The sequence below is a fragment of the Ictidomys tridecemlineatus genome, unplaced genomic scaffold (assembly GCF_052094955.1).
Source record: "Ictidomys tridecemlineatus isolate mIctTri1 unplaced genomic scaffold, mIctTri1.hap1 Scaffold_174, whole genome shotgun sequence".
NCBI lineage: Eukaryota > Metazoa > Chordata > Mammalia > Rodentia > Sciuridae > Ictidomys > Ictidomys tridecemlineatus.
Genome location: NW_027521507.1, coordinates 384,137 through 456,225, shown reverse-complemented (window position 1 = coordinate 456,225; position 72,089 = coordinate 384,137). Strand labels below are relative to the sequence as shown.

The following is a 72,089-nucleotide window of genomic DNA, read 5'->3' as shown; positions in this document are numbered from 1 at the left end:
ATATATATATATATATATATATATATATAATATTTCAGCATTTCCCATAGTACATCTTTTGATATTTTCAGTGATAGAAAATACAGACTTCTATTTATAAATGCAAATTTAATATTTTTTCTTATTAAAATAATACTACAAATCCATAATTTTTATGGCATGAATTATTAAGGCCACACATTTTTTATATATTTCTCTATCATTTGAATTTTACATTTTGATCTCTTATGAAACATAAACCCAGAAAATAAAGAAACTCTTGATATATAAGGCAATATAACCTTGAAAGAGTGAGAAGTGTAGACTGAGGTTTAATTGAATCCATAGCAAGCAGTCCTCCTATTTCTTTGAATACATTGCAATGTGGCACACACCTGTAATCTCAGCTACTTGGGAGATTGTGGCAGGAGAATCAAAAGTTTGAGCCCATTCTCTAACAACCTAGGAAAAGCCTAAGCAACTTACTGAGACCCTGTATCAATCAATCAATCAATAAAGGATTGGGGGTGTTGCTCAATGCTTATTCACCACTGGGTGTAATTTGTGGGCAAAAGAAAAAAGATTTGAACCCAATCCACTGAAATGCTTTAAAATTTTCAGAAAGTATACAAATTATATGTTGATATTTTTAGAATTATGACAGATAAAATTCTATTTAATTTAGAGAAGTTTTTCACAGTTGTTTATAAAGTTACTAGAAGATCTTTAATATATATTTTATATATTCATTTTATGGGGTACAGTATGATAATTCAGTACATATATAAGCAGTAGTAATTATAGTAATAAGTATTTTCATCTCTTTAAATGTTAATTATCTTTATGTATTGCAAATTTATTTATTTATTTGTTTGTTTATTTATTTATTGGTGCTGGGGTTAGAACTCAGTTATACTTAGCCACTGAGTCACAACTCCAGCCCTCTTTGTTATTGTACTTAGAGACAGGGTTACTGAGGCTGATTTTGAACTCAACATCTTCCTGCTTCAGTCTTTGAATTCATGGAATTACAGGCATATTCCACCAGCCAGGTGAAAATTATATTTTTAAACATATTTTAGGTTATTCTCAACAATAGTTACCCAACTGTGCCATAGAAGTATCAGGAGTGATTCTTCTATTTTGGTCTTTGTGCTGTGATAGTAGGAGCAAATGTGACTCCATTTGTTTTATGACTTCATCCTGTAAAACAACCATGCCAAGTAGAAGAGTCATGATTGGGGCAAGATGTTCTTTTCCATTTGCTACAGAAACCTTTAAGAACACAAAACTACCTAATGGGGTATTGTTTCTGTAACTAGGGTAACGGGGCTCTGTTTCTGTAACTGGGGTGACTGGGCTAACTGTGATTGGTTAAGCTTCCCTCTGCTTGACTGCATCCTCTGGCTTCTGTAACCTGGCTTGCATGCAATGGCTAGACCCCCTGAACATCGTTTTTGCGGTTTTCAGTCTTATAATATGAGTGTCATTGCAATTCTTTGGGGCTGATCTAGGAAACAGCTTTATGTTCTGGTCAGCCACCACCGGTGTGCTTCAATAAAGACTTGATTCGATTATACATGAGTGGTCTGGAAGTCAGTTAATGAAACCCTGGGATGAAGCTTTAACTATGAACAAAATACTTTATGTACAACCAGAGATATGCAAAAATAAGTTCTAGGTCTGTAATATGAGCTGTAATAATTTCTGCTGTCATATATAACAATTTAGACTAAAAAATTAAAAGATAACATAAAGAGCTTAACAAATATTTTTGAGCAGAAAGCTAAGCTGGGGTCCATGATGACCTTTTTGGAACTGCCACGAGAGAAGAGATGTCTCTAGAGAAGGGTCCAAGTAGTTTGTGGAGAAAAGGGAGAACACAACTCAGGTTGCCTGGTCATTTACATTTTAACTCAGGCTTTGCAGCTTAGAAACTTTACCCTTTCAGGCTATATCAGCAGCTGGACTGGAGGTAGATTCAAGGTGGAGCTTCAAATTTCAGGCCAGTTTTTCTTCAATGTGATTTTCCTTCAAGCAAGGCCAAGGCTTGCAACTACATTTTCTACATCTCAATGGCTTAATTCTACATTTTAATGACCTGAGGGTGTTTCCTTTAAAAATGTATATTTCTCTCTTTTTATACTAAATCCCTATATCTGAACCTTGAGCTGCCCTGTCAACATCTTAAATTAGCATGGTGTCTTCTCACACCCAGACAGCTGCAAATTAAGCCAGAGGGAAGCCCCATACAGTGAAACCCTTAAAATTAGGGCCAGAAAGAACTTCTATTAGCCCTAAATTGCTGAAACTGTTCTTCCCCTTTCTCTTCACCATCAATAAGGGGAATAAAGTGAGCTCAAGTTCACGTGCCCTGGGAAGTACAGCAACCTCTGCTCAGCTTCTGTGACACAGATAAGGATAGTTTTTTCTAGCTCACTTGTCTCAGACAGAGGCAACAAAAGATCACCTCTTGCCCCAAATAAAGAAAGGAGGGTTCAATATACTCCTGGACACTGAAATTAACGTGAGGGACACAACACAGGAGGGAAGACTAGGGAGAGTCCCTGGGATCCAGATTGCTGAGTGGAGATCCCAAAAACAATCAGAGGGAAGCTACCTCCATATCCAGCAGCATAGAGACCAGTAGAAAATTGCCTGAAACTATTCAGAAAAAAGACACTTGACACCAGCCACAAGAGTTGCACACCCTGAATTATGATTCTAACTGGAAAATGACAGAGAATTTTTTGGATAACTGAGGGGGCTTTGTATGGGGGAATCAACAGATGCCATTCACAACCTGAGGTAGTAGAAACTGGAGTCCAATTAAACTACTGGAGACCCTTCACTGCCCTAACAAAATCCACAGAATTTCTGTGCCCATAGACAAGTACTAGGACATTTATTACTATGAAAATGATCCAACAGAGAGGAATAGTTACACACTGACAGAAATCACAGGTCCATCCTAGAACCTACATCTAAAATTACTCTGCACAATACAACCACTGCACCATCTGGGCAGTCAGCAGAAGACCCTTAATTGGAAAAAAAGCAGAAGCTATTGTTAGAATAATCAAGAAAACTAGAAAATTGGTCTCTCTCACCCAGCAAGTCAGAAGAAACCTATGTCCTAAGGTTGAAGAATATTGACTAAATATCCAAACTCCAATAAAATCTAAAGAGTCAAGAAGAATTTTCTTAACCTAAATATGTTATAATATAAACAACTCTAACATCAACTTTGATCATTCAAATTATTCATTCCCTTGACTAATAATTTTAAAACCAGTTGCCAACTTTGTATCTTCAATCAATTTTATTTTATTTTATCTAATAGTTTAAAGCATTAACTGGAATCAATCTTCTTGCCTTTGTTTTCCTAGTTTTAGTTTTTACTTGCTTCTGTTACCTCCTACTCACCCTCTGGCACTATCTTATACAAACTTAAATAACACCCATTCATCTTTTTGACTTTTTTTTTAACCTTTGTGGAAATTAATCTTTTACAGCTTCTACTTCTCTCTCTCTCCCTCTCTCTTCTTTTTTTTTGTTTTTCTTTTTTCTTTCCTATTTGTCCAATATTATTTTTTTCTCCTTTATCCCTCATTTAATGATATAGTAAGTTAACTAAACTTAAAAACAGATTTTTTGACCTGTTCTAGAATTTTATTATTAGTATATGTTTGAATTTGAGCAACAACAGATAACAACTGTAAAAAGTTTTGTTCTGATAAGATTGAACGGAACAAGGTCTGGCTCAGAAATTATTATAGCAGATAGAGTTAATGGCAATGTTTTAAGTGAGGCCTTTTTTGGGATAAGCATATGTCACACAATGAATTAAAATATTATTATTTGAATATTCACCCAATACAGGGCTCTTAAGAAGGTCACAAAGTAGTTAATCACTTAAAAGGAAAACACTGGACCATGTTGATAGATGGGTAGACATAAAAACTGTATTAAAAAAATTAAAAAACAAACTATCTCAAAAAATCCAAAATTGTATTTTTGTAGTTTCCTGTTAACCTTAATAATAGAACCATGTAATATCAAAAGATGCACTAAGGGATCTACTGCAATTTTGGAGAATGCTTTCTTACATCCATTTTGGAGTAAAACTGTCCAATTCCCCATTGGAAGCTGGATCAGTCACACCTTAACTTCCTTCTTTGCCAATTGACTCAGAGACATGAGGAGCCCAAAGTGGCCAGGAGGAAGTGATAACTTACAGTTTAATGAAATCATTGCTTTACTTCAGGCAGAAAAATTCATTTTTCTGGAACTAAGACCTCCAGGGCTGTAGAGCATAAGGTTGCTGTAACAGAAAGCAAAAACTTTCCTACTGTGTTACTAGGAGTAATGATTAGGGGTACCATTCCTGTCTCCACACCTTGATTTCTAGACATGTAAATTCCAGCAATAGAAGAGACAGGATCATATAGTGGATGCTGATTCAGAGACCATAAAAAGCCTTCTGAAGAACCTTACCCCAGCCCTGCAATGTACTACCACCTAGCTGGTGCTGTAACTGCATCTTCAACAGTCTACTAAATTGTTCTCTCAAGCCACCTGCTTCTTGGTGGTGGGGAATTTGGTAAGACCAGTGAATTTCTTAATCATGAGTTCACTACCTCATTTTTTTTGGCCATAAAGTTAGTTCTTTGGTCTAAAGCAATGTTGTTTGGAATATCATGATAATGAATAAGGCATTCTATACATCCACAGATGGTGGTTTTGGCTGAAACACAATGTGCAGGGAAGACAAATCCATACCCAGAATAATGGTCTGTTCCAAAAAAGACAAATTGCTCCCCCTTTCATCATGGGAGTGGTCCAATAGTCAGCCTGCCAAAAGTTGCTGTCAGTTTTCCTTGGGGAATGATGCCATATCAGGGGCTTAGTGTTGGTCTCTAATGCTGGAAACTTGGGCACTCAGAAGTGGCAGTATCCAAATCAGCCTTGGTGAGTAGAATTCCATGCTACTGTGCCCATGCATAACCACCATCATTGACACATGACTACTTTTTTCACGAACCCATTTGGCAATGACAGGGGTGGCTGAGAAAAGAGGTGGACTGCTATACATAAATTTGGTTATCCCATCTACCAGATTATTAAAATCCTTCTCTGCTGAGGTCAAATTTTGGTGGGTATTTTCACGAAACACAAGTATCTTCACATCCTTTGCCAATTCAGAGTAGTCTATAAACTTACCTCTTCCCCAAGTGTCCTTTTTGCCAATTCTCAAATTATGTTCTTCCCAGTTCCCTGATCAGCTACCCAGCCCATAACCTTAACCCAAGGATAGGTGTATAGTCACACTTCTGACCAATTTTCTTTCTCAGAAATGCACAACCAGATGCACTGCTTGAAGTTTTGCCCCTTGTGAAGATTTTACTTTAACACTGTCCTTCATGGTCATTCCAGAAAGGGCCAAAAGAGCCTTATCTATCCACTTCCAGGTGGTACCTGTTTAATATGTGGAACCATCTTTGAATCAAGCCCTAATATTCTCTTTCTCTGTTAACTGATAATAAGGTACACTCCATTAAGTCATAGGTTCATACTGAGAAACAGAAGGTACTGCAGCAAGAGTAGGAGCCACGGGCAATTTGACCACATCTTTATGCAACCCTCTTGTTCCTTTAGATCCCACCCATTCCTGATCATGTATATACCACCTCCACTCAATGATAGAGTGATAATGCACATGCACAACTAAATGGCTTTGGGGGTCAGATAATACTCAGTTTATAATGGGCAGCTCAGGTTGAATAGTGTCCTGGTGGCCCATGGACAAGCATTCAGTTTACACTAAGGTCTAGTAGCAAGCCAAGGGCTATTTTTCTAAGAAAGAGAATTTGTCTACAGATTATGGCAGGGCCTTGCTTCAAAAACTCAATAGCCCTATCTGTAATTCACCAATTGCAGCCTGCCAAAGGCTCCAGACAGTCTCTCTCTCTGCCACTGACACTTTAAAAACCATTGACTCTGCTGGATCATATCACCTGAATGCAGAGCAGCCTGCACAGCAGCCTGGACCTGTGGCAATGCCTTCTCATGGTTTAAACACCACTCAAAAGAATAAGCTTTCCTAGTCACTCCATAGATCAGCTGAAGTAACACACCCAAGGGAGTAATGTGCTGTCTCAAAATTTCAAATAGACCCATCAGGCATTGAGTTTCTCTCTAATTTTTAGGAAGAGAGAGATGCAACAACTAATTCTTTACTCTGGAAGAAATATCTCAGAAGGCCCCACAACAGTGGACTGCTAGAAATTTTACTGAAGTTGAAAGGCCCTTGAATTTTTATGGTATTTATTTCTCATCCTCTGATACACAAATGCTTCACTGGCAAGTTCTAAGTGCTTGCTATCTCCTACTCAGTTGGTCCAACCAACATAATGTTATTGATATAATGGATCAATGTAATACCTTGTGGAAGAGAAAAATGATCAAGGTCTCTATGAGCTAAGACATGACACAATGCTACAGTGTTGACATACCTCTGAGAACAGACAGTGAAAATATATTGCTGGCCTTGCCAGTTTAAAGCAAATTTATTCTTTTGGTTGTTTTATACTAAGATGGAGGGGGAAAAAGCCAAATCAATAGCCACATACCAGGTGCCAGGAAATGTATTAATGTACTCAAACATCTTGTACAGCAGCTGCAATTAAAGTCACAACCTGATTAAGCTTACAATTATCAACTGTCATTCTCCAAGACCCATCTGTCTTCTGCACAATCCAGATAGGAGAGTTAAATGGGAATTTTGTAGAAATCAATATTTCTTCATCTTTAAAGTTCTTGATTGTGGCATTAATCTTTGCAATTGCTCCAGGGATGTGGCATTGCTTTAGATTCAGTATTTTCCAATTTATAGACAACAAAAGATACTTCCATTTATTCATTTTGACAATAATAACCCTCACTCCATAGGTCAGAGAATGAGGATGAGAGTTTTGACAAGTGTTAAGTGTATCTGTCTTGATTATACATTCCTGGACTCAGAAAACAACCACAGGATAAGTTTAGGAACCCACTGAAAAAACTGTAAGTCAGACCTTGCATAAAACTCCATTGATCTCCTGACTTCCATACATTTGGAGGGTAAGAATGACATTCTTGTTCTCCTGAAATCAAGGTCAATTCAGAACCTATGTCTAGTGGCCACTGAAAAATCTGATCAATGCCTTTTCCCCAATGTAGTTACTCTGCTAAAAGGCCCTAGGTTCTTTTGGGGAAAGATGGGAGAAAGATTAAAAGAAAGATTTTTGATAGTGTACCAGTGTCCTTCTTTAATGGGACATCATCTCCCTTTCATTTAAGGGGTTCAGGATTTATAAATTGACTTAAATCTGGAAAGTAATTGAGGAATTATTATTCTCTGTTATTATGATTTGGAGAAGTAAACCTGGTGAGTTTATATACATGTTTTCTGGTTTTCTCTTTGAGAGAGCTTTGGGTAGAAGCAATGAGAATACCTTGTACCCAGCCAGACTTAAGTTTCTAAGTAACACTTTCTAGTAGAAGTGCTGCATTCTAGAAACAAGGCAGAGAGAATAAAAGTTGAGCCTAGGACATGTAGACATGAAAAAACAGGGAAATTAAAACAGGGGTTGGGTGTATTAAAATTATATGGGAGACAAATGAAAGAATTCTCAATGACCAAACATTATTCGCTGAATTAATGAAATAAATCATGATTGCATTTGATTATAGCCCAATTAATGAAATATCTTTTCATCTACAATAACATAAACTTATGATTGGATAATTAAGTCTTCCTCATATAAAATAATTATAATTAATAAACAAAGAAGGAATAAGAGAAATAGTCTTCATCAGAATATTATAATCAGGAATAAGCTATTAAAAACCAAACTTGGTCTGAAAACTTCAAGGAGAAATTGAATACTTGTGCAGCCTCAAAATACTCTCCCCAAAATATTCTAGTTGCTGTGATGGTATGACATCATGTACATGGATACCCACCCTGTAAAAAGTGAGTCAAATACAAATTCTCCTTACTGTAGGCTGGAACTAGAGATGCTTTCCAGAAAACAGAGAACAGGAGAGGAAAGAGGCAATTTGGGAGAAACCTATTTGAGGTTAACATCACTAAAAGTCCAACAAGGTGTTGGGCTGAGCTGAAAATTAAACTGATGTACAACAGAAATAAAAAAATTGTGAAGTTACATTTGCATATAGAGAAGTCCTACACAGAAAGAAGCCTCCATGTACAACAGGGCAAGCCTGGAAAAATTCTGTAATTTCTTCTACTCTTTGTTACTTGCTTATGGCTCAAATTTTGGAAGTCATCCAGCTGAGCAGTGTACTCCAATAGTTTTCTGAAACATCTAACGATAGGATCACAATAGTACTGGCCACTCTTTATGTTTCCAAGGAATGTGGAGGAAACATCATCTTTTGACCCTTCACTGGACCTTCACAACTGTCTGATAGTACCCTTCTGACACTAGCGTGTCAAAGTTCCACCCTTAGTGCATGCTGAGCCCACCATTATCTGAATGTTTGACATATAAAAATCTGAGTTTGATGCAGCAGATGCAATCCCCAGTTATTTCACTTTTCCTACTCCAGTTTGTTCCCATGCCTCAGGCTATTGGCTTTCTTATCCTACAAATGGCCCTCAACCATATGCTCAGAAAGGAGGGTTTGACTAGGGGTTCCCACCGCTCCGTGACTGGCGAATAATCCCTTTTTATTCTACAGAACCCATTGGTTCAATGATTGGCATTTTCCTCAGTTCAAAAATAAATTCACCTTTTGATTCTTTTTTTTTTTTTGAAAATATAAAAATTCTAAATTAAAATAATATTTTAATTGCCAAAAGTTTTTATTATTCAAATAGAAAGTTACTTCCATGAGTAATAAAGCTAGAGTAGCTAAAGCCAATGAATAAGCCCACTCTAGACTATACAATGTGAATAGATGACAACCCACTAAAGCTTCCGGAGTAGAAAGAAAAACTTGAAATTCATGGTTATGAGTGTGTTCCTTGAAAGAAGAATTTTTTTGCCTTTATCCCATGCAGTAATTTTGTTGAAAAAAAACATCCAAGTAGATTTCACTTACCTAAAAGGGCCTAGGATTTTACAATTCCATATATATATATTTTTTTTCTTTTTTCTTTTTTACTAAAGTCCAATAGTATACATTGGACATTGAAAGAATTCTTCATGTAATGGTGAGAGTGCTGGATGTGAGAGTGCCAGAGAATGGGAGAAAGCAGATTCTAAAATAACATAAAGTTTTTAAAATGTGGTGATTGGAGATCTTCAAGGCATCTTTAAAGAGGTATTCTGGAGAACTTGTTATCAGGATTGAAAGAAGATGAATTATGCATTGTGAAAAAACAACAGAAATGCTTGCAGGGCAGCTACAAGCTTTACAGCTCCACACTTTCCAGGGTCATTTATGACCAAATGTGTTAAATGGAATATGTCTCTCTTGTTCTGACAAATATGATAATTGGACTCATCTGGAAAATGGAGACACAGGTTGTTCCTCGCCCTAGTGGAACAATAATGTGAACCTGGAAAATTATGAGGAGACTGTATCACTGAGTACAGTAAGTACTGTTAGGAAATAGTTTATAATGGGCAATAAAATGCATAGCAAGGATACAGGGTTACTTGAAATTACTCTTAAACTTCTTCAAGTTACTGCCAAAACACTTTAAAGAAGAAGATGTATTACAGGGTCTCTCTCTCTCTCTCTCTCTCTCTCTCTCTCTCTCTCTCTCTATCTATATCTATATCTATATATATATATAAAATGTATTATATATTATATATAATTGTTATTATATATTATATATTATAATTAGCATATATTATAATATATATTATATAGTGTATATTAGTATATATAAATATATATTATTTATTATTATTATATTTAGCATTTATAGAATGCAAATTAAAACTACACTAAGAATCCAATCCACTTCAATCAGAAGAGTATCAATAAATAAAATCAATAAATATCAATAAAATCAATAAAAAGAGAAGGAAATTTAAAAAAATGTTCATTGGCTGGACATGGTGGCACAAACCAGTAATCCCAGTGGTTCTGGGGGCTCAGGCCGAAGTATTATGTGTTCAATGTCAACCTCAGAAACTTAGAAAAGACCTAAGCAACTCAGTGAAACCATGTCTGTAATATAATATAAAAAAGGACTGGGGATATGGCTCAGTGGCTAAGTGTACCTAGATTTCATCACCAAAAGAAAAAAAATGTCCACTGAAACTTCAAGAAAGAAAATGCTAGCTTCTCCAAGCAGATGCATCCTTAGGCCTGTTAAGGTTAAGGGAAGGAAATGTGTATACAACTAATAAAATTGTGAATAATTTTATTTTATTTAGTAGTTTCTATTAGCTCTCTCTCTCTCCATATATATAATATATGTATATATATTATTAATATTATTATCTTTAGCCATTAGAGAATGCAAATTAAAACTACACTAATTATCCAATCCACTTCAATTAGAACAGTAATTATCAAGTATACAAATAAAAAAGGGCTGGGGTGTGGCTCAGGAGTAGAGCACTTGCCTAGCACTGGGTTTTATCCTCAGCAACATATAAAAAATAAGTAAATAAAATAAAGATATTGTGTCCAACCACAAGTAAAAACTAAATAATTTTTTTTAAAAAAGAATACAAATAAAAAGAAAAAATCAATGTGAGTGAGGATGTGAAGGAAAAATAAAAATCAAACATTGCTGGTGGGACTGCAAATTGGTGAAATCCCTATGGAAAGCCAGATGGAGATTATTCAAACAATTTGGAATGGAAGCCTAATTTGACCCACTTATCTCACTCTTCAACATAAATCCAGTGGACTTAAAATCAGCATACTGTTAGTTATACAGCCACATCAATATTTATAGTAGTTCAATTCACAGTATATATACTATGGAATCAACCTAGGTTCCCTCAACAGATAAATAAATAAAGAAAATATGGTATGTGATAGACAATGAAATATTACTAAGCTGTAAAAAAAGAATGACTTTGCCAGTAAATGTATGGATCTGGAAACTATAATGCTAAGAGAAATAAGCCAATTCCCCAAAACAGAGTTTGAATATTCTCTCTGATATGCCAATTCTAACAGACAATAAAAAGGGAGGGGAAGAATAGAAGTTTATTGGATAAGACAAAGGGCAATGAAAGGAATAGATGGATAGATAGGAATATGACACAGTTAAATGAATTAGACATTACATTTCTATGTTCATGTGTTAACATAGCACAGTGAATCACCACATCTAATACAATCAGAAAAATGATGTTAATTAAGATAAGTTATACTGAATGAATATATAATATGCCAAAATACCTGAAATATGTTGTGCATATCTAAAGAGTTTAAAAAGCTCTTAATAAAATAGGAATAGAAATAAACTAAGTATATAATGTTTGAATAATTGCCAGAAAATATTGTCACTGCCAAGGCAGATGAGTAAATAACCTGCAGCAGATATCCTGTAGAAATGCACTAGTAACAGTAGAAATGGTGGTTCACATCTGTAATTCTAGAGGCTCAGGAGACTGAAGAAAAAGGACTTTATATTTGACACCAGAATCAGCAATGTTTCTAGGCTTTAAGCAACAGTAAGACTGTCTAAAAAATAAAAAATAATAAAAATTGAAATATCTTTTTAAAATTAGAAGTTCTGGGGATGTGGCTTGGTGGTTAAGTGCCCCAGGGTACAATCTCTAGTACATACATACACACACACACACACACACACACACACATATCCCTTGCACATAAACCTTGAGATAAAAAAAAGTCAAATGATCTAATTAGGAAAAGTACTTGAAGAATAAAGATTTATGAATTTTTTTCTTTTTCTGCTTATTTATTTATTTATTTATTTATTGGTATTAGAGAATGAACCCAGGCGTGTTAAATCAGTAATACACATCTCCAGCACTATCTATATATATTTTTTTAATTTGACAGAGGGACTCACTAAGTTGGCAAGGGTATCAGTAAATAGATTAGGTCCTTGCTAATTTGCTGATGTTTACTTTGATATTTGCTGTACTCCTTCCTATGTCTCCTCAGTCATTGGAATTATAGGCTTGAACTACCATGTCCAGGTTATATTTATTATTGCCTATTATTATTATTATTATTATTATTATTATTTAAATTTCACAGAAATAAAGTCAAAAGAAGCAAATTTACTTATTTTATTTACAAATTGTTTCTGGTTTCTCATACAAAACCTGGTTAATTGCTTGATTGATTGATTGACTATAGTTTTGTGTAGACAGAATGCTTTTTTGTGGTTTATTTTTATGCGATTATAAAGACTGTGCCCAGTTCTTCACACATGATAGGCAAGTGGTCTGCCACTGAGCTATAGCCCCAGCACCACAAACCCCCATAGAACATCTTAATGGCCACTATCTGTGTAGTATCTTTATATTTACATTTCATTACAGTAGGAAACTTCCTTTCCCACTTTTCCGGAGAGTTTCATACTCTTCTATTTTCAAGACTTGCCTCTATATCTGTATAGAAATAAAGAAATAAAATGGAATATGTGGAACCTTTATACTTAATTTGTTCTACTTTGATTATGTAGGGCCAAAAAAACCCTGCATTCAAATATGAAAAAATAAAAGTAGGAAGCCTTTTTCTGAAGCCTGCTCACCTTGGGAAACTCTGCCACATGGGCAGACAGGCATCTTTTGAGTAGTTCTCATTCTCACCAGAATGAGGTGTCCTCCTGTTGTCTAAGTCAGTCCCATCACCACTGATATACAAAATGAGAAATCTGGCATGGAGGACAACAAAAACAAAAAACAAAATGAAAAAAGTAAAAAAAAAAAACTAGAGAGTGAAGGTAAGAATGCAAGATATATAAAATGAGGGAGTGAAGACAATACTAAGAAAGAGGGGCATCCAGACTTCCAATGAATTGAAGTTGGTTGAATTTGGATGATAATGTTGGGATATATCAATTTGTTGATTAATATGTCTAACAAATTTTAAGTGTGTGAGTTTTGACTATACAGGTGAGGAAGAAAGTTTTGAAACTAATATTTATAACATTTGTGTATCTTATTTAGATTACAAGATGGCTTTTTTGTTTAGCTAGAGGCACTGAATGGACTTAGTATGTTGGGGCTAATCATCTTGCCTTTCTTGAACTGTGATGCAGTGTCAAGAGTATAGGAGGAACAACTAAAGTGATCTTCCTACTATATCACTGAATGCAACATAATCACTCAGCACAGAATTATTTACCTGTAATCACCTAAATGTGTATGTGTGGGGAAATTCTCTCATTTAGTAGAATAGCTCTGTGTCATATGCCCACTCAGCATTCTGTAATTTCATTCAGATATGGCAGTCACTACCTGGAGAAAAAAATCACAATACATTCACAGATTAATCAGGATTCAGAAGCTGCCTGATGGTTCTGTAACTGCCACTCAGGACACTCAGCAAGGCTTCAGTCATGTTTTCCAGCAGGTTCATTCACTGCTTTGACAGCTATCACTTACTGTTCATCACATTTTTATTATTTAAATTTGATGGCATAGCCAAGTATAGTGGTGCACTTATATAATCTCAGAAACATGGAAACTGAGGGAGGAGGATCACAAGTTAAAAGCCAGCCTCAGAAATTTAGCAAAGCTCTGAGAAATTCAGTGAATCCCTGTGTCTAAATAAAATATATAATAAAATAGATTGGAAATGTGGTTCAGTTTTTAAGCACCACTGAGTTTTGTTTCAATAATCTCCCCACAAAAAGTCAAATTTGATAATATAGAATATGTAAGCTGCAAGAAATTCTGATTCGTGAGGTTTCAGTTGTGGTTCTGTAGTAGAGTGTTTGACTGGTGTGTATAAAGCATTGATTTCATTCTCAGCATCACATAAAAATGAATAAGATAAAATAATTTGTTCAGCTACAACTAAAGATACTTTTTGAAAGTCTGGTTTTATATTGTTGAGAGAGAGAGAGAGAGAGAGAGAGAGAGAGAGAGAGAGAGAGAGAGAGATTTCTTTTGCAATTTGTGGTGTTATAAGTCCAATTTCTTAAGTGTGAGTGTGTGAAAATAGTCTAGTGTCAAAGTAGTGTAAAGGCCATACTACCTCTAAAGGCTCTAAGAGAGAATAATTCTTTGTAGCTTTGCAAATATGATGGCTTTAGGTTTTCTTTAGTTTGTGGCCACAAAAGCTAAAAAAAATAGAGCACTGACACTCTATCTTTTAGTCAGAGGCAACAACATTCTCAATAGGACCCCTAAAGCTCAATAATAATGCCAAGGCTTAATACATGAGACTACATAAAATTAAAAAGCTTCTGCACAGGAAAGCAAACAATTAGGAATGTGACGATAGAACTCACAGCATTGGTAAAAAAATATTTGCTAGCTAATCTTTTGCCTCTATATCTAGAGTATTTAAAGACCCAATAAACTTTACACAAAATATTAAGTAACCCATTAAAAATGAGCAAATTAACTAAACTAACACTTCTCATAAGAATAAAGACAAATGGTTAGGGGCTGGAATTGTGGCTCAGTGGTAGAGTGCACACCTAGCATAGGTGAGGCACTGGGTTTCATTATTAGCAGCACATAATAAATAAATAAAGATATTTGTAAATAAGTAAACAAACAAAAAGTTCAAAATTATCATCATCGAACTGAGTTTACAAGCTATTCTGAGTACACAAAATCTGACTACTTCAATAACTTAAGAAAATTGTGAAAAAAGCACAAAATGTAGAATAATCTTTTCAAAATATGCAGATGTCACAGTGATCTTAGGGGTCCATGGAAAAAAATGAGCCACTGAAATTGTTTATTCTTATACAGGGGAAAAACAAGGGGAGATTCCATGAAACATTTTATCCAAAAAAGGTCAGAAGTACTATAAAGGAAAAAGAGGCAGCTCCACTCCAGTTGAGTAACACCCACTCCCAGAGCTGTACCTTTCTATCCAAAAAGAGGCAAGTGCACTTGCATTGTAATAGGTACAATATCAATCCAGCACATCTTTACTCGGGTCTTCAAGGTGTGTGCATGGCTCCTTTCTAGAGTGGCCCCTGACACAACATAATTAAGAATAAGGACAATGAAAATAAAAAGTATAGCATTATTTCATTTTATTCCAGACAGAATGGCACTCATAAATGATAAATATAATGATAAATACTGAAAAGGATGTGGAGAAAAAGAGACACTTATACATTTTTAGAGATACTGTAAATTTGAATAACCACTATGAAATTGGTATGGAGGTTCCTCAAGAATACTAGTTGTGGAATGATTATATGACTCAGCTATACTTCCCATTAGTATTTATTCTGAAGAATGTTATTTTACTATACATATCCATGTTTAAAATACATACATATCAGTATAATTCACAATACTCAGACTATTAAATCAGACTTTATGTCCAACTATGGATGAAAAAAATAAGAAAAATGTGCTGTATATACACTCTGGAATTTTATTTAACCATAAAGAAAAAAAATATGACATTTGCAGGAAAATCAATGGTACTAGAGACCATCATGTTAAGCAAAGTAAGGGTCATTTGTTTTCTTTCATATATTGAAGCAAGGAAGCAAGAAAATGAAATAAAAGGTGAGGGTGGATTGCTTGAAAATCAAAAGGAGATCAGTCAAGAAAAAGGACCAAGGAGTGGGAGGTGGGGAGTTCTAGGGAGTCAAATTGAAAAAAATCTATTGTGTGTAATTCTGAATATTTTACAACAAATCTCAATATTATGTACAACTATAATACACTAATAAAATATAAAAAAATAAAGTACTGAAAAAATGATTATGAAATATTCTTCAATAAGGTATTTCTTCCAAACAATGATTTAGGTAAGTCAGATCTTTTCCCAGAATAAGTGAGATGATTCCTTAGGTCTGCAGATTGAAAAAGATGGTAAATCTGCCACAAATGTGAGATAAGATGTTAGAGGACATTACCTTTGATATCCTGAGCAGAGAAAAATTCAGAAATCACTAAGCCAAAAATCAATTTTAGGTAGAAAGTAAAAAGGCACATTCAGAGAGTTTAACTATGTCATTTACTATACCCCTGTTATCATCTCCTAGAATTGTAGAACCATGCATCAAACTCACTAATTTATTATTTGCATGTTATCATTTTATTTCACCAACAATTTTTCTGGGCCACTAAGTTTATCCTCACATTTGTGCAAATATATATATTATTCTTTCTTTGTGTATATGCACGTGTTCTTTCCACATTTCTATGATTTTGTTCTGAAAGTTTTTGTAATATCATTTCCCTTAAATTAACTTTTGTCACTTGAAGCCAGTGTCTAAATGCTCCATTTCACGTGGTTGAAAAAGATGAGGAAATAGCAAAGCCCATCTCATTTGACTAATTATACATTAAAAATTAAAACCAATCTCAGTTCTACTAGAGGACTTATTTTTCACTCACCTTCTCATATACGGTGTTTCAGAGATTCTCAAATATATAGATTTGTGGTGCTGAATCATCTGGATAACACTCCAGGTTGAAAAGTTGTATGTATGCTTTGATTGAATGTACTTCATTGGTCCTGAATATTGTCATGTTCCTCCCTACAAAGAGTTTGGGAATGTGGATATTATATAGAATGCCTAGAATCATCATTTTCATCACAATTCATAAGACTAATTTTTTAGGACTTATTCTCATTTTGAAAACAAGGGAAATTTACCAGCCCTATGCAGGTGAGGAAATAATTCCCCATTTAAAAAAAGTAGCCATTAATTGAATTGGTTTTTAAAAGTTATTGAGCAGTAATATATGCATTATAAAACCAAAAAAACAAAAAGAGTGAGGTGAACTAAACTTCAACTTTAACAGAGTTGACTGATTATTTTAAAGAAGGTAAAAAACAGAATATGACCAGAAACTCAATAGTGTTAAAGCAGTGACAATTTTAAATAGGATGTGGGTTGGTCAATGGGAAACTCATCTGGGTTAATTAACTGCTACTTTGGTCATTTAGGCTCCTGATCTCTACTAAATGGAAGAGAGACGTGTCCTATCTTATGGTATTCATGGTAAAAAAAAAAAAAACACAGAAATTTCCATACAGTCTTCAGTTTACTCAAATATTAATTTTAATGGCTGTTTGAGTCAAACCTACATTATAGAGCTATATGAACAATATAAGGGTTTTTCTGGTTTTTATTTTTGTTTTTGTTTTAATTAAGTCTTTATAGGCCACAGCTAAAACCTATTACAAATCAGGCTTAGAGGAGCCAGGCTATAATTGCATAAAAAAGAGAAAATTTCTAAATCACAGGATACATGACACATATACAATTGAGCATACAAAGAGGCAACCAAAAGCCTTATATTCATCATAAATTGGTGATGTTTTTAATGGGGTTCCTCTCAATTTGGAATCAAAAAGGGAGCTATACTGATACCTAATTTATTACTCTTTCCTTCTCGAAGACAAAGCATCTACTATTTCTGCTCTATGGAAGTTCACCTCTTTCCAAACCAACAAACTTTAGGGTCACATTATGAGAAAGAATAGTAGGAACAAACAAGTTGGGGTTTAAGCATATGTAAAAGAGCCCAATAACCCAAGAATAATGAGGAGATCCAGAAAATAACATAAATATCTCCTGCAAGTTTCTGGGACCATCTTATATTTTGTGGATCCATAGGGTCTCATGTAATCACATATTTGTAAGGGATCCAGGGAGAAAGGTGGGTGTTTTTAGTTTTTAAGATAGGCTTTAAGAGAGTTATGGTAAAGATGTGTGGGAAAAAATACATTTGGAAAAAATTATTACAAATATCATGCTATGACGGGAGTGAATATTTTCTGTTAGACATTTGGTTTTACCCTACTTTCCACTTAATTCTCAGGTACCTGAGTCTTCTCAGCCCATCATCTCATTGTTGACTTTGTATCTGGTGGTAATATGAGCCCCAATAATTTGATTTGAATAATATAAAAAGGAACCTTTATGTTGAGATCTTTATTCCAGGCCTGGTATCATGAAGTAGTGGACAATTGCAGTACAACACACACACACACACACACACACACACACACACACACACACACACCCCTAATACATAAAGGCACAAAAATTTAATTGTCCTTAAAATCAATATTTTATTTCCTAATAGGAAAGGTGTGTAAGTACACAAATTATAAATAAGAGGCAACTTATTGAAAACTTTTCACAGGTAAAATAAGGAAGAATAATGTGAAACTTTTAAATACTTATGAAATTATCCAATAGTAAGAAACTCATTTTTGTTATATTTAACTAAATACCTAACACATAAAAAATTTTAAAAAAATAAACTTATTTTTACAATATGTGATGGTGTTTGATATATTATTTCAAACTATATTTCAATTAATTATAAGTAAATTCACCAAGTTTTATTGAATTTACTCTCCCTATAATGTTAAAAATATTTACATAGAAGACAAATCAACAAAATTTCCAGACACTACCTTTTCCATTCCCCCCTGGCACAGAACGTGATGCTGAGATCCTTAAGCTATCCCAGCTTCTCCTCTGGAATATATAGGGAATAGCTCTGTGGAATTTTCGTTTCATACACATTCCCATTTGGGTAACATACAAAGGATTTCCAAATATATAATGTTTAAATCCTGTGGAAGATTTTAATGATGCTGCCCTGGAAGTGACTCACATTTTCAAGATAAATTTACATTTGATTCATATGAGAACCCAATTCTAAGGCCAATCATATTTTGGAGTTGTCCCACTACAAGGAGTTATCTCTTCTATTTTAGGTTTTTATCTATCAACATTATAATAACATGTTTGCTGAATATTTTTTCTCAGCATTTATTAGGTATTTCTACTTTGCTCTTTGTGTAACATTTCCTCAGGAAATGAGAATCTTCACATTTGAGTCAAAAACCCCACAGGAAGAATCTGTGAATGTCATTTACTGAGTCTATAGACTCTTTGTTTGTTTTGTATTGTTGTATTGTTTTTTGTATTGTTGTATTGGTTTTTTGTTGTTATTGTTGTTTTTGGTACTGGGAATAGAACTCAGGGGCACTCAGAAATATTTTGCATTTCATTTGGAGACAGGGTCTCACGGAGTTGCTTAGGGCCTCATCATTTTTGAGGCTGGCTTTGAATTTGCAATCCTCCTCTTTCAGCCTTCCCAGCCATTGAGAAAACAGGTTTGCACCACTTTACCTGGAAACACACTCTTTTGATAAGTAATTATTATTGGTGGAAAACATGCTAAGCTCTAAGAATGTCATTTTTTAATTTCTAAATTAAAATAAGTACTTATACTTTACTAAACTTGCAAAAGTACAATGAAGTGTGTATATTCAAGTCCTGATATGGTAGAAATGTAATGTAAAATGTAGTTTTTGCTGTTTTAAATCATTACCAATATTCCAAACAGAGCTGCTGGGTCAAATAAATGTCTCTTGGGAATATATATATCTATATATATATATTCCCAACACAAGTAACTGTACCCACCATTAATTTGAGTGATTTGAGAGGCTGAGCCAGAAGGATTACAAGTTCAAAACCAGACTTAGCTACTTAGTGAAGCCCTAAGAAACTTCATGACACCCTATCTGTAAATAAAAAATAAAAAGAGTTTGGGATTTAACTCAGTGGTAAAGTATGTCTGAATTTTATCTCTTGTGCCAAAAAAAATTTTAAATAAAATAAAATAAACAAAAAAAATATGATCTCCATAATCTCATCTTAATCAGAAAATCAATAGATTCAAATTAAAAAAATTAGTTTTGCAGACAAAAATTATTGTGTTACTGGAAAAATCTCCTTACATTGATTATGAAAATTAAATAAACATAAAAACAAGTACTATGTACTCATGTTGAACTTTATCAGAATTAGAATAATGTAGACCAAATAATGTAATTATGACTCTATGAATGTAAGACATAGAAAGATATAATGTTTGTATCACCTATTTCTAGTAAAAGTGTTGAAGTGAAGAATACTGGAGATAGTACATATGGCTAAGAAATAAAATATCAACAAAGAAATACAACAGTCAAAATATTTTTCAATAGCCAAGTGTGCTGATGCACACCTCTAATCCCAGCAGCTGGGGAGGTTGAGACAGAAGCATCATGAGTTCAATGGCATCCTCAACAATGGTGAGAAAATAAAAAACTCAGTGAGACCCTGCCTCTCAATAAATATACCAAAAAAAGACATGGAAATGTTGCTCAGTGGTTGAGCCCCTGAGATCAATACCAGGTACCTCAGTTCCACAAAAAGAGAGGTTTTAAAAACCACTTAACAGGGAGAAAACATTGCAAAAAAATGAGTAAATATATGTATATACATGTATGTCAATATGATGAGAGATAAGTTAACATTCACAATGCAGAGAGTATTGTATACTCAGCAGAATGTTAAAATCAATGACAATAAAGGCATACACATATTAATAAAGACCTAACAATTAGAAAATATTAAATGACTGGAATTGTCAAACACTGTTTGCAGCCACACAACTTTATAAACCTACTTTTTAAAATGGTTTGGCACTATCTATTCAGGCATGCCCTATGAACCACCAATTCTTCTTCTGGGAAACACAGACATGCACCAATAAGATTCTACACAAATTTTTTACTAGGCCCCTTACCCTCATTTAAAGCTGAGCTTAAAAAGCAAACATAAAAACTTAATTAGATTTCTAAAAGTATCTAAACTTCATTAGCAAATTGTGAGAATCTCTATAGTTTAGAAAAGGCAAATTTTACAAAAAAAGAAAAAGAAGAGAGAGGAGAGAGAGAGAGAGAGAGAGAGAGAGAGAGAGAGAGAGAGAGAGAGAAAGAGAGAGAGAGAGAGAGAGAGAATATAGCAAATCCTAAGTAAAATAACAAAATTAAAAGATATTCAAGATGAACTAATGCCCAGCTTGTCAGTAATGTCAGATGTTTGTGCTTTAATATGACAAATAAAATTGAAAGAGCTCTGGTGAATATGAAATATAAAAATCATATACTAATTATATCTCTATTTGTAATATACAGTGTGTGTACAAAGGTGTCTCCTTAATTGATAGGCATACATTCTGAGAAACTCATTCAAAAGTGATTTTGTTATTTTTGAAAACATCATACTGTGTACTGAAATGTAGATTTTATATTACTACAAGCTTAGGCTATAGGTTGTAGCTATCATTATACATAGTTTCCATCACTGACCAAAAGTCCATTATGCCACACATTACCGTATATTATAGACTTAAAGAAATCAGTGTACACCTTAAAATATTATGAATAAATAGACCTGTGGAACTGAAGTGTGAATCTTTAAAAAGACACCAACTACACAATGATAAATGAGAGTTTCCACTGCTGATAATATAATATCTTTTCTAAAGGAAGCTGCTGAAACAATGGAATGCCTGTGTGATTATAAACCCCCCAGTCTCAAAACAACAATAATACTGGGGTCTAATTTTGAATACAATGACACAATTGTTTTCAAAACTAAGAATAACAAAGAAAATAGAGAATTTTTTCAAAGTTACCCAAAACAAAATGTTAAAAAAATTATAAATTGAAGATGGGTTATATTTCAATGGTGGAGCAATTGCCACACACATGTGAGACACTTGATTTTTCTTCAGCATCACATAAAAATTAATGAACAAAATTGAGAACATTGTGTCAATCTACAAATAAAAAAATTTAAAAAAAAACAATAAATGCATTGTGCATTAAAATAATCAATTCATGAAATGGTACAATTAAAGATATAAACTGACAGATGAGATGAAATAATTACTTCACCTATAACCAAATACTTAATAAAAAAATATGACACCAAGAGGAGAACAGCAAGCATCTTGAATAGCCTCCTTATATAGGTGATATCTAAGTGTTCAATACTCATAAAAAGGTCAACACCTTAGGAAATTAGAGAATTATAGAATAAAATAACAAATACATAAAACTAAACAGTATTGATGATGATGTAAAATAAAAGTTTATCATGAACTACTGTTGGAGTATAAGTTGGTAACTCTTTGTAAAAATTATGTGACTATTGAATAAACATCATCATTTCCCACCAATAGCATTGACTTATTAAACTATATGTCTCTGTAAAATATAGTAACATATAAAAATACATTAGTATTGTTCTATACAGCTAAAATCTGGTAGGTGGTTAAAAAAAGTACATTTAAAAAGGTAACTGATGTGAAACAGCAATCTGCATACGGGGTAAAGTTGGGAGTTCATAACCTGCTTGAATCAAACTGTGAAATATGATGTATTAAGAACTATGTAATGTTTTGAATGACCAACAATAAAAAAAATTTTAAAAAAAGAGACAAATATTAAAGTGCAAGGAAGAATTTTGCTAAATCTCAGACATATTTTTTCCACAGTACATCTATTATAATAGTACAAATCACCACATCAGTATTCTATAAATGTCATATTTGCATACTACTTCATACACTACACAGAAGTTTTAAAGAAAAATATGTACACTTTACAGAGGAATAAAAACTTAAGAGAGCACATAAAATACTCAATTATGCACATAATGTGTTTAGATAAAACTCAGCATTACAAAAAAAGAATTTTCTCTCAATGTAATCTATAATAATTTTCATCAAATTTGAACATTCTTGCCTTTTAATGAAAGAAGAAACTTAAAGCAAAATAAATAAATAAATAAATAAATAAATAATAAATAAATAAATAAAATTCATCTGTGAAGAAAAGTATGTATAAAATACCACAAAAAATCTATGCTGTAGAGAAGCAAATAAAGTTGCAGTATCATTAATTGACACTGATATACATTCTAAAACTGTAACACAATAACAAAGATAAAAAAGTCATAGTATAAACCAAACACAAAGATGACTTCATAAACATGTAATTTTTTTGTTTTGTGAAGAGCAATAAAGTGGTCTACATCTATCCCTATGAAAAGTATCTCTATATCTAAATGGATAATAAATACAATCTAAAATCAGTGCTTAGGACTTGAAAAACAGTTCCCTGAGAGTTTGTGTACAGAGTATGTTAAAATACTGGGTTCACTCAAAACAAAAAGTAGATTTTAAGGTCAGGACTTGTAAGGTTAGAAGATGTAATTTGTTTTAAATATGATTTTCACCACTGTGATTAAAAGAACCAACACTAAATTGTAGAGAGGGAAAGTTTATTTGGAGGCTTAGAGTTTCAGAGGTGTTAGTCCATACAAGGCTTGCTCCATTCCTCAAGACCCAAGGTGAGAAAGAACATCAAGGTAGATGACAGAGGGAAGTAGCTCACATAGTAATCATGAATCAGTGAAAGAGCCTCTGAATTTGGGGTCTATGCAAATATAATCCGAAAACCACACCCTCGATTCCAACCTTCTCCAGCCACAACTCACCACTTCAGTTGCCATACCGTTAAGCCGTTCATGGATAAATTCACTAATTATGTTAAGGTTATAACCCAATTCTTTGTCCTACAAACCTTCCTACATTGTACCACAGATAAACTTTTGGGGAATATGTCACATCAAAATCACGACAGAAATAAAGCAGGATATGAGACTTCTGACTCTTTTTCAATCTACTGATACACTGAATCGACATCCACTCATGTTATGTGTTTCTCTTTGACAAAGTCATAAGTGAGTTGAGAGACTTAGACACATTAGACAACTGAGAAAATGCCTGCCTTCCAAATGGGTAAAAAAATGCTAGGGTATACCTGGGCATTAGAATTGCTGAGTGAAGTGCCACATATTTGGAATGAATTTCCCCAAAGTTAGGGTCACCTTGAATAAAGAGGATTAGTATTATAACTATAGAATGTTCTATGATTTTCATTTTAATTTATCTAGTGGTTAGAGAAGAAGTGATATGCAATTATCAAAATGACAAAATGGTAATCTTCTATGGCTTAGCAAGTCTCTCCATATGTTTCATCACCTGAAAGCAGGGCAGAGAAATTACATCTCAAAGCTGTTAGTTTATCCCTACAAGCATTTTTGCCAACTTCCACTGCCAAAACATGAGTTTCTCTCTTGCTTCAATTACATGTTTAATAGGGCAAAATTCAGCAAACCACTGGTAGAATAATTGACAGCTCAGCACTTCCTGAGCCACTACTAACCTTGCTCACTGCAGTAATAATTTCAAGCCTACATAATTTTCCCAAAATGAGTTTGTCCATGTACTGAGTGTCTAAATTTAGCTCATCTGCTCAAGGGAGTATATCCTAAACTTCCAAGTTTTAGAAGCAAAGGTGACTGACCATGTGCAAATCTCCATAGATTGCAAACAATTGGATTTGCATTGTTTATAACTACTTCCAAAATCTAAAATTCACAGCAGTATTGCATAAAATGGATTAGAAACCATATTACCTGTTTTAACCCAGAATACATTTAGAACACTCTCTTTTTCTGGCTACTTAACAGCATGAAATCTAACAAAATTATATCCAAAATTTAATGCATCAGTCGGATAGCTAATTTCCTGCAGCCTGTACAGTTTCGTCAGAATGGCTAAGATAAAAATATGAGATTTAAGGGCTAGGGTTGTGGCTCAGTGGTGGAGAGCTCACCTAGCATGTGTGATACATTGGGTTTGATCCTCAGCACCACATAGACATAAATAAAAATGAAATAAAGGCATTGTGTTCACCTGCACCTAAACATAAATAAATAAAAAGAATACTTAGGAGTAAAACAACAAAAAATGTACCTACTTAAAGATAGTAGGTACTCCAGATCATATTACATGGACCTTGTACAAATGTCAGTGAGAGCATAAATAGAATGAAGATGTTATTGAAAATGGTGTTTTGGTTCTGCAAAAATTCAAAATTAAAATGCCTAATGATTCAGTGTTAGTAATTCAGTGTATGTACCTAAGGAAATTGGAGTAATTACATCATAGAAAACAATGTACTCCCATTTTCATTGTAGAAGTATTCACAAACCTGGTAAAAGAACTGAAGCACCTTCAGGATAAAGGGTAGGCTGGGAATTTTCAGCAGCTTAAAGGCCAAAAGTGGAGGGTCATAGGTTAAAAACAGGCTTTAAAAAGTCAGTGAGCCACTAAGTGACTAAACAAGATTTTAACTCAAAAGACTATCAACACTTTCATAAGATAAAATTTATATAAAGGCTAGAGATATAGATCAGCATTTGAGGAGCCCTGGTTTTAATAAACAGTACCAACAATAAGCCAACCAATAAATAAATAAATAAATAAATAAATAAATAAATAAATAAATAAATAAATAGTACCCTACTGATAGGGGACAGCAATATGTGAATGGTAGAAGCAGATTAAGAGAAAGTCTTTAAAATGGGCCCAATTTTCTAATGCCATCCTTTTCTTTTCCAAAAAGCAATTTATCTGCAACACTGCCTAGATTAACTAGAGAGCTTATGTCATATTCCTTCACCAAACATTTTATGCAGAATAAATACAGTCCCAACATAATGTCTACAAGAGTAACCCAAGTTACACTAAAGGGAAGAATTTTGACCATAACAAAGACCAGATCTCAGGAAGATAAAAATAATTTCTTCTAGCCATAAAATTCACAACAATTTATGCTTAAGAATCCAATCAGAAATGGTGAGCATGGGCATAGTTAACCTACAGTTTTCATGAATGTGGGTACTTGAGTTTTTGATTTTATCCTACTCTCTGTCCAAAGTCAAAAAGTGGACTGGTGCAGGATTTTTTGGAATATTTTCTTAGATCCCCAATAAAACTGGAGTGAATAAGAGCCATATTGTCTTTTTCATCTCTAAGAGGATCCACTGTCTCCCTGCAGAGTGTCTCATGTTTTTTTCTTTCATATCACTTCTAATAAACACATGGCTTTCTGTTCTGAGTGATAAGACTAAAAACTTTATGTCTTGATTGAAAAAAATGCATTTAAAGGGGTGTGTCTTCACACTACCTCAGTTTCCCAGAGGGCTTCAGCCATGTATTAATAAAAGATCCTTGTCAGCTAAAGGGCTTCCAAAGATGCACTTGAGAGCCTCTACTTCATACTAATTTATAGAAAGGAAAGTCTCACAGAATTATAATCTCTTGGCACCCCAAAATACTTTAAATATGGCATCTATTAAAAATGTATGTCAAGAAGTTAGGAAACCAAAAACTATTCAAATATGGGGAGTTGCAATGAGGACAAATCACACAATAATTCTTCAAGGAGAAATCTCAAATGAGAGGTTGTGATATAATTGCTGTACATGGGAAGAAAAAGGGAGGAGAGAAAGGGTTTCATTATTATTTTTCAAATTGTCAAGTTACACTTCTCTTTTTTCCTCTCATGTGAGATGATCATAAAAAGAAACCAAAACTTTAAACACTTCTATTCAGTTCTTGAAAAAAAATTAGAAATACTGCATCCATTTTCAATATAGCATGAAAAAAATATTTGACAAAGGAAGGACACAATGAAAGCTCTAAAAATTGAACAGAGCCACACCTGAAATCTTAAAGTGTCTCAGGAACCTGAAGCAGGAGGATTATGAGTTCAAAGTCAGCCTCACAAAGGGTGAGGAGCTAAGCAACTTAGTGAGACTTTGTCTGTAAATAAAATACAAAATAGGGCTGGGGATTTGGCTCAGGGTTTTAGTGTCCCTGAGTTATATCCCAGTACCCCACCACAAAGAGAATATGAACAGAAACCTGGAAATGTAGAAATATATCCTGAGACATATAAAGAGCTAGGCTGGAAGACAGTGTTCTTGATTTGAGGTACTGCTTTCCAGTCATTTAGGAAGCTCAGGAGAAAGAAGAAATGTGGGCTCCTTCAGAACACATATATTTTTATGATTAAAAAGAGTACATAAGGTTAGGTATTTCCCCCATTATCATCCTAGTCTTCATCACACAATCTGGGGACATGCTGGGCTATAGCACACTGATGTCCAATCAGGCCTTCAGAAAATTACTAAAAACATGATAAAGTGATGTCACAGGATGCCCAGAGTCTAGCTACTTTCCTACACTCCACTAGAGTGGTCAGAGGGGACTGAGAGCAGAGCTGCCACAGAAAGTCCTGTGGCCAGCAGACACTGAAGAAGACAATGCAGTGTCCCCATTTACCATTTATAATGCCCTATATTACCAAGCCCATTAACTCAAACAGCCTCCTATCCAATCTCAAGATACCAGTGCATAATCACCATTTCCTGGCTTTCACAGTCCCCAGAATTCTTCCTATGATTCTTTCAGCCCCTGTGTGGCACAGAAGCATGGGGCTCCTGAGGATCAAAGAGGAAACCTAGAAACAAATGTGTAAAATGGCAGACTTGCCATAATAACACAGATCCAGACTTTGAAATCCCACCACCTTTTCATTGGCTATGTGTGGATTAGACAGTTTTAATGAAAGTGCCTATGATTGTACAGGGTTTCAGGCACTGTCCCAGGCTAAACTTAGTGAACCTATGTTCTGAGTTTATTGCATCCAACAAGGAATCAGGCTAGAATGACAAGTTCTTGGCTTTTAAAAAAAATACTGGCATTGAATCCACAAGGGAGATTGCTGTGAATGCCCATAACCCCTTCTACTTTTTTTGAAACAGAGTCTCAGTAATTTGCTCATTCTAGCCTCAAATCCTCCTTCCATGGTCTCTAAAGTACTTGATATTACTGAAATGCACAGATGCACTTATTGTTTTTATTTTTTCCATTTGTGTAACAGTGAACTGAATTCACAGCTCAAAACATGGTTATTTTAAGGCAGTAGTAGGATATAGCATTTTTCATTTATGACTGTATACAAGGTTGACTCGATTTATGAGTTACATATTTGTATATATTACTCATAAATAAAAATATTGCTTCTGGGCATCGTTTTTACCCCTGCAATCCCAGCAGCTCAGAATGGTGAGGCAGAAAATAATGAGTCATAGCCACCGTCTAAAGAAGGTGCTAAGCAACTCAATGATACCCTGACTCTATATAAAATGCAAAATATGGCTAGGGAAAGTGGCTCAGTAGTTGAATTCCCTTGCTAATTTCTGGTAACCCCTCCCCTCATTACATGATGAAAAAATACCTTGAATTTTATATAAAATTCTGCTCTATGGTTTTAGGGAGAAGAGTTTTTGAGTTTTCAATTTGTAATCCATCCCCTGAAGCAGCAATGTCCATCAAAATATTTGTGAAGCACAAGTGTTATTTGAAAGTTTCTAGTATTAATGTTTTAAAAAAGAACATGTGAAATCACTTGTAATAACTTAAGCCACTCTACACAGAATATTATCATAGGTTGACCACACAAATTTATTAATGAATATATGTATTTTTTGAAATTCATCTTAATATTCACTATTTACCTGAAGTCTCAAGCACATCTCAGTTAATGATCCCAATTTCATGTTTGAGAGCTATGAATTTCTTGACTTCAGGAAGATGAAAGGCTTAGACCACTCATTTTTATGTCCTAGATGATGGAATACAATTCCTGGATATATTCTCATCAGGGCCTGCCCCCAAAAAAAGGAGCAACAATGCATTTTGAGACAGCTGGTGGCTTTAAAAAGGAAGTTTACAAATGTGGAAACTGTTTCTCACTAGAGGCTGGCCACAGATGCATTCCCACTTCAGATATCAAACTGTAAATTACAAAGAATTTCTCAGTAGCCCAGAATCTAAAGTATAAACATATTAGAGAAAATTTTATTTTTCAATTTGGTTCTTAGCCTAATGGCAGGGTTTTGATGTCTTTTTTTTTATTTTTTTGCTATAGGTTACTGTGAAAATATTAGCACAAATAAAAGGCATATGTGTCTTCACATATTTCTAAATAATTAAATACCATATATTGAATCAACTTGAATCTTATTCTAGAAAAAATTAAGTCACTACCTATAAGATATCTGCTGCTTTCCAAATAATTTCAGTAGGACATGTTATTGAATCTTGACATCTTGCATACAGTGAGTGTACTTTTTTAATCACTGTAAACTTACTAAATCATATTTGTTTTGTTCACCAGTTAGATTGAGTTCATCTGGGATATTTTTGCTGCATATGTTTAGCTGATGGATGGTAAGATTACTTGACTTTAGAGGGTGATCTCACTGTGAAAAAAAAAATCACCCTGATTCTCCTCAACAGAATATCGCATGATCAAACTAATGTGGGCTTGTTATCATGAAGGTGACAGTGTTTTTAAAGTAAAAGCAAAAGCATTTAAAATAGTTTCTGACTGGGTACCGGATAAATAATTTTTTATACCACAGCTAACATAAGCCATAAAAACCAAGAAGAGCCCAGATTCAAAGTTTGGGAAACACATTCTGCATTTTTGCTAGAAAAGGAGAAAAAGCACACTGCCAACTTTCTGTTTACAGATAAGGGAAAGAACAGTCGGTATTTTGGCAGTCAGTATCATTCTGCCTTCTGTAGTAGATGAGGCCAATAGAGATGTTCAGTGTCAAAAAACATTTTCAAAACACCACCAGTAGTGTGTGGGGGTAGGTACTGGTAATTAAACTGAGGAGATTATTACTCCTCACTGATATTTCTGATTCTTTCTTTTTTATTTTTCTTTTCATTTTTATTTTGAGATAAGGTCTTCCTAAGTTGCTGAAGCTTTTATCAAACTTGCAATCTTACTGCCTCCGTCTCACAAATCACTGGAATTTCAGGTGTGTGCCACCACAATCAGCAGCCTCACAATTATTAATAAGCTTGAAGTGGATTTAGGATTGTATATGCTTGACCCCCACAGGGAGAACCTACCTTACCTAAACCACATGATTCTTCATTCTTTTATTATTATATTTGAAGATAAATAGTGACATTTATTTAGAAAAAAAAGGATTAGTCACATATTGTGGGTCTTCACTATAATCTTGTAAATTTGAGAGCCTGAAGTAGGAGGATCACAAGTTCAAAATTAGTCTCAATTATGTTGAAAGACTCTAAGAACCTCAGCAAGACTCTTGTCTTAAAATTAATAAAAAAAGAAAGAAATTTAAAAACTTGTGAAAAAGAAGAGAAAAAATAAAAAGGAGTGGGAATACAGCTACATTAGTTTAGTGTTTGCCTCATTTGCATGGGGACCTGGGTTCAATACCCAAAAAAAGCACATAGTCACACACACACACATACACACACACACACACACACAAACTTACACAAACACACAAAACCTGAGGATATAGCTCAGTAGTTAAATACCCCTGAATTAAATACTCAATATTAATTTAAAAAACAAATAAATGAGATAAAAGCAGAATTTCCATTTATCTCATACTGTTTTATCCCCCCCATGGGAATAATATGTTTGAGCAAAAACTGTACAAAAATTCTAGCATGAACTTGAAGTAATCTAGGAAAAAGGCTGAAAACTGAATTGAAGAAATTAAAATAAAAATATGTTTCTATTTTCTCATGAGAGAAGAAATTTTAAAATTGATATGCTTTATTACAGGCATGTTAATATTGCAACATGCTATGGATACTGCAACCAGAAGACTGTATTTTTATTTCAACATTTTTTTGTAAATTGAAGCTGGTTGCAGTGGCACATGCTTGCAATCCCAGTGGCTCTGGAGGCTGAGGCAACAGAATTGTGAATTCAAAGCCATTCTCAGCAAGAGTGAAGTGCTAAGAAACTCACTGAGAATCTGTCTCTAAATAAAATAGAAAGTCTTCAGATATGATTCAGTGTTCAAGCCCCTGAGTTAAATTCCTAGTCCAAATAAAAAAAAATTCAAATTGAAAATATAAAATTTCACATAAGAAAATGAAGGATAGAAGTAATTATGGCAATGTTTGTGATTTATAAAACAAAAGATACATAAGTCTCCACTATAAGAATACCATCTGGGAGTATAACAACAACAACAAAAATACAAAAAATGATACTCCTTGGAACTTGCTTTAAATCAGAGGATTTGTATTAGCCTCAAATTACAAATTGTTTTCAGGTCTTTGACTGCTGTGCAGGGCCTGAGACCCAGTAAACAAGGTTTAGGGCTTCAGGAGTTTAAAGAAGATGTGAGGAGCAGGTGTGATAGTAGGGTTGCTTTATTTGAAGGCAAGAGTTTTCTCTAGCCACCCTCTAGCTTCTAGCCCTCAGTCCCCTAAATTATTTCATAGAAATTTTTTTGAACTGTGGGTCAGACAAAGAAGGCACATTGCCAATATTTTACAGAAGTAAGTACATAAACTCAAGCAAATGTTTATGACTTTGAGTATGTACACTGAATCAATAAGTTTATAAACTTGGCTATCTACTACAACCCTAGTCCTCTGAAAGCCCTGCCACCTTGTAATGCTGTCAGTCACATTTGGCCCTATAAAAACCTCATGGCATTGAGTATTTTAAAACTTCTGCTGTTAAGAGCAGGGCTAACTTCTCCATTTTCAAGGCACTACATAGAATTCTATTCATCTCTAAACCATACAGACATAAAAACAAACCAGCCAGGGATCTCTTGCTTCATGTTTAACTTATTTTTATAAGTCCACAAATTCTGCTTGATAGGTAAAATGTGATGCAATTGGATACCTTGACCAGCCCTGCCAGTAGTTCACTAGAGTCATTGACTGCTCTTGTTTCATTTTATTTATCACCATTGACTGGATTTGCTGGCCTTTATCCTCCTTCTCCTTCCCTGACTCACTAAACACTATGGGAAAAGTTGATGGGTATTTTTAAAGTACAGAGATCCTACTCTACTGATTGTGCTCTGGCTTTATAGTCTTCTTGTTTGTCTTACAATTTTATAATTCTGCCAGTCTCTCATACATTTTCAGCAGTTTTTTCCCTTGTTGTTGTTGTTGTTGTTTATTTGTTTTGCTTCATTTTGTTGGTAACAGGAATTGAACTCAGGCACTTAACCCCTATGCCATATCCCAGCCTTGCTTTGTATTTTATATAGAAGTGTGGTCTCACTGAGTTTTTTAGCACTTCACCTTTACTGAGGGTGGCTTTGAATTCAGGGTCCTCCTGCCTCAGCTTCCTGAGAAGGTGAGATTACAGGTATGAACCACCATATCTAGCTTTGTGTCAGTTTTTTTTTTCTGTCACATAAGTAGAAACCACTCATACTGTGGCCCTAGCACATACACATGGTCCTTAGGCTATTTCTACAAGTCATCAGTGATACTCCTGTGACTTTTTTTCATAGCCAGGGACTAAGGCCTTTGCTTAAAGTAGTCCTTGACAGTTAAACTTGCTGGGTTCTTGTAAACACACTGCAATCAGAAGCCTTCCTTAAGTTAATAGGAAATGCATCCCATCATATCTTGACTCTTCATAGGGGTACATTATAATAGGATTGTGGACACTAATTTCTATATGTTTTTTGATTGTCATAGGTGCTCCTCGCTCCCCAAACCAACACCACTAATATACCAGGACTCAGATATCTCTCACCTACAAAACATCCTAAAGAGGGCTGGGGATGTGGCTCAAGTGGTAGCGCACTCACCTGGCATGTGTGTGGCCCAGGTTCCATCCTCACACCATATACAAACAAAGAAGTTGTGTCTGCCAAAAAACTAAAAATAAATAAATAAATAAATATTTAAAAATTATTAAAAAATATCCTAAAGACTATGCCAGTTCCTTTGTAGCAGATCAGATCCAGGAAGCAAGTGTTGGGTCTTTAGCAGTTGAAATATACAAGGCACAGTAGGCATACTAGTCTTGCTTATGCAGAGGTGGTCATAACCTCCTGCATCATTGTATAGGATATATATATATATATATATATATATATATATATATATATATATAAAGAAGGTTAATTTCAAAAGTTTTACATAGTGAATACATGCTGAAAAACAAATGTTTATGACCTTGAATACATACACTGAATCAGAGTGTTTATTACCTTAAATATATAATAAAAACCAACCTGCTGGAAGCACCAGCAAGATAGCATATCTTTTTTTAAAAATATTTATTTTTTTTAGTTTTCGGTGGACACAACATCTTTGTTTGTATGTGGTGCTGAGGATTGAACCCGGGCCGCACGCATGCCAGGCGAGTGCGCTACCGCTTGAGCCACATCCCCAGCCCAAGATAGCATATATATAGCCATCATGGGCCTGCCCCAAAATCCAAATTTTTAGGATCCCTCATCATAAAATCCAAACATCTGAAGTTTTCTGTAATAATCCCTTATCAAGAAGGACAGAGATCTGAATCTCCAGTCCAAAACAATGTATGCTGCAAAGTCATGTAACCAGAACACAAGACCCCTGCCTAGGATTACTGAAAGCCACCTCCAGGTGGTACCTCGACAAGCTTATCATTTATGCAAATGATCATCAGTCAGTTGCTGTGTGGCTTAAACTTCAGAAAGCATATGTGCTGAACCTATACTAATATTCTTTTAATTATCTAGAATACATATACAACTAAATATTTTACACTGTGCTGCTGTTAACAAACAAAATGTCATGTAATTATGCAGCACAATATTATATATCTGATAATCTTTTTTTCTTTCACTAGAAATAGACCCTGCAGTGTATGATTTAAGGCTTGTGCTGTATGCTCTCTCAAAGCAAATATCTGCCTCTTAGTCTCCATGGATAAATTTTAAAAAAGAAAAAAATGAAAGTACCTCATTCTTGGGAGTAACTAGACTTAAAGGCATGCACCATTAAGTTAGTTTGTATACTCAACTTTTAAGAATGTTACAAAATAGCCATGTGCAGGGTCATGCACTTCAATACCAGTGATACAGGTTTCTGATGCATGAGGATCAAAAGGTTGAGATTAGCCTTGACAACTGAGAAACATCCTGTCATAAAACAAAGAAGAAAAAGAACTGACAATGTAACTCAGTGATAAAGGACTTATGAGTTCAATTCCTCATATTGCTAACTAAGTTAGAAATATGAAACAAAAAAAGTATCAAAATCAATATTATTAATATTTTATTTATTATATGGACTTCTCTTTAGCTGTAAATTCATCATAATTTTGCATAGGCATTGAAACCAGTGTTCTAATAGAGTGCAGTAAAAGCACAGAAATTTAACAGGATGAATTATATTTTCAACTTAAATCAAGTTTTACACTGTTACAAATTGTGCAGATAAAATGTGAATCAATAGACTCCTTTTTAAAATAGATAATATTTCCTCATTATATGTCAAAACAAGTCCAATGTTTAAACCTTAGAAAATAAGACACCATTTAAAATGGGATGATTATAATAGCTCCTTTTCTGTTTGACATCCCAATTCTGCCTGTGTATGAACCTGAAAAGAACTGTGGGGACACGCTGGACTCATGGCACATGGATGTCCACAAAGGGCTTTAGAGACAAGCTGAAAACACCATACAATTATGGAACAAAATGCCCAGGTTTTTAACTGCTGATCTAAGCTTCCCTAGACTAGTAAGGGGGGAGGAGGTGAAGGTTGAGCTGCCACAGAGACCCTCTGATGAGTCCTCTGAAGATGGCCTTAGGCCTGAGCCTACACAACTCTATTTTAAAAACTCCAGTTTCAAACCTGTAGTCTCACCAGGCACACACTCAGAGCACTCCAGTATGGCCTCAAAAAAGTTACTTCCCCTCAACCTATAAACAGAGTGAGGCTCCTGGCCTGATAAGAGAGAAATGCAAAAAGTTCAGGGTGGAGACCACCAGACTAGATGTTTCTGACCCCAGGGTAAATGAGAGGAGAAATCTGGTGGTAACTGAAGAAGATTGCAAGGCGGGGGGGTCAAAAAGCCCAAAATTTAATATAAATAATAGAACTAATGAACAGGGATTCACCCAGCCAAAACAAAAATGCACTTGAGCAAGAGAGCCTAATGAGGACCTGACATCCCATCATTTGTCTTCATTTTCTGATCCTCTGCATAATTCTAACCACTCAAAAACTCTACCCCCTTGTATGGACGCTGTTGAGAGCTGCAACTTCTTTCTATTGTCCTCTCCTCAACCAGTCATCTGCTCCACACCAGGAAAGGCCTGCCTTTGTTTTTGACCTGACCACTCTGGTCTGAGTAAGTGTGCATATGCTGGACATAAAGACTAAGGACTTTTGAACTTAACATGAAGAGGGAATGTCTATAATTAGCCTATTATGATGAAGTGTGCTTTGCAGTGCTTATAATTAATTTACAAGTGTTTCTTTGAATTGATTATGTCTTTTGCAGTACCCAGAATTAAGAATTATTGTTTTCTTCATTAAGAACCTATAGAGTGAAATTCTATTGAATAATTGAGAGAATAAAGCATTGAAAGGGGCAAAAATGCATGGACATTCTTTATTTCTCTCCTGTACTGCATATGTCACAATTGTCACCCCCTCACAACATGTCCCTAGCCACAATTTTCATTTTCCACCATTGAAACTCTTGCCAACTTCAAACAACCTACTTATCCAGTCTCAGAATTTTCTAACAAGGCACACTTACCATTTTCTGGCTTCCAGGGTTTTCAGCATTCTCCCTGTGATTTATTTTAAGATTCTTCTTAGCACAGAAACTTGGGCTCATGTTTCAGGACAGAAAGCCTACAAAATGATTAAAAGAATGGTGGTTCCAGAAAAAAAAGGGAACAGAAGATTGTCAAAACCCTCCCCCTCATCACTGGCTGCATGAGGATTGGACAGTTCTCACCTAAGAGACTGATTGGACAAGTCTTCAGGCACTGCTCCAACCTAAGCCAAGTGGGCCAAGAATCAAGTCCAAAAGGCAGGCTGTTCCATTTTCATTGTTAAAATACTAAGAATCGGGGCTGAGGATATAAACTTAAATAAGAGAAATTAAAATACTACTTATAAGGTATCTGCTGTTTTCCAGATATTCACTGTACCACATGTGATTAAATCCTGACATTTTCCCTACAGTGGGTATATTGTTGTCTATAACTATATAAGAAGTCACTCTAAAACTTACTAATTCACATTTAGATTGAACTGCATTCATCTGCAATATTTTTGCAGCATGTGTTTAGCTGTTAAGATTACTGAACTTCAGAGGGTGATCTGGCAGCCAAACTAAAGCACCCTGAATCTTCTTCACATAATATCTCAGAATCAAATAAATTAAGGTGGACTTGTTCTCATCAAAGGGACAGTGTTCTAAAAGCAAAAGCAAAAACATTAAAAAATATTTCCTGACTAGGTACCTGACAAGTACTCTTTCATAGCCACAAATTTATATAAGCCATAAAAAATAATAAGAGCCCTGACCCAAAGTTTGGAGAATACATTCTGCATTTGACTAGCACAGGAGTAAAATTGCATTACCAAATTTCTGTACACAGATAAGGCTAAAGGACTACTGATATTATGGCACTAATTCTGCCTTTTGTAATAGAGGAGGTTTTTACAGCTGTCCACTGTCAAAAAATATTTTCAAAATCCCACAAGTACTGTGTGTGTGTGTGTGTGTGTGTGTGTGTGTGTGTGTGTGTGTGTGTGTGTTTATATGAGTGTAGCACTGGTGGTTAAATTGAGGGAATATTATTCCTGAGCTTTATCTTCAATTTTTTTTTTATTATTTTGAGACAGGATCTTACAAATATGCTTTCTTGTGTGCCCACAATTTTTAAGTACATATCAAGATCAAATATACCTGACACAAAGGCAAATCTTATCTCCTTTAGGAACCATGATTCATCATTATTTTTAAATTCTCTTAAGAGTTAAGTAGTGGCATTTTTTCAAAAAGGGGGGTTACACACATAGAGTGGCTCATGTCATCAATCTTAATAATTTCGGAGACATAATAAGAAGAATCACAATTTCTAATTAAGCCTAAATAATATGAGAGGGCCCTAAGCAACTAAGCAACACTTTGTCTGAAAACTAAAACTAAAATAAAATACAATTAAAAAGGGCTGGTGATACAGGGGTTTAGGAGAACTATCCTGGGTTAAGTACTCATTCCTCTTCCCTTAAAAAAAAAATAAGAAAAAAATTTTACATCTGGTGAACTTTTTATTCAATGTGGATAATATGTTTGAGAAAAACTTCTGAAGCTTATAGAAAGGATTTAAAATAAAAATGGAAAATGACTGAGAACTGAATTGGAAAATCAAAGAAAAGCAATATTTTAAAATTTCTTATCAGGAAAAACTTAAAAACAGTTATATTTCATTACAGTCATGATAAAAATGAAGCATGGTATGAAAACTGCAACAAAAACACTGTATTCATATCACAAAAATTTTATAAATGGAGAGTATGAAACATGAAACACCACATAAAAATGAGTGAGAGACAACATTAAGGCAATATATGTAATCTAAAATAAATAATGCACTAAATATCCACTATATGAATATTATCTGGGAGCATTTCTACAAAACAACACTATACTCCTTGCATAAAGCAGAGGATTTGTGATAGTCTCAAACTAAAAATAGTTTCACATCTGTGGCTGCTGTGTAGGGACTCATATCAAAAAATCAATGTTTGGGGCTCAAGCAGTTGAAAGAAGGTGTGAGGAACTTTTGGGATGATAGGCATGCTACTTCTGAAGGCAGCAATAGCCCATAACCAGCCTCTAGCTTCTATCCCTCAGCCTCCAAAGTTATTAAATTGAATTTTTTATGCAGGTCAGACAAAGAAGGCACATCAACAACATTTGACTAATGCAAGAACATGCTCACAAAAAATGTTTTTGACCTTGAGTACATACATTGAATCTGAGTGTTTGTGACCTTGTCTACTTGCTAAAAAGGTAGCTTTCTAGAAGCTGTATTAATGCACTTGGACTTTTTGGTCTTTTTTTGGCCCTAAATGCCTCATGGTATTGAGAATTTTACAACTTCTACTGTAAGGAACAATTCTAACCTCTCGATTTTTAGAATGCAACACAGAATGCTATTTATCTCTAATTCTTACAGACAAAAAATAATAATCTTGCTCTCTTGATACCTGGGTCAATTGTTTTTTTAAGTCCATCAGTTCTACTTAACAGGTAAAATGGGGTAAACTTGGATACCTGGGCTGGCCATGCCAGTTGTTCATTGGAGCTGTTTTCTCTCCCCTGAGAAAATGAAGGAAGGCATAGTCACATAGGATAGATAAGGAGAAGAAGGGTCTGTGTTTGCCTCTCCCTTATTAGCTACTATTTATTTCTCTCAGGTCTAAAATCACAAGGAACACTTTTCAAAGCTTTGTGTTCCAAATTAGATACTCTATTAAAATTTCAATGAAGGCACTGAGTAGCCATTCATAAAAGATAATAATCAAATAAAGAGTAGGCTGATATCACCACAATATTACTTAATATCTAACATTACTAAATGAAAAAAAAATCTATATAACCAGAATATTCTATGGAGTAAAATTGTATGAAGAATTAATGACTATGAATTGCTACCTAATATATTCGTTTTAATAACTTAATTACATGATAAAAATTAAAACTGTGATAACCAAGCTATAGTTGTGTCCTTTAGTGAAAGAATTGTTAAATAAGATATTTGTTTTTTTTTTTTCTGCAAAATGCTAGACTCACATGTAGAAGTACAGGTTGTACATCCAAAAGAAATCTTGTCATTGGTCTTTTAAAACTGCTATCTCATGAGAATGAAGAAATGTATTTAAAAATCATTTTATTCACTCAATGTGTACTGAAAAAACATTGAAAAACAATTACAAGTCACATACTTGCTATCTAGAGGGATTTAAAGTAGTGAACAAAACTAATAAAGCAAAATATCTACTTATCTTATTATTATCTTATTATATTCAAGTAGAAGAAGGAAAAAGTATTGAATATAACATCAGGGTTTGATAAATACTATAAAGAAACATTAATGGAGATAAGAAAACAGTGATGATGAGCAAAGATTGTATGTTAGATGTAAGGGTGTTGCTGAGATGCTGTGCAGATTTGATGTTTGAACAAATATAAATGAAATGAAGAAATAGACTAGGATATCTGTAGAAATAATGTCCCAGGACATAGGATCTGAATACCCAGATACAAGAAAGTGAATATGGCTGTAAAAAGTGAGGAAGGCAAGAATTTTAGAAAATAAAGTAATTTGGAAAATAATTATTGTATAAAATTAAATGTGAACTCTAATCAACCACAAAAGGTAAAACTATTACCTATTTACAATGAGAAAAGAGAAGCACCTTAGTAACTCACCCAGGGGTACATGTTTTGTAAATTCCTTTTGGATTCAAATCCAGGTAGTCTGACTCTGGACTCACTGATATTAGTTACACTATGATGAAATGCTTCAACCATGTTCAGTTTTTCCTTTTACCACTCACTAACTGCTCTTGTCAGACCCTTTTTTTCTCAGTGCCCCCAGGACTAAGTTTATTACTTTCATATACTGCACTTGAAATATACTCCACAATCATCACAGCTGATACAATTTCTTTGCACCTTTCCCAGTACCTCCAAGGGCCTGGTCACTCTTCCACAAAACTAGCATTACTTTTCTCAACTGAAATATTTATTTCTAACCACGTGCAACATTTTAAAAATCACTTTATGTGTTTTATTTTGACAGTTCATTTATTTGCTTTTTTTTTAGCTCCCACTTATTTCAAGATTAAAAAGTGAACTTTTATGTATAAATATTGGAAACATTCACAGATAAATATTTGAATTTGAAGCCTTTAGCATCTTGAAATAAGAGAAAGTATAAGCATTTACACAGTTTATGGTTCTTAAAAATAAAAATTAAAAAAAAAGTTGCAAGCACATTTGGGCAGTGCATTTTACCTAAGGTGCAGCCATGGGGGGTAAATGGGAAGTGACAGACTCAGGGAAGCATTTCTGAAATGTGGGGTCATGAAGAGTATCCACAAGATACTGTGAAACACCCTTTTGAATGCTCATACATGAAGAACAAAACTTTTAAATCTATTTCAGGCTAAAAGTCATTGCTTGGTGTAACTTGGCTTTAAAAAAAAAGAGGTTTAGTTCAGAAAACTCATTGTGACATGTTTTTGCTATACTCCACAATAGAGATAATAAGAGTCTGCCATACAAAGCCCCATTAGAAATAGAAAAGACATGTTTTGAAAGCTCAGGGATTGCTACAATCTCAGGTTTCAGCTCCATTTAAATCTAGTCCGTGAAGAAAAGTGAGGTACAAAAGGAGATTCCGTGTTCCCATCTTAGGTAACAGGAGGATTAAATAAATTAAATGCCTCAAATTAATTTTTATTTCCTATCATGCTAAAATTTAATTTGGAGGTTTGGTTTCCTGACAGTATTTACCCCAGTTAACTACCAAATATCTATATTGCCTGGGTTAATCATGCTCTCTACCAAAAGTCAATGTACAAATTTAGAAATCAAGTAAAAAGAAATACATTCTTTCTTTAAATCCAATGAAAATAAATACACAACTAGTGCTGGAAAGTGTATTTACAAGTGGTATCAAGTCAACAAATCACAATGTATTAACAAAGAAATCTTAGTTATATTTTTGCAAGATAATATAATCAATAACATTAATTATCTATTGCTATGTAACATATCACTCCAAAACTTAGTAGTTTAAAACTATAGGCATTTAATTAGCTCATGAGTCACTGAGTCAGTATGGGATTGACAGGCCTTGTGTATGTGCCCACTGCAGTCTTCTGAAGGAGGGTCTGTCTGTCGTGGTCTGCTTTTGCTAAGCTTGTGTAATTCTTTTATATGTACTGAGCAGTGGCTCAGTTAAATCAGTGTACTGACTGCTCCATTTGATTTCTTGTTTCCAGGCTAGATATTTGTAATTCTTTTGGAGATTACAACAGTACAAAGGGATATCCACCACAGACAAAGTCTCTTACAGTCTAAAGGTAGTAAGTAATACATCACTCAGAGGATTCACTTTGGCCAATGTGAGTCAATAAACCAGTTTAGACTCAAGAAAAAAGAAAAAGGGTGTCCACCTCTTTAAAAACATACAAAAAGAGAAGATTTACAAAATCAACTGACAAAGCAGATATGAAAAAAGCATAATTTGGGCCACTCTTCCAATCTGTCAGAAATGGTCTTACTTTCTTATATGTTGATAGAGAAACTATTTGCAAGTTACCTCTCAACTAACTGCTTTTATTTTTCCTTAAAGAATGAAGGGCTTTTTGTCTATATCATTACAATGTTAGAAGCAATTTATTACATGAAGTTTCAAGCTGCTCACATATCATTTTATTCTTCTTTTACTCTCTTTGTGGCATACTTAACTCCTTGCACCTTTGGGCTTTTATTTCCTCTGGATGTTTCTAACCTGCAATAAAGTGTATTCATTACTACCCTAATGCAGCAGTTAATTGAATTTCAGTACTAGTCAACTTCAGCCAAGGTCATCTGAAGTCTGCTTCTACTTTGACAAGAATCTATTAACATCAGGAAACATCAAGCAGTTAATAGCTATATTTTCTTGGTTATTTTCAGTGTTTCTCTCCTCACATTTTGATAAATGGAAACATATCAAACCTTACACTTATGAATTAGAATGTCTTTCCTAGTAAGTGACTTATTGATGCTGAAGTGATTAACCTTTCATTAAAACTTGATATATATTTCTTCCCTCCATATATCTATGTTTATTACTCAAGCCCCAAAGGAAAATACATCAAACATAAAGACAGCTTGGTTTTTTAAAACACTTTTGCAACTTAGAGACTCATAAAATCTGGATTTGTATAATTTCTCCTCACATGTTTCTACCTCATGATAGGAACAAGACACCACAGATGGACATTTTTAAAATTGTGCCCTATCAACTAACTTCAGCACTGATAAATGAATTAACCAAGGTGCAGTTCTATAACTCTTACATAACACCTATATGGACAAGTATAAATAAATCTTTTGTGTTGATAAAAAGTTTTACTTTTTGAATCAATGCAGGATCAAACTTTTATATCTCTTCACAAATTTTAACATAATCCATACACATTGTACAAGAAACTCAGTTTTTTATTATACAGCAGCCCGAGTGTAAACATACTGTCATGATTTTTGTTGCTGAGAAAAGTTGCATGTCTCTATCCAGAGAACCCTTTCAATTTCAATGCATCTTATTTAATCCTTTAGATCTTCAGGGATTGTGGTTCTGTGATCATGAGAGAGCTCTCAGCAAGCAGAGGCCTCACCTTTGACCCTTACTTCTGTTTGACTCTATCTTTATAGATGATATCTTTCCAGGCCTGTTAAGGCCGCAGGTTGTACAGGTGATGATTCAGTTGTTATTTTAGCGAGTGCCAGTGCAGAGCTAGTGTCCTCTGCCAGTGTCTTCCACATACTATTAGACCAAGACCAGGCTGCTCTGAATCTATTTTACTAACATGAAGAAAATCCCTTCACATATGCCACATATGTTATATTAGTTAAAACCAAACCAAACAAAAAATAACTGTCTAATTTGTTGGGATTTATAGAGCTTAAAAATTTGATATTAAGCAGCTTTTATACAAAAAAAAAGAAAACAAAAACAAAAACTCAATTCTGGTCATCTCTTCTTTCTCTCTATATTTTTTACCCATTTAAAAAATCTTTTCTTTTTAATTAGAGTTTTATAGTTATACATAATAGTTGGGTTTATCCTAACTCAGACATGTATGGAATTTAAATTTGGTTCAGGATCCCCCCTGTTCCCTCCTGTCCTCTATCTTCTTCCCCATTCTCCTTTCTCTACTAGATTTCACAAGCTGGATTTGGAACATTATGCTATCCTCTGATTCTGATAACTGAAAACTGCTGTTAAAAGAAGAAACTAATACTTACACATTTTTCTATATTGGCTGATTTCCTAGACTTTGCCAGTTATGAAATCTAGAGTATTCATGACAATCCAAAGGAACTTGGGGACTATACTAATTTTTGTTAATTATTGGTGCATTATGATTATATATAATATTGGGATTCATTCTGTCACATTTGTACATGCTCATATGGTAATTTGAACAATCCAATTTTCTACTCAAGATTTTGATGATAGAAATTAATTTAAACATTCTAGTAACTATTGAGGCAATATTCCTTTAGTAATTTTTAAGCTGCTGCTGCAAGTAGAAAAAAAAATTGCCTCTGACCTGTAAAAAGATACAATACTTATTTCTCATTTTGTTGAAAAGAATAGAGACAGTAGAGAAGTAGTTGAGCCTATCAAAATAGGCTACAATTTCTGGCCATGAAATCATTCAAGAACACAGAATACCTTTTGGCATCTGAATTTTTAGCATGAAGTGGATGATAAAAGATAATTATTTCATTCTTAATAAGTGATGATGAATGATAATGCTGGCAGTATGTCATTCAATGTAGAAGCATTAAGAGTGATACCAGATATGATGCCTATATTTGGTTTTATTCCAACAGCAACAACGACAAAAAGAAAATACCCATGACAACTGCTGTGAATAAGAATCTAGAAAAGCAGTAAAAATAGTCTTTGATAGATGGAAAGTAATTTCTTACCACTATGTAAGACAATTGTTCTTTCCCCATTTTCCCAGTTCCATTTAGAAAGAATTATTAATGTTTATTACATTTCAATTCATCCCTCCGTTTGTTTACTCATCATTAGGAAAGAAATTACTTCTCTTTTTAATAAAATAGAATAAATAAAATGCAGATAGTGGCTGATCTGAGGTATTCTATAATTTATAGTACGACAGTTTTCAGGTTGTACCTAAATCTATGTTACTCCATTTTGTTAAGAAGTACTTTGCCATGAGCTATTCCATTTTGAGTAAAAAACACTGAGGTGGAATGACCCTACAACTTGTTTGCACAAGTAAACAGCCACCATCTGCTAGCACAATCATAAGATGCAAACTGTTAAATAAATGAAGAGTATCAATAGAAATGACCACCTGTGAACTTATCAAATTAATCAGAAGCACAGTGTTATGGTTTAGATTGAGTCCCCCAAAAGCTCCTGTGTGAGACAATGCAAGGAAGTTTAGAGGTAAAATGATTAGGTTATGAGTATTAACATAATCAATACATTGATGCCCTAATTGAGATTAGCTGAGTAGTGAGTGTAGGCAGGTAGATGTGGCTGGAGGAGGTGGGACATTGGGGGCATGCCTTTGGGGTGTATATTTTGTTATTAATGTGAGTTTTCTATCTTTGCTTTTTGGTGTTATGTTTGTTCTTGATGTGAGTTTTCTATCTTTGCTTTTTGGTGTTATGCCTTCTCCATGATGTTCAGCCTCACCTTGAGCCTAGAGGAATAGAGCTGGCTATCATGGACTGAGACCTCTGAAACTGTGAGCCCACAAATAAACTTTTCTTTGTCTATTTGTTCTTGTTGGGTCTTTTAGTCACAGCAGCAAAGAAACTGACTATAAAACACAGGGATGTGTGAATGTATCAAACCAATATCAGAAAGAGCAGGTTCATCAGTTTATTGAATATTTCAAATCAACACCTTTATTTGAGCCCAACAAAAGGAAGAGAACCCTGAGATTGGACATGGCAGCACATAACGCTGTCACTTGATCATTCCTCATGAGTTTTGTCCAGGAAAATCACCACAAATATGTATCTCTGAAACTTTGTCTTCAGGCTTTATTAGAGTGTAGTTTCTCCATCCTGTAAAGGCCACCCACAGCCCACTCCAAGCATGACAATCCAATCGGCTATGTCTTCAGACCTTGACATAGGATATGCTTCTGCAATTTGACAGCCCTGTTCCCTGTTCCTTTAAGCATTACTAAATTAACACAAGTGCTTTAGGAGGACACTTCCTATTCAGACCATAACAGTACCATTATTATTTATCTTTTGCAAATGAGCAAATTAACACCAAATGAGTTAAATGGGTTTCAGCAAGTTAGAGCAATATGTGAGGGGGCCAGCATTTGCTCTCAGGGTAGAAAAATACAAATTAATTTTCCTTCTACTTCCTAAGTTGATAAGTAAATGTAGAAGATAGCTTATATGTATAGTCAAAACTGTTATTGTACATAGTCTATTTATTCCTTTTATCTTTTTTAAATTGAGCCTACCTTTCCAGTTAAAAAGGAAATAGACAACTGAAGGCTTTCCAGAGCAAAAAGAGGAGATATAAAACCATTTGTTTGCATTGCCTTAGTTATTACTAAGTTATTACTGCTATATTTAATTTTGAAAAATTTGTTGGATATTTTCACTGTAGAAATTCTGAAGATAATGTGTTTCTCTCTCTTTAAATAGTCCAGCAATCTGGTGGTTTTAAATCTAAGACTGGTAGTCATTTCTATCATCATTATTATTCTCATAATCATTATCATTATTTTGGATAGTTTCAGACATCTCTTTTCTATGGTCTAGAAGTCCAGAACTTTTGAATAAATATTTTACCTTGTCAGTCTGTCTTCTATGCCTATTATCCCTTTTTTGATACTTTTTTTCCATTTTTCTGTTGATGTTATGCTCTGTATACCTGTTAGAAATACTAAGATGCTGCAAGAAATCAAACACATGCTCAAAAGTAGATGATCAAGGCAAACTTTTACACACAGAAGGAGGTACTCTCAGAAACTGGCTGGCAAGCACTCTACTGTGCTACCAGCATGCTGGCTTCATACTAGAGGTTCTAAGCATAGAAGTTAGCAAGTGAGATCAAAATAAACACACAAACTCAATTTTCCTTTTTCTTTGACCAGGTCTGAGACAGCCCTCCCTCTGGCTCCTGCCTGGAGCCACCTGGTAAGGCAGTGAGGCTTACTCAGGACTAGCAGGAGGGAGAGAGAGAGAGAGAGCACGCCAGGGCGTGGCCTTTTATGGGGGAACAAGAAATTCAGGGAAAAATTCCATCCAATGAAAGTCGAGGGGGACAGCATTCCAAGGTCAGGGTCAGTGATTTGTCTCAGGGTCAATGGTCAGTCATACCCCCACACGGATGGGCTCTCACACCTAGAGAGGGTGGAGATTAATTCCGACACAGTTTAGCCAGAACTCCTCACACCCGATCAGGGAGGTGCCCAATCACATGCAAGAACGGCTTCCCACAAAGCACACCTGGGTGGACAGTCGGCCGGCTTATATCCCCAGTGCAGTGCTGCTCTTCACCCTGATTGGAGGAGCTTTCAGGTACAATTTCTATGGTTGGCTAATTTTAAAATATGTGGTGGAGGGGTGCAAGCAGAAGGGCTATAGTAAAAAATGGCTACAATTGAATTCAGTTAAAGTTATAGTCTGAAAATGAACATTGGACTTCCTATTTCTCATAAAAATTTCTAAACAATATAATACAGTTATTTCCCTAATGTTTCCATTATTGTTATTATTTTAATTTAAGCAAGTATATTTGTAATCTCTAAACACTTGGTTTTTTTGTGTGTTTGTTTATTTTGGTTTGGTTTGGTTTTTGCTTTAGCATTTAGGCTAAAACTGAAATCAGAAATCAGTTACATGTGTAGTATTTTTATAGTAAAAATCTAAAATATGTGATGGAGGTAGAGTGGCCAGACAATGAGCAATAAAACAAAGGACTTGAATCCAGGAATTTTCATACTCTTTGCTATGCTGTAGCAAATATTTAGTAGATTGTCATCTATGATGACTTGATAGAACATCCACATATTTAGGAGATTGTAGCTGTAGCTTTCTGGGATTCATTTAGAATGATACTGCATTATGAATATGTATCAATTATTTTTTTTCTAACAGAAATTTTTTTAAAAGAATGATCTCAAAAAAGATGCAAGCTGGTAATGAAGACATGAAGACTATAAACTAAAAGACAAAATACATGATTCTACTGCATCAAATATAAAATCATGTAACAAGAATAGGAAATAAATATAAGCAAACAAAAAATTGGCAGAAGAAATCATTAAAATTACTCCTACTGTTTAGGTTTATAACAAAGATAAAATCAATCTTACACAATTTGACAATTTTCTTGACTGGGAAATGGAGTGAGACCCCTTACTGGATTAATTTTCTATTACTGCTGTAACAAGTTCCCATAGACGTAGAGGATAAACACAATAAATTTTATTCTATCATAGTTTTGAGAAAATATATATCAAACACTAATAAATCATTATTAGTGGGGGGAACTGTTCTTCATATTGTTCTCAAAGGCCTCACTGCAGTGAATTTCATTTAAAATAAAAGTCCTAGGCCTGCAGCAAAGATCATGTTAAATAAGGGTATAACCTAGCAGGGTTATTTTGTAAAGAGTTGTCTTGCAACTACTACCAAAATATGGGGGAAATGGCAGACTTAAGTTAATAAGGAAGACTTAAAGAACTCTGTCCAAAAAAGAATAATATGCTGTGTAACCAGATTTTGCTGACATAAACATATCAACTTTTGAGAGAAAGTTGACTAAAAGTTTGGTCAGAAAATAAGTTTCCAATCTTTCAAGTATGAATCAGAAGTAGACTATGAAGTGCATGTACTATAGGAGAGCTTTTAAACCTCCCCCATGGACCATGGAAGAAAATGCTATGGAATAACTTTTAAGAGGCCATTGATGTCAATGAGTCAAGGGATTCTTCTCAGAAAACAGAAGCAGGGATTTTTTAAGGTTAGTAGACTAAATATGGACTCCCTAAAGATATTCACACCCTAAAAACTCTAGAACATGTGAGTGTGTTATCTACATGGTAAACAAGACTTTATAATTGTGATTAAGTATCTTTATGTAGGTGTGTTCAATGTCCTTATAAAAGTGTTCTTACAAGAAGCAGGCAGACAGATCAAAGACATTAGATATATCATGAGAGAGGTTAAAATGAAAAAGAGTATGTGGAGCCAGCCAGGAGCCAAAGAATGAAGACAGTTTCTAGAAGATGGAGAAGAAAAGGAAACAGAATCTCCCCTACATCTCCAAAAGAAAGCAGCCCTGCAATTACTTTTATTTTAGGTTGAAAGCACTTCCAATATCAAAAACTACAAGAGAATAAGTGTATCTTGTTTTAAAATTACTAAGATTGTGAAACAAATTACAACAGAAATAGTACCCTAATACACTAAGGACTCACTCACCTGCCAGGTTAAAAAAAAAAACTTGGAAATCCTACCAACCTGGATTTATTTAATTTGTTTTTTTTAATTTGTTTGATTGTTTTAGATATGAATCAGGAACTGCTGTGAGGACTTAATGCTTTCTCTCATCAATTGTTTGTTCTGGCTCATTCCACAGTTTTATATTTGGGGTGGTGAGAGCAAATACCTCAAATTTTTCTGAAATATTCACTCAAAAAGAAAAACCTGACAAAATTTAAATTATGAAGTCATAATTTTATTTTCTTTAAAAAATGAATTTCACAAAATAGAACTACCTATTCATATGCACTGTAGTTTCAGAACTGAGATACTAAATAGAAAATTTGTTGGTAGCAGGGGATATAATGACCATAGTCAGTCTTTCAAATGGAATTGATTTATCTTTAACCATTAGTCCCTCTTAATCTATTGTTATCAACATCTTTTTGATTGGTTGGTATTCCCAACTTATTTCCTTTTTTTATTTCATTGCAAGTATTTTTTTATAAAAATTTGAAGCTTATTTTTATTGTAAACAGAAAACATGGAAGTATAATTCCAAAAGATACACAAGTCATTTATTCTTTCTGGGTTATAAAGAACTACATTTTGCATTAAATTAAAACATGTTTTAAAAATAGTCTGTGATGAGTAGTGTGTTTCTGAAATGCCATACTACTATAAAAAAAGTTATTAGGATTTTAAAGGTACATAAAGAGATAACAAAGAGATAACAAGGATACTAAGTTACAGTTAAATTGGAGAAGTAAGTTCCATTGGCTATTGCACATTAAGGTCATTATAGTTGATGATAATGTACTATTATATAGTTTTTAAAATCTAGAAGAAAGAATTTTGAGTGTTTTCACCACAAATAAATGCTTACCCTCATTTGTATGTTATACAACAAATACATGTATTGAAACATCACATAGTATCCCATAGATATGTACAAGTTTTAAGTCAATAAAAATGTTGAACAAGCTAGCCACTAACTTACTCTCTTCACTGTGGAGGCACTCAGAGACTGCTCCATCCATGTTTACAGAGGGTCCAGATATTGTTTGAGCTGATGACTGACCTCAGTGTCACCCACATCGTGCTGGTTCTGCAGAATGCAGAATGATTGAGTTAAGGTGGCATGACGCTTCCACAGAGATTTCAAAAAAAGGCCTGGGAAGCCAGGTAAGGTATAGCAGGGTTGGAGTTCCTCTGTGGAGAAGCTGATGCATGAAGCTCTGAAACTGAAGCTGAAAGGGAAACCACAGGAGTTGAGACATCCACTGATATGGACTGTCTGCTGAGACAACCTGCTGGCTATAGAGAGAGCCCAGCTGAAATACAGACCTTGTATGTTATAACCAGCTAGGTGAAAGGAGTAGGGCTGTGCAAGCCTTTTGCCGGGCATATCTCACAGCAATGTGTTCTAGATACTGTATGCAGAGTTAGCACACTTGTTTGCCTAGATGTCTTGCTTCTCTTTATATACCTGTTTTTCCCTTTTGGAATGGTAATGAATTTTTACAGGGGTTCACAACCAAGAATATACTTTGGGTCTCAGTGGATACTTCGGACTGGGGCAAAGTTAAAACTGTTAAAATTGTGGAAATTCTGGAGAAGAATAAAATGGTTTTGCTTTGTGAGATGAACATAGTTTTTTGGGAATATGTGTCAGAAAATTATGGTCTGGATATAAAGTGTCCCTCCCAAATATTTATGCTAATGCAGGAAAATTCAGAGGTAAATGAATTAGATTATGAGAGATGTAACCTAGTCAGTCCATTCATATCAGGAAGAACTGATGATGTAGTAACTATAGTTAGGTAGGGAGTAGCTAAAGGAGGTGGTTCACTTGGTGTATGCCATATATGAGTTGTTCTTCCTGAGGCTCTTCTTCTTTCTTGCTTTGCTTCCTGCTTCTTGACCCTGCTATAAACTAAGCCGATTTCCTTTTCTGAGCCCTTCTGCCATAATGTGCTGCCTCTTTTTGGGCCTAGAGCACTGGAGTCAGCCATGTTTAGACTGAGACCTCTGAAACCATGAGTTTAATAAAATAAAAATTTACCTCCTCTAATAAATAAAATTTACCTCCTCTGATTTGTGCTATCCAATATTTTAGTCAGAGTGATGCAAACTAAAACTAACTAAAACACTTTAGTATGGATATTGCTGGATTTTATTGTAATCAGAGAATAAATCTTATATAAAACTGTAAATTGTTTCCAATGTATTGTTCCACCTGGCATTTCTACATAATGACATTTCCAGTTGGTGCATCTAATATGTACTTGATTTTATCAATCTTGAATTTTATTTATCTTAGGAAGCAAGAAGTTATATGTCAATATAGTTTATATGGGAATTTCCAAAAAGACTATGAATATTGAGCATATATTATATTTTCATAAGCTGTATGTCTTGTTTTTCTTTTCTGTTTAGTAAAATGTTTCTTCAAATCTTTTACCATTTTGTATTAGATTGCTCTTTTATTAATACAAATTATTTGTACATTAAGAACTAAGATATTTATCAAATGCATATTTTATTAATATTTTATCTTATTTTTCATATTCATAACAATTTGTTTTAAGGAGCAGAATATTGTTTGATTTTTTTAATGCCAATTTAGTATTTTACACTGATAATTTGTGCTTTTAGAATGACATCTATTAAATTATTTCATAACCTTAGGATGTCAATACTTTCTTGTATTTTGTTTTTATAAAATATTAATATTTTTATATTTTTCATTAATTCTGTAACCTAATTGGAGGTGTCTATACACAAGCAAAGAAAAATATCTTTCTAAAAATTGAATTTAAAAAAATATCAATTAGGCTTGCATGAGTGGGTCAAAATCTTAATTCCCTATTAGTCCCCAAATTGGAATGTCTGTCTTATTTATTTTTCCCAAAATTGTCTATTTTTTCCAAAATTGAAACTGTTCTAACTATCTTGTTTAAGTTTGGGAATGTAGCTTAGTGGTAGAGTTTATCTCATGTATATGAGGCCCTGGGATAAAGTATCTGGTTTATAAGCCACTTTAAATTCAATTGTGATTTTTAAAATTTTTTATAAAATAAATGACAGGGGAATGCATTACAATTTTTATTTCACATATACAGCACAATTTTCATATCTCTGGTTGTATATAAAGTATGTTGACACAAATTTGTGTCTTCATACATGTGCTTTGGTTAATGATGTCTATCACATTCCACCATTCTTGCTATCAACTGTGATCTTTAACTTCCTTCATTTGGACTGATTTTCTCTTCTTGTTACTATATTTTAAGAATTTTTGAGTAAGTATGTTATACCTACCAACTTTACATCAAGGTCATAATATTTTTCATCGTCCAACAAGAAAATTCTGGTCTAAGGCCCTTTCTGCTACTTCTAACATTGCCTGAGTCATACTACAGAAAGCGATGAATTTATTGTTCAAACGTTGCATCTTATGAAATAAAAAGGGCAATAACATAACAATACTTGTAATAAACTTGTTCAATATACCAAATACATCAGTATCAATTTTTGGACCTAAGTTGTTTAAAAACCAGTTGTACCATGTCACCTTTAGTCTACTCACAACTTCCCCTCTATATGTATTTGTTTGCAACATAACTAACTTGCTCTTCATTGTACTGATCCCAAAACCAACATATTCTATATCTATTGACTACAATAAAATTTAACAATTCACACAAGATTCATATAAAGATGTTCCCCACTTGGCATGTATCTTTATTAAATTAGCCAACCCACAATCTCCATGAGAAAGTGTAATGGACAACACCCCTAATAAAAGAAGAGTCCCATAGGTCCTTTCATCTGTCTCTACCTGCTGTATGAGCTTTCTGCTACCTCCAGAATTTCAGTAGACTTCCTGTCAGCACCCCTCACCTCTATGGAATCTGTGAGAAATAAACTTCCTTCATTTCATGCATTTTAGTTTTTCTTCCTTTTTGTGTCTTACCTGATACACACACCTGAACCTAACTTTCCCTTTCATTAAGGATTCTAATAAGTGATTGTCTTTGCCTATGGGCACTCTCAAGAGAAATATATCAAAAACAGATTTGAAAATATTATAACATTACTATTGTGTCAGGAAAATGGGCAAAAATTTAGACTTACCAAGATGATAATATTAGACAATTGAGGAATTATGGTCAGGACTGGTAGAACCCTTTCTGTAGATCTGTGTACCTGGGAAAGCATGACTTCTTCTAATAAACTGGTCAATTTCAAGGGATTTTTCTGGTGAAATCAGGTCAACATGTTATTCTGTTTCTGTGAAATTTACATATTTTGTCTTTATTCTTAGGTTAATATTCTAAATTTTTATCTTTTATATTTTCCTCTGACAAATGCTATCAATCAGAAATCAGTTAAATTTCTACTCATTCCAAGATTATACCATTAATTCTTCACACTCAACTTCGTAACTTTTTGTTTGCTATCACTGCATGTGTGATTATTTCTATTAGCTTTAACTTAATTATTCTCTAATTATTTTTTATTTCTTTATTTGTCCTTGACTCTATGAAAGAATACAGAAAGTCTATTCTTGTTCTATACTTCTTTTGAAAACATTGCAGTATTGATTATATACTAACTCCTTTTAAAATAAGCCCATTGTTTTCTACTCAAACACAAATAGCATACATAGAAACTATTTAATGTCACCAAGATGGACTTTGGATACATGGGTGGAAAATAGACTAACAAATTATTGATTTTGTAATTTTATTGCCTATGTAAGCCAAAGACCTTATTACATTTTGTAATTTGTGAAAGACAGAGCCTTTCCTGACTATCTGAGGACTAGACATTAATGAACAAGTGAGATTCCTATAATCTAAGGATTGTGGGAGGCTGAGGCAGAAGGATTGGATGTTAGAGGCTACCTCTGGTAACTTAATGAGACCCTGCCTCAAAATACATATTTAAGAAAGGAGCTGGAGATATAGTTCAGTGGTAGAGTGCCTCTTGGATAAATCTCTAATACCATACACAACAAACAAAAAAATAAAATAGAAATTTACTTAGTGAAAATATTTATCTATTCTTTTTCTATTCATGAATTAGAAGATTTCATATTGTTAAAAGGGTTAGATCTTGGTATTGTTAAGATTGGATTTGCAGATTTAATGTAACTACAATCAAAATGCCAAGAACACTTTTTTCCAGGAATAGAAAAATCCATTGTGAAACTAATATGGAAACTGAAGAGATCCCGAGTAGTCAAAATAAACTTGAAAAAGAATGAAATTGAAACTGTTTACACTTAAAAATTTCAGAACTTATTATAAAATCATAGCAGACAAAATAGTATGGTATGGGCATAAAGATGGACATATAAATAAATAAAATAGAATACAGATCCCCCACATAAACTCTCATACACATGGTTAGATGATTTTTGGCAAGGATGCCAAGACATAGAGTGAGGGAAAGGACCATTATCTTGTCTGGAACTATATTTTATTGTATATATTTAAGTTATACCACATAGTGTTGTGCGATCTAAATGAAAACTGTTACTGGAAAGAAATTGCATATAGTTACCTATTTCTTACCTGTGGCAAATGAACTTACAGCCATATAAGCAAAAATCCTAAGTACATGCTATTATTATAATAATAAATTAATATAATATAATACACTAGCATGCTATTATTAATATATTTGTTAATCTTGCACATTATATCCTTAGAATTGTTCATCCCCTCTATTTTCTACTTTGTATTTTTTGATCCATGTCTCCCCATTCACTGTGCTCTAGCTGCCCCTATTAATCACTGTTTTATTCTCTAGCCCTGAATATTTGATTTCTTTAGATTTCACATAAAAATGAGACTGTGCAATATTTTTCTTTCCATATCTGTCTTACTTTACTAAGCACAATCGTTGTGACAATCAGAAAAATATCCTCATTTTTGAGGCTAAATAATATTCATTTTTTAAAAAATTTAAACATCATACTTTTTTCTTTATTGACTATTACATATAAACTTATGTACTTCATGTTTTTAAAATGTCATTGATTCTTTTTACTTATACATGACAGTACAATCCATATTGATGTAACTATACAAGAATGGAATATAATCTTATTCTGATTAGGACCCCAGTTTTGTGGATGTATATCTTGGTGAGATTAACTGTGGTGTGTTCATATATGTACATAAGACAGTTCTGTCAGATTCATTTCACAGTCTTTCCTTTTCCTATGCCATCTATACTCCCTTCATTTCCCTTTGTCTTATCCACTGAACATGTATTCTTCCCCTCTCTCCTTATTGTGGCTTAGCTTTTATATTTCAGAGAAAACATTAGACCTTTGGGGGGATTGGCTTATTTCACATAGCATGATAATCTGCAGATCCATTCATTTACCAGCAAATATCATAAAGTTATTCTGTATGGCTGAGTAATAAGCCATTGTGTATATATACCCCAGTTTTTCTAACCATTCATCTGTTGAAAGGAACTTAGATTGGCTATATAGCTTATTTATTGTGAATTGTTTTGGTATAAATGTGATGTGGCTGTGTCATTATTGTATTCTGATTTCAAGTCCTTTAGATATACACCAAGAAGTGGGACAACTTGGTCAAGTGATGAATCCATTCCAAGGAGTCTTCATACTGCTTTTGAGAGTGGTTGCACCAATTTGCAGTACCATCAACAGTGTTTGTGTGTAACCCTTTTTTTAAGACTTATATTCAGATAGTAAGCAAAGTTATTGCTACTTATATAATGGAAAATAAAAACAAAGAATATCTGTATTATAAAAAAGGATAAAATTTTATCATTTGTGGCAACATGAATGAATCTGGAGATTGTAACATTAAGTGAATTAAGCTGGTGCTATAGGTTGAATGTGGAATTTTCCCCAATTTTAAATCTATATTTTAAATCTTGGTCTCCAGCTTGCAGTATTTGGAATCAGTGGACCCTTAAAAAGTGAAGCTTAGTAGAAAAAAGTTACATCTTCATAGGAATGCCCTTGAAGGAGATTTTGGGTCTCAAGTAACTTCCATCTCTCTTTTTACTTCCTAGCCATCATGAGGTAAGCAACCTGCTTGACCATCTGCTCCCTCAATGATGTCCTTCTTCACTACAGGATCAAAAGCAACAGCACCAAGCAACCCCAAACTGAAACTGTGCAAAGATATGACAGAGAATGGGAGAGCAATGACTGAGATTGGGACTCTATGATGACTTCATGGCTGTTGCATGCTTGCTGCCTGGGAATGTTTCTGTACAAGGATATAAAATGCCCAGTTGTGGTAACACCCCACCAGAAGAAGCTCTCTGCAAAGTCTTACCAGCATTAACCTTGATCTCAGGCACATAGCTCCTAGGGATAGATGTATTCTGAGCATGCAAGATAACTACAATGTTTCACCAGCACTGCTACTCCTGAGCCTGCCCACTTAACCATAACTTTGGACAATGGGCTTCTGAGTGCTGTACAAAGCTCCTAGCATTGCATATTGAAACTATGGAAAAGCTACCTGTACCTTTCTTACGCACAAAGAATAGTGCTTTTATAGTCTTTAACTTGATTATGAGACATGCATAAATATTCTCCATCAGAGAGCAGTGCTCCACCTAATACCAGCTATCTACAGATCTATGTGTGCGTGTTTTTCTTAACTCCCCATCACCTCTCTCAGATACCACAAATTTGGACATGCTGGTCATAGCAGTTGGTGGCCCATACAGATCTGGACACAGGGTAACTTCAATGACTAAATGAGGGGACATGTCTGAAGCCACATCAAACAAACAAAAGGTGAGGAGGTGAGGAACAAATATATAGTCAAGTGTAAAAACATTGGATATACTAGATCCATAGAAAAGAAACATTTTGTTGCTGTGTTTAAAGATGTGCTTAAATCAATATGTAGCTCTGTGAGCAAGGCAAAGTTGTTACAATTTATGGAATTTGTTGCAGGAACAAAAGCATTAGCACTAAACAACCCAGAACTGAAACTATTTGCCAAAATAAACCTTTCCTCCTTATATGCTGATTATTTCAGGTAGTTTGTCACACTGATGTAAAGCTAACATAACCAGGTATAAAAAAAGAAAAGTTAACCCAAGGTCGACATCTTTTTAAGTGGAGAAAAACCAGAAAACACTGCCTATAAAAACTAGAACAAGACAGGGATGCAAACTTTCACTAATTCGATTTAACATAGTTTTGAAACTCTAGTCAGAGCAATTAGACAAAAGAAGTAAATCAAAGGAATATGACTAGAAAAATCAGGGCTCAAACCATCCCTATTTTTGATGTTCACACACAAACACACAAACACACACACACAAAGAAAAAATTAAAAAAAATTCTACCAGAAATCTTCTAGAAATAATAAATAAATTTAGAAAAATAGCAAGATATAAAATTTACAGTCATAGTTCAATTGCATTTCTGTACACCAAATGCCAATCAACTAAATGAAATTAGGAAAGCAATCCCATTTACAATAGCTTCAAAAAATTGAAAATTAATCTGACATCAATCTGACAAAAGGTTGAAAGACTTTTATAAGAAAAATTAATTATAACACCAAAGAAAGAAATTAAAGAATACTTTAGAGAATGGAAATATCTCCCATGTTCTTGGGTAGGCAGAATTAATATTGTCAAAATGGCCAAACTACCAATAGTGCTATACAAATTTAATGTGATTCCTATTAAAATTACAATGATGTTTTTCATAGAAATACAAAAAGAAGTCATAAAAATTATTTGGAAAAATAAGAGTCCCAGAATAACCAAAGCCATACTTAGTGGAAAAATGGAATAGGACACATCTATACCTGAAACTATACTACAGAACTATAATAACAAAACAGCATGGTATTGGCACCAAAACAAACATGTAGACCAATGGAATAGAATATAAGACACAGAGACAAACCCACATAAATACAATTATCTCATATAGACAAAGATGCTAAAAATGTACACTGGAGAGAAGAGCCTCTTCAACAAACAAATTGTTCTGGGGAAACTGGAAATCCATATGTAGTAGAGTGAAATTGAACCCCTATCTGTCACCTTGCACATAACTCTACTCAAAATGGATCAAAGGCCCAGGTTATAAACAAGAAACTCTGCACCTACTGGAAGAAAATGTAGGGCCAACACTGTAACATGTTGACTTAGGAACTGACTTTCTCAACAAGACTCCTAAAGTACAAGAAATAAAAGAACAATAAATTGAATGGTATAACCCTAAAGTGCTTCTTCACAGAAAAGAAAATAATCAAGATCATGAAGAGAGAGAACCTAAAAAATGGAAGAAAATCTTTGCCACCCACAACTCAGATAAATATTTAAAGAACCAAAAAATTTAACACTAAAAATACAAATAACCCAATTAATACATGAGCAAATGAACTTTTCAAAAGAAGAAATATGAATGGTCTACAAATATATAAAAACATATTCAATATCTCTTGTAATTATAGAAATGCAAATTAAAACTACCCTGAGATTTCATGTCACTCCATTTAGAAAAGCAATAATCAAGGATGAAAGTAATAATAAATGTTTGTGATGATGTGTGGAAAATCGTAAAAACATATGTTGTTGTTGGACTGCAAATAGTGCAACCATTCTTTACGGAAGTATGGAGAATCCTCAAAAAACTAGGAAAGGAACCGCAATTTGACCGAGTTATTCCATTCTTCAGCAGATATCCAAAGCAGTTAAAATCAGCATGTTACAAATGACACAGCTATATTAATGTTTATACCTGCCCATGTCACAATAGCTAAAATATGGAGCCAACCTAGATGCCCATCAAAAAAATTATAATGTACATACATAATGTAATATTACTCAACCACAAAAATGAAAGACTTTATGACATTTGCAGGACAATAGATGGATCTGGAGAGTACAATGCTAAATTAAATAAATAAAAATTTCAAAACAAAATACTGGCAAATCACATACAAAATCATATTAAAGGGAAAGTGCACCATGATCAAGTGGGGTTTATCTGAGGCATGCAAGTTTGTTTCAACATATGGCAATCAGTAAATGTAATTCATCACATCAACAGATTAAAAACAAGAAGCACCATTTATTCAATGGATACAGAAAAAGACATATCACAAAATACAGCATCCATTGATACTCAAACCCCAGAAGAATTAGGGATACTAGGAACATATCTCAACATTGTAAAAGCTATATACATTAAACCCTAGGCTAGCATCATCCTCAATGGAGAAAAAAAAAACTAAAAACACTGCCTATAAAAACTGAAACAAGGCAGGGACACAATCTTTAACCACTCCTATTCAACATAGTCCTTGAAACCCTAGCCAGACCAATTAGGTAAAAGAAAGAAATTAAATGGATATGAATAGGAAAAGAGAACTCAGACAATCTCTAACAACATTATTCCTATATTTAGAAGACATAAAGAGTTATACCAAAAAGCTTCTAAAACTCATAAACTAATTCAGCAAATTGCAGTGTATAAAATTAACACCCATATATCAATTGTGTCTTGTATACCAATGATAAATCAGGTCAAGGAGAAATCAGGAAAACAATACCTTCACAATAGCCTCCAAAATAAAATAAAATAAATGGGATTCAATCAAACAAAAGAGGTGAAGATCTCTACAATGAAAACTAAAGAACACTAAAGAAAGAAATTGAAGAACTCAGAAAATGCAAAGATCTCCCATATTCATAGAAAAGAAGAATTAATATTGCCAAAATGGCCATATTACTAAAAACATTACACAGGCTTAATGCATTTCCTATTAAAATCCCAATGACATTCTTCAAAGAAATAGAAAAATTAGTTATGAAAATCATTTGGAATAATAAGATGCCCAGAATAGTCGAGTCAATTTATAGCAAGAAAAGTGAAGCAGGAGGCATGATAATACCAGACATTAAATTATACTACAGAGCTACACTAACAAAAGCAGCATGGTACTGGCACAAAAATGACATGAATACCAATAGATGATAGAGATGAATACAGTTATCTCAAACTAGACAAAGCCATTGTAATAATACATTGGTGAAAAGATAGCCTCTTCAACAAATGGTGCTGGGAAAACTGGAAATCCATGTGTAGTAGAATAAAATTGATCCCAATCTCTTATGCTGTACAAAACTCAACTCAAAGTGTATCAAGGACCTAGGTATTAGACCAGAGTCCCCTCACCTACTAGAAAAAAAGTAGGCCCAACTCTTCATTATGTTGGCTTATGAACTGACTTCCTTAACAAGACTTCTAAAACACAAGAAGTAAAATCAAGAATCAGTAAATGGGATGATATCAAATTAAAAAGTTTCTTCACAGTCAAAGAAATAATCAAGAATGTGAACAGACAGCCTACAGAAAGGGAGCATATCTGCACCTCTGATAAAGCTTTAATATCCAGGATATACAAATAACTGAAAACACTTGACAACAAACCCAAATAACCCAATCAATAAACGGGCAAAGAAACTGGACAAGACTTTCATGTAAGAAATACAACTGGTTAAATAATATATGAAAAAAATGTTCAGCATCTCTAGCAATTTCAGAAATACAAATTAAAACTACATTGAGATTTCATTTCACTCCAATCAGAATGGCAATTATCAATAATACAAATTACAATAAATGTTGGCAAGAATATGAGGAAAAAGGTACATTCATACATTACTCGTGGTACTGCAAATTGGCACAACAACTCTGGAAAGCAGTGTAGCAATTCCTTAGAAAACTTAGAATGGAACCACCATTTGAATTAGTTATCTTATTTCTTCATTTATATCCAAAGGACTTTAAATCAGCATGCTACAGTGACACGTCCACATCAATCTTTATAACAGCTCAATTCATAATAGCCAAGCTATGGAACCAACCTAGGTATCCCTCAACAGATGAATGAATAAAGAAAATGTGTTATATATATACAGTAGAATATTACTCAGCCATCATGAAGAATGAATTTATGGCATTTGCCAATAAATGGATGGAATTGAAGACTATCATGCTAAGTGAAATAAGCCAGTCCCATAAAAACCAAAGGGCAAATTTCTGGCATGTAGGTGCTAACTCACAAAAGGGTGGGTGGGGGAGGAAAAGAAGAGAAGTCTGTTGGATTAGATAAATTAGATAAAGTAAGAAAGGGGAAAGGGGAATAGGGAAGATAGTAGAATTAATTGAACATATCTTTCTATTTTTGTATATAAATACTTGAACAGTGTAACTCCATATTGTGTTCAATCACAAGAATAAGATTCTAGGTCTGGGGTGGAGACTCAGTGTTAGCACATTTGCCTGGCAGGTCTATCAACAACTAAACAAACTAATATATATATATATATATATCTTATTCTAATATATATATATATAACTTATTCTAATTAAGTTATATATATATAACTTAATATATATAATATATATAACTTATTCTAATTAAGATCATATATATATGATCTTAATTAGAATAAGTTATATCACATGTATTTACAATATGTCAAAATATACACACCTCTGTCATGTGTATCTAAAAGAAACAAACTTAACAAAATATCTATAAAAGAAAAAATATCTAATATAACTTCAAGATCATCAGTTTTTTTTTGTGTGAAATAAAGTAAATGATGAAAATCAATAAAGCAAGAGCCTAAAACACTAAAATGATTCAAAGTGTTATTATTACTAGCTTTTCTCAAGAAAAAAGAAAACTAGTAAATTTTTAAGCATCCTAAGTGTTAAAAAATAACTTTTGGTAAATGATTATTACTGGGTTATATTTCTAATCCATTTTAATTTTTGAAATAAAAATAAACAGATTAAATTTGAAAGAATTTTGAGGTGATCGTCCTAATATCTAGTATCTAGAATCTACCTTAGCATCTTACTGTACTTGATTTTTCACATTTCTCTTTATTTACCTAATGTTCTAGAAATAAATAGTTTGAGTTGTGTTTCCAGGTAAATTTCTAGTAGTTGTATAAATCAAAAGTATAAATTCAAAACAGATTATTTAAAAGAGAGTTCAACATTCCTTTATTGGTTAAGTACAATTTACCTTAAGTGAAATGTGAGAATTTTAATTAGTTGTACTTTGCCTTATCTTTGGCAAATGCATATATTTGTGCAGTTCCAGTACCTATCACGATATAGACGATGAGCATATATTTCCCCTCAGTTTCAGTCCTTAGCACATCTCACCTAAGAGACAACCTGTTTTGAAATTTCATATAAATGAAATCATACATAATCTTTTCACTTGTCTAAGGCTTTTGTCACTCAGTACAAAAGTTTTGAGATTCATTCAAATCTTGTTAGGTCAGTATTTTGTTTCTTTCTATACTACTGGAACCAGGAGGATTCAATTGTAAGATTATGCCAAAATATAATTGGGCAAAATAGCACATACTCGTAATCCCAGCTACTAGGGAGGCTGAGGCAGGGGAATTTTTAGTTTCAGGTCAGCCTGGGCACTAACTAGCCAAATATAAATACAATTTGTATTATAAAACATCCTCATTTAAAAAAATGAAAAAACAAATCCCTCAATACCAAGATATGTCACTGGTAACTATTTCCCCACAGGCATTCTTAGAACCTTCTGAAATATTTCATGAGCTCAGTATAAAACTAATTACCAAAGCTGAGAGGAATAGAAAGAAAAAATATAAGAGGATTGTCTCTCATGAATTTAGATGTAAAAGTCCTACAAAAATAATACATAGAATTCAATGGCATATTCCTGACAAAGGACAAGTAGAACTGCATCCCAGATATGGAAGAATAGTTAATTACACCCATTTGATGAATCAAATTAACTCAAAAAAGGAAACTATTCATATGGTAATCTCAAAAATGGAGAAAAGTATATTTAACCAAATTCAGCACCCTCTCATGGCTAATATTCCCAGAAAACTTGAGCTAGAAGATTACTATCTCCTATTGTTTTCTCATACCCATTTTATTCAATAATGTATAAGCCTTTGTGATAAATCACATATCAAACTAAAAATAATAAATACTTGAAAGAAAAATGTAAACATTTTTATATCTAAATTAAATATGGATTTATCATCAGTATTGAAGTTGTAATCTAACATAGTACATAATCTGTGTTGTGTTATTTACCAGACAGTGCAATAATGTTCAGCCTATCTCTTTTTTTAATTTGCTTGTATAAAATTTGGTTATAAAATGCGATAGTCAAATTATAAAGAAAGGTGTAATTGGCCTCATAGTTTCAGAGGTTTCAGTTTATGGTCACTTGGCCCTTTGACTTTGAGCCTGTGGTGAACCTGCTAGAGGAAGCTGCTCAACACACAGTGATCAGAAAGCAAAGAATAAGAAGAAGGATCTGGGACACAAAATATCCTTTTTATGTACATGTTCCCAGTGACCAAGCTTTCTCACACTAGACCTTGCCTTTTAGAAGATTCTACCATCTTCTAATAGCACTTCAGACTTGTGAATAAAGCCTTTGATAGGAACTTTGGAGGATATATATCCTAACCATAGCAGAAAGATGTCTAAATTGTATGCTTTTTTACTTTTTGGTTACTGCAACAATATAATTATTTTTTCAGGGCATATTTAATCCTTCTGTTATACAGTATATAGAATTATTCACAGTGCAACTATATGCAATGTAAAACTACAAAAAACATAATTAGGGTAAAATTAAATATAATACATGGCACTGGAAAGTAAATAGAAACAATAGAAAATTCAATTAATGAGATTTATGATTAAAGACTTTCAAAGAAAATAACTTTATCTTTTTATGTTCTTTATGTATGATTAGCTTTATCAGTTAAAATATAGGTGCTATGTTTTGGATCTCTAATGTCCCTCAAGGGTTCATGTATTAAAGAGTATTTTTTCAGAGATGAAGCTTTGGGGAAGTGATTAGATGATAAGGTATCTGAATTCATCAGTAGATTAATCAATTGATGAATTAATTTAATGACATTATTGGGAGATAATAGAAACTGTAGGTGGTGTGGCATATTTGGAAGAATTGTATCATTGAGGTTAGCCCCCGAAAGAATATATATCATCCCTAGTCCCTTCCCCTGCATTCCGTTGCTTCATGGCCACATTTAGGGAGATAGCTTTCCTCTGCCTTGAAGCCAGCAACCATGGACTGAAATATCTAATCCGTAAGCCAATATTTGTCTTTCTTTCTTTCAGTTGGCTATGTCAGGTATTTTGGACACAATGATGAAAAGCTAACAAAATAAAAACATTATACAACTTTTCTAATAATTTTAGTTTGCAAAATACAGGGGAACAATACTTATTGCCCATGATGATCAGAAAGTTAATTACCAAAGACAATTATATAAGGATATAAACAATTTCTCTTTGCCATAATCAACTTGAGTTAATGTCAAAATTCCTAATTTGTAATTTTTTACACATAATGATCTAAAGATAAGTTGAATAGTAAGGCAATTTTTTAAATGGACAAAACTCTAGTTATATTTTTCATGAGTTATAGAAGACAGTTACTTGAATTCACAGTTCACAAGATATTCTTAAAAATGACTAAAAAGCACAGGAAATATTAGCAATTTGTTTTAACAAATATGATTTATGTGATTGTGTAAATTCACTAAAATAATATGTAAATATGACATATCAAATGGAGGATACATTGAAAATATTTATTATTTTTCCATTAATATGAAGAGGGAATTTTCAAGAATCAATTTCCCAAAATTTGTTTTAAAATGTTTATAAGTTAATTTTGCTTTTCTTTGTATAATATCTTCAAATTATAAGTGTTTAAAATTGTTAATCCTTATGTGAAATATCCTTTGAAGACACTTACTTAAACCTAGAGATTACAAATCACATTGTAAAATATCTGTAGTTGCTTAAAAATTATAAATAATCATATTTTTGCATTATAATGATTAGAGATTGAAGAAGGATGCCATGAAGCTATCTAAATGATTATGAAAAATAAATATAAATAGTATTGACAAAAAATATGACAAATGATTGACACCAAGAAGACAGTTAATTCCTATTACCTGATAATACAAAGGCAGGAGTATATTATTAAATAGAGGAGTTCTTCTGATTTAGAAAGACAAGTATTACATTCTTTCTCTCATATGTGGAATCAAGGGGAAGAAAGAAAACTATTAGAGAAGAAGAAGGGGGAGCAGGTGGATAGGGCAGGGGAACATAAGGGGGGAAATAGGGAATGGGTCTGTAGCAAATGATGTTTATATGAAAAGAATGAAAACTAGAATAAATAATGTATTGGGAAAGAGGTAGACAGAACAACAAATTTTGGCTCTTAGCAAGAGAAAAGAGAGAGAAATAAGAAAAAGAAATAAATAAAAATAATACAAAATCAAATCAAAATATACAATCCTAAAATCTGAACCCCAAAAAGACAATGATAGGAGAAAAAAAACATAATTACATTAAAAATGCTAACAATGAGGAAAAAAAACAAATAAGGGTATTGTATATATGTCCCTGACATTATTAGCACAGCTAGAATTCACACACACTTCCACACTATGGAAAAAAATAAAATAAAATAAAAATAAAGAAAGAATTAGAAATCTTAGTGAAAAATGAAGGAACCCTTTTTATTGTCAAAGTAGTTGACCAGAGTGGGTGATCACTGCCCAGTCTTTCTTTACAATTCTTCTTGAGAATGGGGACTGTTAAACCCTTCCTGTTTTTGTGTTGCTCTCAAAGCTGCTAGTTTTAGTGGCCTAAGATTGAAGTAGTTTGATATGAGACTCAGCTTCCCTTATCACCAATATGAGGTGGGATGGATTAAGACATACTGATGATTGGCATTTTGTTCCTACAGACCAGTTTAGTGCATTCCCAGGGAACCATTTCTGTAGCATTTTGTGTGTGTGGGGGGGGAATTCCAGCAGGTGGGGCTTAGATCTAATTAGGCCTTAGGCACTTTGTTGGGTAGGGGCCTTCTTTTGAGAAACTAGATTGGCCCACCCTTAGGGCAAGAATTTACCTGATCTCTTCTGAGGCTTGGTTCTCAGGACTATCCCAAGAAATCCAATCGTGGTACAAGGTTCTGATCCTCCACTCACTACTGCCCAGGAGCACAGCCTTCCAAGACTTAGATCCGGAGTGCATTCTCTCTCTCTCTCTCTCTCTCTCTCTCTCTCTCTCTCCCTATCTCTCTCATACACACACACAGACTCTCACCGCCTGCTTAGACTTCCAACCTGCTTCAGCTTGTCACATGAGTCATCCAGCACAAAGGAGAAGCAAGTTCGGCTCCCTTTCACTCTTCCCATTCAAATCCCCCTGCGTATAGTCTAGTCTGTGATGCCTGTTTCACTCATGTTTCATCAGGCCCAGCCTAGGTCTTTCTGTTGGCACCTGCCAGGATATTATGGCTGTGTGTGTGTGTGTGTGTGTGTGTGTGTGTGTGTGTGTGTGTATTTAATTCTCATCTCCCAGATCCTGAGGTCCCCTCAGCAGCATGCTCACCACAAAGTGGCTCCTGCCTCAGGTTTCTTCAGCCAGTTGAGAAAAAGAGCATGCTTTTCAAGCACCAACAACCAAGGTAGGGATCGGCATTAGGCAGCATTTTTCATTCATATCAGGTTTTTCTGTACCAAGACTGTGTTCCCTCTCCCTCCATCTGTGATAAATTGCACTGCTGGTGGGGCCACTGGGTTGACTCTGATGTATTCTTTCTTCTTTGTTTACTGTACCCCAATTTTTAAGTCTCTAAGCCATTTTGAGTATCCAATGGAAAATTTTAGTGAACCCCTCTTTTACCTACTTTGCTGAAAAGTTGTACTCCCACTGCTTTTGTCTTACAACATGGTGCACCTTGGGATGCAGCCTTCTTTACTCCACCATCTTCTGTCCACCTGCCAGGTTGACAATTAAAAAAAAACAGTTTTACATGAGTTTTTATTTTATAGATAATCAATAATAAATACATTGAAGTTTTCGCAGACAACTGCCTTTTTATGTTTTATTTTTTCCCCTAACTATTAGAAATATAAATAAAAATCACTTCAGTTATACTGAGAAAAAAATGGAGTTAACAAAATATAACATTTTGTATTATATTACAAGTGATGCAAATCCAAACCCCAGGCAGGATAGGTCAGATATATACCCTGAGGGAAACTGGTGGATTTAGAGGTATGAGGTTTGTCTCAGTGAAGATGAAGCTTTCTTTAGGGAAGAAAGGTAGAACAATGATAGATTGATTTCATGTAGGAGAGAGATGTTAAGTGGATAAATGATACCCCTTGGGTGATATTATCCAATTTAGGAGGAGTGGATAGGAAAAGTTTTGTTTGAAAAATTGATGTTTTTATCAAAGGCAGAATTTGTAGAATTCATAGTTTTTATTGTGAAGTATGACCAATAAAAGATATGGAGAATGTTTTTAGCAAAACAAATGTCCAGCCCGCAAGCAGGAGAGAATGGAAGAGGACCCATGGATTTGAGCTCCAAAAAATGGAGAAACATAAGGAACATTTAACATTTTAGGTCCCTAAAGAGTCTTCCTTATAGGGAGGTTATAAAAAATGAAAAATGAAACACATATGGCATAACCTACTGCTAAATGAAAATAAAGATCACAATTGGATGTCTGGCTGTTATTGAATTGGCACAAGTTGCTTGACAGCTGATGCATTCCAAAGGTAAAATAAGGCAAATTCTTAAGAACAGCCGTTGGCAAAGAAATTGTACTTCTGCGCACAAGCACTGGGACTGTTAAGAACACTTTCTGTTTGAAATTAGCCTGAGGCACATGTGAACTCAAAAGGGATATAATCTTTTTCTTAAAGTGTCATTACTTTAGAATTTTTTTTCAAAGCATAAATCTCTGTAGTAAAGGGATAAAAATTGTCAAGGGACACCTATAAATAGAGAAATCCAGAGATAATAGAAATACAAGATAGGGAAGAATGTATGAGCCCTCTTGACAAAGTTTGCTACTGAAAGATGGGATACATGGTTTATAGAGAAGTGGAGGCTTTGATCTTCTTTGCCCAACTTCTACCTATAACTGTCTTGTTAGGAACAAAATAAATGCAAATTAAGATGTTTTAAATAGGTTACACATTAGTAATCCAGATTGACTACACCACAACTATTCACTAATAGTTTCTTATTTAAAATATTTATTTTTAGTTGTAGTTACACATAATACCTTTATTTTATTTATTTTTAGGTGATGCTGAGGATTGAACCAAGGGCCTCACATGTGCTAGGTGGGCACACTATCACTGGGCCACAACCCCAGCCCACCCCTTTCTCTTTCTTGCTTGCTCTCTCTCTACCTGTTCTTCTTCCTCTCTATCCCCTATTATTTCCTTTTTATTTCTTAACAGAGCCATGGTTTCCTTTACACATATCCTGAAAAATGAGTTTCAAATCATTATTCCAAGTCATAATAATGTGGGAATAACGTATCTGTAAGTCACATTTATTCAATGAGACATAAGTAACATCTAGTGATTAAAACTTCTTGAAAAAATAGATCTCTGAAAAAGTGTTATCTCCTCTCAGCTCAAAATTTCCAACAGTTTTGTGCTATCTTCCTAATCAAGCTGTTATAATTACCAAACTGAGAAAATTCCTACTTCTAGTAGGAAAAAATACTTACACCCTTTGGGTGCCTACTCTGTGTCAAATTATTTTCTATGCATTTTGAATTCATTTTTCTCATTTAGTCTTCATATTTTCATGACTAGCTCTAGAAACTTACAGTTTAGTTTACTCGAGAAAATTATTCTTCATATACTTTTCTTGGTAGAGGGGAAAATCATATAACTTGAAATAAAAGAGTATAAATGGATTTAAAATATTGAAAATATTGATTAGGAAGACATATTGTGTCATGTTCTGGGAGAGAAGTGAACTGTGAGTAGAAATCTTTACTTTCTTTCTTTCTTTTTTTTCCCTCTATTTTAAAGACTTAATCAGGTGAGGTAGTCAGCTTCTTTGTTGCCTAGAAAAATGAAAGAAACTCAAGTACTCCTTTCCAGTATACCCATAAAAGGCAAAGACCTTCTGTAGTCCAAAGAATTTTTGAAATAGCTTCAAGAAGCTGCACAAATCAAAACTGCTTTGAGGTCTTTGCGACTTTGCATGAAGGGAAGACAAGTTTATCTTTAATAGAAATGGGCTTTTTGAAAAGTAAAAGGGCAAAGGGAGGATGTGAGATGAGCATTAGTCCTCCATCTGGACTTTTGGAATGGTTCTGAGCCTCTTTGTCATTTGGGGCTGCAATCAAAACCCAGGGAGTTTTCTAAACCCCTAATAAAGTAGCAAGAACTTCAATTAACCTGTTCCAAGGTTAGGAAATATTTCTTATATCTGATATTAGTGCATTTAACCATCTTGCAGCCTCTCTCTTTGTTTTAGAGTTATTCATTTCCATTTGCTATAATTGATCTATATAGTTCTAGTATACATTTAAACACAGGGGGTTTTCATAATACTGAACCTTCAGATCTCAGAGTGAGAAATAGAATAGTTTTCAATGAGACACAGACACAATTCATTAGAAAGGAACTCCCAAATCAGAATGAAAAACTGTAAACTGTTTTTTCTTGGTACAAATCTCATTTATTCCGCTACCTAATTTTTTAGGGTTCAAAAAAAAAAAGCCTAAGTTCAGCATAAAAACTAAAATCAGTACAAACTGAAGAGATGATTTCACCAAATAAAATTGTATTTCCACAAATGGATAATTTTAATACAGATTTTCTGCATGACTTCTCATGAGGCTTTTTAATTTTTTCTTTTTTGTTTGAATTATTTTTTATTATTTTATTATAGTATTTGGGTTCATTTTGACATAATTATAAGCATGGAATTTATTTACTCCAGTAATTCCCTAGTACTTCTCTTTTTCCTCCCATCCTGTTCCCCTGAATTACCTTTCCTCTACTCTACTGATCATCCTCTATTTGTTTATAGTTTTTTTAAAAAAAATAGTACATTATGGATATACATAAAGGCTAAATCACTGTGGTATACTCATACACATATATAGAAAATTATGGCCAGATTTCTTCAAATGTTGTTCTCCTTTTGCATCACTTCTCTCTCCTCATCAATCCTTTCTTCTTTTCCATTGATTATCTCTGATTTTCATGCAATTCCCCACCTTTTTTTTTTTAACTTTTCCCCCTTATTTTTGTTTAGTTTTTGCATGTGAAAGAAAACATTAGGCACTTGATTTTCTGGGTCTGACTTATTTTTACCCAGCATGGTGATCTCCAGTTACATCCACTTACCAGCAAATTTTTTAATTTTATTCTTCTTTGTGGCTAAAACTCCCTTGGTTATATACACCATATTTTCTTTATCCATTCTTATATTGACAAGTACCTAGTCTTTTCTTATAACTTGATAACTGTGAATTGTGCCACTAAAACATTGATGTGATATCCCTGTTGAAAGGAAAACAAGCAACTGGGAGATGGACAAGCAAGAAATGAAAGTCAGAGGCCAGGCAAAGATACACAAGAGAGTTTATTTGTCAGAGCTTACCTCCATTGATTGAGAGAGGTAACACAGTCTTGAGGAATTTTATGTGGCAAGCTCAAAGATTAGAGATGGGCAGGTCCTAATGTGGGTGGTTAAGGGTTGGGTTGGTAAGAGGGAGTGGTGAGCCTTTCTCAGAAAGGATCTTGGGCAGGAAAGCAAAACTTTTTCTTAAGATGGCAACTGTCACTTAAGATGGCCATACAGATGCTAAGCAAGGACCTTACACCTATAGTATACTAATTTGAATACTATTTTATTCTTTTGAATAAATACCAAGCCATAGTGTAACTGGATTATATGGTAGTTCCATTCCTGTATTTTTGAAGAATCTTCATACTGCTTTCCAGAGTGGTTGTGTTGCCAAAAGCTTGGTCCTTGTCCCTGATGTCAATCCAATAATGAGTACACCATTTTGAGGGAAAAGAAAAAGAAGCTTTATTGCTTTGGTAGCAAAGGAGAAACACAGGGGACTCCAGTACCACAGGCTGTGATTCTCCTCATGTGCAGGAACAAAGGAGATTCAAAAGATATATTCCAATTGTTCTCTGTCTGGAGTTGTAATTCACTTGTTAATTTGGTACTCAGTCATTTCGGACATCTTCTGTAGCCATATCTAAAGTCTAGGTTACTTCATTTCATTGGTGGGTGTATACTCAGTAACAGACAACTCTGCAGGCAGTTATCCTCGGGGATGAGAAAGAAAGGTAATCCTATTTCCCCTGAGATTAGGGAGGGGGGGAGATTAGGCAGGGGTAGAGAGAGATAAAGAGAAAGAAACATGTCCATTTAAAAAATAAGTTGACCCTCATTGTTATACAAAATTACATATAAGAGGAAGTGAGGGAAAAGGGGAAAAAAACAAGAGTGAGAAATGAATTACAGTAGATGGGGTAGAGAGAGAAGATGGGAGGGGAGGGAAGGGGAGGGGGGATAGTAGAGGATAGAAAGGGCAGCAGAATACAACAGACACTAGTATGGCAGTATGTAAAAAAGTGGATGTGTAACCAATGTGAATCTGCAATATGTATACAGGGTAAACATGGGTGTTCATAATTTGCTTGAATCAAATGTATAAAATATGATATATCAAGAGCTTTGTAATGGTTTGAACAACTAATAATAAAAAATAAATAAATAAATAAATAATAAAAATAAAAAATAAGTTGTGTTGGCAGAGCAGCAAAGACTATATTCAAAGCATAAAGTGAACCACTGTTAGAGTTGTACTATTTTGCAGTAACACAAACAATGTATGAGTGTATATTTTTTTCTTATATACACTCATACATTTTTCTTACCAACATTTATTATTATTTGTATTCTTTGTACTTGCCATTCTGACTAGAATGAGATAAAATCTTTTGAAAATAAAACCTACTGACTTGTTAGCAGATATTTGTGTCAATGTGTTTTTATAATATATTTCCAGAACTTTCAAAATCCACAAATGGTGAAGAAAGAATATTGGCATTAAGTGAAGACCAAAACTTTTCTTTGGTGTAGTTGTTTTTATTTGAGTATTTTTTCTATCATTGATATTTATAGAAATAACAATTAAAGATTAAAATCCAAAAATGAGAGGATAGCTACTGGGGGAATTTTAAAGATATACCTTACAGTTTGGGTGGGAGAATGTCAGAAATGAGCAAAGGAAATGAACACAAGAGAGAAATATTCTGACACCCAGGACTGAAATTCCTGGGAATAGCACTTGTGTGTTAGACTGGATGTTACTAGACTGTCTCAACTCATAGAGCAATCAATCTACCATGATGTTTTTCATGGTGCCCCAACGTTGAATGAAATACCTATCAGTTTCACTGATTAAATAGCTAATATCAATTTAGGATATATATTTTTTAAAAATAACACACATAAAGAAAAATAAGATATTTTGCTATGTTCTTAAACATAATTTCTTATTAATTGTATCTTTGAAGTATCTTATTAATTGGATATGCATAATTTTTGCTTACTACATGACTTCTCAAATTTTGATTTAGGTACAATACTGTAACAAGAATTTAGATTTTTCACTTTTGTTTGCAAATATCCAATAAGTAAATAAAAGTGGGATTACGAACGTGGCATCTCTGCCTCTATTTTGCATCTGTCTCTTTTGTTCAGTGACCTGGATCTAAGTAAGATCAGTTTTGAGCAATAAATATCTTGGGATGAGTCAAAATTACCTCAAGGCAACAGCAACTTTCCTGTGCTAATAAAATTCCTTCTGACCAATACTGAGATAGTGATGAACCAGACCACATTTGACCAAGATCACCAGCTTTGCAAGCTGTGAGAACACTCCAGCTATGCAAATCCCCAACCTCTATCCTCATTTCCCTTTTTGTAAAACCTAAAAATCTTTGTTAGTACCCTAAAAACAGGATAAGGATGTGGGTCCCCTTGTGTTTCTGGTTTAGCTACTCTGATTGAAGCACCTTTCCATTTAAGTTTACATTATCATTATGTTTTCTGGGGTTTTTGTTTGTTTGTTTGTTTGTTTGTTTGTTTTTGTCATAGGTAAGTAACCAGAACTAATTTGCTGCAACCCCAGAGTCAATCCTCTAAT

The 72,089-nt window shown here is 33.9% G+C and overlaps 1 long non-coding RNA gene across 1 annotated transcript; it reads right to left on the bottom strand.

Moving 5' to 3' along the window:
- Window positions 1-16,493: 16,493 nt before the first annotated feature.
- On the bottom strand, window positions 16,494-35,576 carry LOC144372846 (uncharacterized). Its single transcript, XR_013432702.1, has 3 exons — window positions 35,464-35,576; window positions 32,510-32,579; window positions 16,494-16,630 (listed from the first exon to the last, which is right to left on the bottom strand). It is a non-coding gene; the product is annotated as an uncharacterized LOC144372846 (long non-coding RNA).
- Between the last annotated feature and the right edge of the window lie 36,513 nt (window positions 35,577-72,089).